This window comes from Centroberyx affinis, unplaced genomic scaffold (genome assembly GCF_046629955.1).
Source record: "Centroberyx affinis isolate AG114_WGS23_722 - 3 ecotype Tasmania unplaced genomic scaffold, CSIRO-AGI_Caff_v1 ptg002483l_1, whole genome shotgun sequence".
Taxonomy (NCBI): Eukaryota; Metazoa; Chordata; class Actinopteri; order Beryciformes; family Berycidae; genus Centroberyx; species Centroberyx affinis.
The window spans coordinates 596,882-654,568 of record NW_027280713.1 but is presented as its reverse complement, the minus strand read 5'-3'; the positions used below and the strand labels follow the sequence as shown (position 1 = coordinate 654,568).

The window sequence follows — 57,687 nt, the reverse complement described above, 5'->3', positions numbered from 1 at the left end:
ATTGCTTGGGTGTCTACAATTCTTTCCAAAAATGTCTGAAATCCTTTTTTCTCTCAGAAATACATTAATCTTTGCCATCATTTTAATAATCATTAACTCTTGCATTGATTATTGTTTGTCACTTGATGATGATTTGTCTGTATAATCAGTCATTTCTCACTGTTGATGTGATCCAGAAACTGTTGTCATAACTATAGGTCTATAAAAATAATGTTAGTTATGGCTACCATCTAGTGGTAAGTTATTTTCCCTTGTGGGAGACTCGCACCAAGGTACTGTTTTAAAATATCCCTTGTGCACTGATGTGTTTTGTCCATAAACGAAGCTGTTCTGAAATAAATAAATAAATCACTTGCTTGACTGTGTTATAATCAAACAAAAAATAAAGTCACTAGGCAAATCAAATCATAAAATCATTACTTTATGAGCCAGGCAAGGAGAGTTCAAGGCTATTTGGAGGGACACAAAAATGTTTAAGGAAGGGCAATTAACTAATTAGAGAGGTCCAAACTCCTCTAGTATATACCCTCAAATTTCCTCAAATTAAATAATGCAAAATCAAAGGGTGAATATGAGTCACTCCACACGTTTCTGTAGTCTGGCCCTTTTTGAACTCTTATTGATTGAATGGAGAAACAGGTTAGTAGGGACTGATGCTAGTAAGAAGAAAAAGATGGACTCTGTGAGAACTGAGCCAGTGAGCAGTGTGTACAGCGTGTGTGTGCATGTGTGTGTGTGTGTGTGTGTGTGTGGGTGTGTGTGTGTGTGTACTGTGTTTACTGATTACTTTTGGTAGTCATGGTATGGCTGGGGCCACTGGGCCAGCAGTTGTTTAACCCCATATAAACCAGTGTAATAATAATAATGATAATAATAATAATAATAACTTTATTTGTATAGCACTTTTCAATACATGTAACAAAGTGCTTCACAACAGTCAATATAAAGCACACAAACAAACCAAAATAAAATAAAGCTTTTTTATAAAAATGTGTCTTAAGAAGTTAAATAAAACAGGGAAGTGACTCTGCAAGCCTGATCTCCTCTGGCAGATTGTTCCAAAGTTTAGGGGCCCTGACAGCAGAGTAGAGCCTGCGATCCTTAAGCAGTAGCAATAGAAGTATAGGTTATAATCAAAGTGTGATCAGGACGATCAAGCTAGACAAATTACTAAAACACAACAAACACTAACCCATATAGACTTTTGAATGACCTGCCTGAGGACTTCAGGCTGACAAAATTGCTGATGAAGGCCTATGTAGCTGCAACGTGTGCGCCACCAGCTATTTTAATGTTTTAGCCCAACTTAATAAAAGCTTTTTTAATAACCAGATCCACTTGAGTGCCTTGGATATCCTTTTTTCCATTGACAAAATTTTATTTTTAATCACTTCTTTAAATCACTTAGGCTTACTTTTATGTTGCTATTGTGTTTTGGTGTGCTTGTGTGATTGTTTCTTATTACTGTTCTGCTATTCTCCTATTGGTTTTTTTTTCTTATTCATGTGTTCTTCTCTAGTTATTTTATTTACATTTGCTATAAGTAAATAGGACCCTGCCCCGTTTGTGTGTAGACCTAATATAATTTTATATCAAGTTCCCATGCAGTCAAGCCTTTTCTCATGTAGTTTTGAATGCAGCCACCAGAGGGCGACATGGTGGCTTTCTGTCCCACTGCTGATTCTCTGCTCCTTGGTAACCAGGGCAACGCACAGGAACAGACCTGTTAACTGACAAACTGGCTGCTTGCTAACCAAGCTATATTTCACATTTACAAAGAATAAAGTAATATTTAAAAAATCAGAGTTAGCTACACAATGGGAATGATGCTGATTTATCCACTTGTGAAGGAGCCAGAAAGAGGATCCTGGATTTGATGAAGGTAAGTTAGCTTTTCTAGTGAGAAATCTCCCTGGTTGCACAGATTTATAAATTTAAGATTGTGATCTGTAAGCTAAATTGTCATTTGCATATTGCTAGAACCAGTAGCGGCAAAATATAGCCTAGTGTACACTGTCTTTGTAATAAAGTTACATTTAACACTATGTTAACTAGTAGCCTACTTTGCTAATATATCACATTTGTACAGTAAACAATGATTCTTACACATCAAAAGGCTAACTCAAACAAACAAAAGTGAGAGTGAAATACATATGCATGGATACAATAATATAAATAAAAAAATGAATGAATGAAAAATCTCACCGAGATTACCTTTCAGACAAACCCTTTTATTTCTTACTGTAGTGGCATAAATAGATAATGAATGACATAATGTCATATGGATTTGTGCTTTACGAATATAAAATGTGCTCTTTTCTAACCTCGCTGGCCCGAGTGTGTGGAATAAGAAGAACAATAGTTATAGAGTAACCATGCAGGATGTTCTTGCTGAATAAAGCAGGTGCACCAGCCCCACTGACTCAATGGCAAATCAACTGCAGGGTGATTACAGAGACGCAACATAACAAATATTCAAGAGGCAACATCAGTGAGCTCTTATACCAGTACAAAACCACATTTCATGGAGATACAATGAAATGTACTTGCTTTTGACCTGAAGTCGTACACCTAGAAACAGGATGTGTTTCTCAGAAGTGCTGAGTCTTGTATGTGCACAGTCACGCCTATTAGGCCATGTTGACTGATGTAGCATGGCTTCTGTCAAAGGTTAACTGTGTGCGTGAGTGTGTGTGTGTGTGCTATGTGGAGCATGTAGATAGTGGGTGGGTGGTCCAATGATGCAGGCCAAGAGTTGTTACTGACATGTGAGTCGAGTGAGTCTCACATGTGGCAATAACAGCCTGTGTACTGAAATACGACTCCGTACGCTGCGTAATAGAACTATTTTAAAAACTGTGTTGGGGAGTATAGTTTCTCTACATGTAATTAAACCAGTATTTGCAGTAGCCTGGCAGTAGTTCAACTAAATCCTAATTTGGATAGTGAATTTAGCAGTTTCATTTTTTTTTTTGTGTGGTTTTGAGGCATGGATAACCCTGTTTTATCTCTATGTGGTATAAGTACTGCAACTACCAACTATTATTGGCTACAAAGGAAAATAAGATTTTGCATTTGTCATCCTGATTTGAATGTATCCTTCCACTTCTTGAAATGTGTAGTAGCTGGTAGCTTGTGAAACTATATGCTTTAAAGTATCTTCTCAAACACTGTCTAAACATAGCCTACTGCTGTACTGCATGGGTAAGGCCAGCAATCTTACCAGTTTACAGACTTTTTCCTGACTGTCCACAGCTAAGTCAAGTCAATTTTATTTGTAGCCTATAGCACATTTCATACACAGGTAAGTTCAATGTGCTTCACATAAAAAGGCAAAATAGTAACAATAAACAGATAAGGAGATAGAATACACACAAAATACTCCACATAAATCAAATAACCTTTCAACGCACACATAAAATACAGCTTTTTATAACCCCTGTCCTATTCATACAACAGCACTCACACACGGACTACAGCAGACACACACAACACTAACTACCAAAAGCCTGAGAGAAAAAAAGCAATGTTTTAAGACTGCTTTTAAAAGAGGATAGAGTTGTAGCAGATCTCAGGTCATCTGGTAGTTTGTTCCAGAGAACAGAAGCATAGTGATTAAATGCACCTTCACCTGATTTAGATTTAACTCTTGGTACATTTAGGAGACACATGCCTGATGATCTGAGGGATCTGATTGGTTTATAGCCAGTGAGCAGAAAAATGTATTTAGGAGCTATACCATTTAGGGCTTTGTAATTATAGGCGTTATAATTATAGGCGTGCTTGTTGAAGCCAATTCGTACCTGTCCTGAACTGTTTTGAGTCCTCCTGGAGGCCTGCAGGTGGTTTCCTCGTCCTTCCAGAGGCGGCCGACAGATGGCGACCTGCTCCCTGTCTGTCTGCCCAGCACGGCACAGCACAGCACAGCACAGCACAGCAGCACCCAGAGGCGCAGGGTGCAGTACAGGATCCTACAGCTGTGTGTGTCTTTCCTGGCGGATCTCAGAGGGAGAGAGAGAGAGAGAGGGAGAGAGGGAGTGAGTAAGAGAGAGAGCGTTTTCTTCGACAGCGTTAGCAGCTGGTATGGATTTTGGCTAACCCAGTTTCCCAGGTGGTGTCAGCGGTCCTTTCTGAGGGATTTTTTTTTTTTTTTTTTTTTTTTTTTAAATGTTTTCCTCTCTGTGTGTTCGTCGGTCGTTGTCGTAGCTGCACATTATAAAGGACACCCAATCTCTAGGACGGAAAGCAAGGCGGGTTTTCAATTTACTAGAGAGGTGAGTGAGTTTCCATGCTTTTCACTGCATGTTGTTTATGTCAGATTGCACAGCTGCACACCGCTAGTCTTGGATGGTGACTGGTGTAATTAATGCACAGTGGTGACTTGAAAAGTTTATTGCCTTATATAGAGGTGATACTCTCTGTATACTACTGTAGCCTACTCTCTGTATGCATACCGATGTTATAGCAAAGCCCCCCCTTTTTATTTATTTATTTTTTTGACATTTCTCGTCAGAACTGGCTCCATCCCAGGTGTCAAACACGGTAAAGCTCTCAAACCAGCGTATTGCACTGTAGGATAGATAATTAAACAATATTGTGAAATAACTGCGATAAGTTGCCAATGCAGTGTGTCCTAGATAAACAGTTATAGGCTTTGTATGTGACAGTCTGAAGTCTGACAAGTCTGCAGGTGGCAGGGTCGTTACAGAGTAATCAATACTAACCTAGACTATATAGTGTAAACTGTATCAATGATTTGACTGCATTTAGTGGACTGGTGTGTGTTCAGTCAAACTAGTTTTCACTGGCCAGGGAAAGGAAGGATGTAAGCCTGCTCAATGTTTACCTCGAACCACCACCCCATGGTACTGTCATTTCCCTTTGCACTTACACATAACTATGAGTAAGAGGTTTCTCGTGAGTAGCTCAACCATGGCAGTAATTAGTATTAGTATTAGTATTAGTGTTAGTGCCATTCTCTACCCAGTGAGCTGCATAGTACACAGGAGTAGAGAAGAAAGTTGAAGTATGTGTAGTGAAGAAGCCCTGCCTTAGGCCTTATTGCCCTACAGTATAGTCCTGAGGGGGAGCTGCTTTGGCTGACTACATATTTATTTTCCTTGTTTGGTAGACCTGGGGCTCAAAACCGGTCTGGGATTCTTGCACAAGTTTAATCACCTCTTTACAGATGTCAACACTTCAGTCAAAGACAACATACTCATGCCTTGTGGTCCCATTACTTTCTGTGCTTCTTAACACTGCAGTAGGTGTAAGAATGACAAGACAGAGCTATATTAGCAATATTAGCATGATGCCCTACTTGGGCCATGAAGAATATAGGTAAATGTTGTGAATTTGAATATATAAGGTGATATCTCCAGTTTTGAGATTTGAAACTGGGATATATCATGACTTATTATTCCACTTTTTTGATTTATTTCATTTGACCACAATGACATGCTGAATAATATCTCCTATGGGAATCAAATGACAAAGCAAGATAACACTCAATGATGATTTTACCAGATTAAGTTCACAATACTAAGCATTAACATATGAATACAAAATCATATAAATGTCACAAAACGTAGAATACAATAAAATATGGGTATTTGATAATGAGGATTGCATGGTAAAAAAGAAAATAAATCTACAAAAATTCTATATATCCCAGCCTAACACTGTAGTCTGTGACCTTGACGTCGAGCTTGTGTCACCCACACACCCTTTTATCTTAACACAGACTTGTACCATCTGCAGCTGTGTGGGCAGTTTAGTCTGCAGCAGACACTTCTCCTGTGCCTCTGTCTTATCAGCATGAGACATCCAAAACCAAAGGAAAACGTTTGTTCCTTTGGGGCAGACTGAGAGAAAACAGGCGTTAAGCTTCAACTGGTGTGCAGACCAACAGTGGTAGACAGAGATTAGAAGGTGATAATGTTGAGGCTACAGACAGAAGTGAGTTCTGTTTACGTTGAGTGATAGGATACAACCCCAAACTGAACAACATCTGGGGAAACAAAACATTCTCAGTCCTTTCCCTCCTTCTCAGACTGGGAACACTTTTGGTCATGAGAAATGGCTAGGCTAAGTGTCGGAGATACAGAATAATAATAATAACCGTTGTCATCATCATCATAATGTTTGGCAAAGTTACAAAGTGCTGTGGACAAATTAAACATGAACAGTCAAGGGAGGACTTGCACTGCTGCTTTAGTCTTGCCCAGGAGAATAGAAATAGTGCAAGATTAGTCTATATGATTACAACATTCAAAAAGGCAGGCATAGACATGTTGACCTATTTAAGGTAAAATGACTTACAAAGGTAATATAATGACTGCAACCTAAGCAGGCAGTTTAGCTAGCTGTATGGACAAAATATGAACACTAAGTTATGTAGCCTACATGGTCTGCAAGCTCATCTCCAGATGTTAGAAGCAGACTGTTGAACAGGCCATGTGAAATGTCAAAAAGATCGCTGTTTACGAGGTATTGTTACAAACTTCTGATCCCTCAGCGGCACCTGATCTGCTTCCCTGGCCTCACATATCCTCTCTCCTAACAGCACTGTATTAGTGACTTCTTTCTTCTGTTTTTTTCTTATATGCATAAAAACACGAGACAGTCAATTCGAAAATCTCAAACACCGTCAAGAGTTACTTTGCGTTGCGACTGGCACGCAGCAAGAGCTTGAATATTATCTTGACCCATTTATTTGAGACCGTGGATTTTCCATACAAGGATCTGTGAAAGAGAACTTACACAGGGGCCAGAATGTAGGAGGAGGGATGGATTTCACAAGTGCTCTGGCAGGAGCCCAGTGCTGTTGGCTGGGGATGGATGTCATGTTCAGCACAGAACTGTTTACTCTGTCAGATTTCGAAACGCAGCTCTCTGCAGGCAGGCTCAACAGCACGAGTGTCACTAAGAGAATAATGAGCAAAGCGAACAGCGCTCAGCACCCCCGTGGTGCTTCAGCTTTAGACCTCTGACCCCCGCTTGCTGTCTGCAAAGTGGGATATACTGTGATTCATGTTTTAGTTTCATTTGACATCAGTGAAAATTTGAAATAAAATCCCTTAGGAGAATCAAATGCCAGACTCATATGTAAAAGTAATTAATCAACTGATGAAATTTGAAGAATAAGTATCACTTGAACGGTGAATGGTACATGAGTAGATATTATCCACATCATTTTTTTTTAGCTTGGCCTTCTTTTCTGTTTACTGGTTCTATCTGTGTGATTCTAATTTAAGAAAAGTTAATCAAAATGGCATTTTGGCTAATTAGCTAAGTAATTTGAACAAGAAAAATGTGGCTATTTAGGGAAAAAAAGAAGGTTTAGAAGGCAAAAAGGGTATCTTAGGTTCTTGTCCCAAAGAGTTCAAATTTCAAGAATTCAGCAAAATATTTACAAAGTGTACACAGTGTACACAGCTAAAAGTCATGGTGTGTGGAATAGCCTAATTGATAAGCTACTTTTAATTCACTGAGGGCTCGTAGGTGAGGGTTTACACATAGCACATGCCATTTGGCGGTTGTATACATTTTTATCATGGGTGCCCCTATCCAACCTTTAACCCTATCCATGTTGGTTCCATGCCCTCTGAACCCTGAGCACTACAGGATGAAAAGTTATCCCAGTGGCAGGTTGTGAGACTTTTTTTCTCAGTGGGGTTGAGGAGTGGTCAGAGAGCTTCCCTACTTAATGGTGGTGGTGGGCTGGGCCATGCGTGGTGTGGTTCAGCTGGGTTGACTGTACTGAGTTAGTAACATTCACCACATGTTCCCTGCAGACTTGAACGCCATGGCTACCGCCCTCACCATGCTCCTCTTCCTCCTTCACATCTTCACTGTTTCAGCGCTGGAACCGGCCACTGAGCAAGGTACGTTTGACGCAGTTTAATATATTGCATGGCTCTTTATTGAATGGCTCTTTATTTGCTAGACATCCTTTTCAATTTACTTGCATCTGTAGATCAAGGAGTCTCTCTTCCTACAGCAAGGCCTATGCTAATATGGCGTATATCTACAAGTGCTTTGGTTTAGATTTATCTTTAGGTTTGTTTATTTATTTATATGCACACATAAATGCATACAAAACGGATGTGAAGAAAAATATGAAGAAGAAAAAAGGAACAAAAATCCAAGGTGTTCTGGAGGGACAAGGAAGCCTGCAGGAGTTATCACTTATTTATAACTCCCCTAGAGTTTAAAACATTAAAACAAACATTTGCAGGATTTGAAGAGTTGGCACAGGTTTGGGTGTACCATGTAATATTACTTCTATTACATAACTTACACATTTACATGTTATGGTATGTTGTTTGCAACTTTTATGTTTGTCATTGATGCGCCTTTCTGCGATAGTTCTCTCTTAAGACGCAGGTTTTTAATCTCAATTGGACTATTAAAGCATAAAAAAATAGAAAAAAAAAAAGCTTATATAACACCAGATGGAACTGATTATTCCCTTCATTACATTTTATGGGCCACGGGAAAATCTAGACCCTAGAATAATATCAGATTTTTATAGTCACCTAGTAACTGTGCCGCCAAGGCATTCAAACAAGCACAAAAGCTGTTGCACAACAGCGGAGCAGTGTGCAGGGAGCCACGGAGAACAGCCAGCACATTTCTAGTGAAGTGGCTTCCCAGGAATTCTGGAGATCAGCGACAGCGCTCCACCAGAGCCTGCTGAACAATGGGAAGCTGTTTAGTCGTTTAGAGGCCCCCTTTTCACCAAACAGCCTCTCAGTGGCATTGGGCACATGGTATATTTGCATACATGAGCTGCGTTTTATTCACAGACGTACAGTAGGTCCATGCATTGACCATGAAGTCACATGCTAGCATCCTGTGCTTTGTCTTGTTACGTAACACTGTGACATAGTGTAGACTGAGGGTGGGTCCCCTCTGCCTCTGTTCTCCTGCTACTCAAATTATCCTGTTTTTGTCTCACGTTTTTATATGTGGAGTTAACAAAGCTGCTCTCTTCTGACAAGCATTTCTTCATGCTATAGCGAAAGTCTGGCAGCGAGAGCCCACAAGTCTGTGCCAAGTTGTTCACAGAAATGGTTTGCAGAGAATCGATGGCCCCTCAGCCAACTATGGTTTATTGGAGTAGGGAATTGTTCAATGGGGAGCAAGTTTCCCAACTTACACGCCCAGAAAGAGAAATCTTAACAGCAAACATTTTGAATCTTTCACAGATTGGAGTGTAAAGCAGTGAATTGTAATGCTTTCAGATATATCCTTATACAATTTCTATATCCACACAGCAAGCCACCGTACATTCTCAAGTGGTTTATATCACTCAGGAATAAGGATGTTGCTCTAAATGTGATTGTGTTTCTTGACTAGAGAGGTCATCCTTGTTGTCCTACACTGTGCGACATGCATTACCTTTTTTATAACCTAATTTTGCTGTTCGGGCAGTGAAGCTTCAGAGCTGAAATCACGGATGTGAGTGGTCTGGGCTTCGACCAAGGAAGGAAATGGCTTTTCTAAATGTAGAGGATGAGAGTACACGAGACTGATGGAGTCAAACCACGTGACTGTAAATAACTGTTTGCCCTCGGTGCTCACAGGGAAGACATTAATGAACGCGCTACCCCCATACACTGTGCAAATGCTTTATATCAGGAACAATCAAAGCCACTAATTAACATCAAGAGGCTGCCTGAACAAAAAGGCTGCAACAAGCCGTATTCTACTTGATAATGTGTAGGATTTACTGGCAATTAGACCTTTTAGAGGAAATAATCCTTGCTGCCATTTCCTGCTCCCTTGGAAATTACAGCTAAAAGGAAATGCATCTGGGCTAATCAAAACAGAGTGAACGAGGATGTTTTGTTCATCCTGAAATAGACTGGGCTTGTAGCGCTCAGAGAAAAAGAACATGCTGTAAACATGTTTACTCCGTGAGGTTGTGGCTGTTTGCCTTATAAAGAGGAGCCTTGTAATGAGAATGCGTACGCATTGCAAATTGATATTTCCATCTTGGAAATTTGTTTTTGTGGCCCTGACAGCTGTGTTCACAAAGCCCTTGATATCTCCTGCATACATGTTTACTTACTCCAGAAGTGAACTCCGCTTGGCAGACACTAAGCAAACACTGCAGCAATTACTTTTTAATACAGGCACTTTCACAAAAAATAAACTTATCAGCTTGCGAATGTTCAGTTGGCCTACCCAGTTTGTGCATAGAAAATGATGTACACAGCATAAAGCCGCATTCCAGAAATTATTGTGTCAGTGTTTAATGTTTCAAAATGAGGTGACAGGGAATGATACACTTGGTATCTCAGCTTTTCTCTCTCTCTTTTTTCTTTCTCTCTCTCTCTCTCTCTCTTTCTGTCTCTCACTCACTCACTCACTCACTCTCTCTCTCTCACACACACACACACACGCACACACACAACACATGTTCTGACCCCTGATTTGTCATGATAAATTGAGCTACAAAACCCCTCAACATAGCTGAGTGTCAGATTGATTTTGCTCTTAATCCTGAGTTTAGCACAGTTCCAAGGACGAGACGGTGATCTGGTAAACAGGTTATTTTTAACCTTTTGCCCCCCCACCCCACCCCCTCCACACACACACACACACACACACACACACACACACACACACACACACACACACACATAGAGAGCTGCTAAGCAGGCCAGAGGTATTCCTCTCCTCCTCTGAGCACAGCCTCACAGCTGTGAAGGAGCCATCTTGTCCTCACACTTCTTGGTACTCAGCCAACCTGGAATTGTGTTGTTGTTCCTCTCTGAAGTATTGATGTGGCCAACTGATAGCTTCTGCCATCAGCAGAGTGTTGCTGGAGATGGATGATAATTGATCAGGAAGCTTCATGGGAATTGTGAACAATAAGCAGTGTTTACTTAACAGAATGTAAAAATGCTTGGGGGAGTATGGTGGCATGCTGCAATGTAAGGGAGAGCACAGAGCTAGTAGGCTCATAAATTAACAGATTCTGCCATAAAAACAAGATAGGAATGATAATTTAAGGTTTGTTCAGCTTCCCCCTTTGTCTGCAGGAGCAAATTGCATTGGGATACTTATACATTATCACAGGTCCCAATTGCATTGCTTAAACCTGTGATTTTCTCACTGCAAGAGAGTTATAAAAAAATGTTGTGCTGTGCACACATGGTTTGAGTTCATGCAGCCAGCAAAGCCAGATCCACATGGCATTTTCTGTGCAAGAGCGTTTCTGAGGACAGATAAAACAAACAGTTTCCACGAAAGCCATGGTAGTAAACTCCCTCCTGGCTGCGGCTTACATTTGAGGAAGAGTAAAGAGACTTCCAGGAAAAATGCAGCTGTCTGCCCTGCGGCCACGCTGCTGCAGGAGTTGGGTTACTCGCATTATTCCCTCCCCGAAGTGCAGCTCATCCAACCTTGAAAGTGATTTTGATTTATACAAGTTGCAACACATGAATAAGCATAGCAGACATTTAGGATATCACAATATAAAAGGGGAAGATATATAAGATATATATTTTTAAATATGTGTCTCTCTTTCTGTCTGTCTGTCTCTCTGTCTCTCTCTCCCTCTCCCTCTCTCTCTCTCCCTCCCTACAGTCCTCCCCCAGAAACGCCCCCACCTCACCGGCTGTGTCTCCACCAACATGGAGACTTTCCGCTGCAGATGGAATGTTGGAACATTCCAGAACCTCTCAGAGCCCGGCGACCTCCGCTTGTTCTACATCAATAAAAAGTGAGGGAGACAAAGCTGTCATAAGTAACAGAAACAAACATTTTTCAAATCTTTATTTTATGTCTTCAATCAGTGCTTTCAAGAACATCTATGGTCACAGATGACAGCAGTTGAATGATTAGTTCCCCAGAGCCGTCACTGAGAAAAGAGAAAGCGGGAGCGTCTGTATTTAACAACATTTATGAATAATTATTTTTTATTAACATTATGAATGACATTTTGAAATCCCCTCATAGCCCACATTGTTTTTTTTAGTTCTCATTCTTACGCAACCCCTGCTGGACAAGGTTAAGCAGGTGCATTGCTTTTACAGCACAAATGTGTGCATTGTTTTGTATAAGCGTTGTCGGGCATGTGGCACACCTGCACCCTTTCTTTCCGTTGACAAAGCAAAACTTATAGGTCCTGTCCAGTGTTGGTTGTGAGATATTAATTTTAACAAATACCACATGATTTCTTGAAATTGCTGGTTTGCTGCTGCTGGAAATAGCTTGTTCATTTTCAATATCAACAGCTGTGACGATACTCATCCAGAAACGGCTTTTTTGCAATTTGTATATTGAATACATTTTAAATAACTGAAGCACTGCTTCTTGTCACCTCCTTCCTCTCCTGCATGCAGTGTTTTATACCCCATGTTGTCTTTCCCACCCTTGCAGACCCACCCATGTCTCTCCTAAAGAGTGGAGTGAGTGTCCTCACTACAGCACTGACAGGGTAGACGAGTGCTTCTTCAATGAGAACTACACGTCCATCTGGACATATTATAGTGTCCAGCTGCGCTCAAAGGACCAAGCCATCCTCTATGATGAGGATTTCTTCCACGTTGAAGAAATTGGTGAGCAGAGCAAGATGCAACCTTTTTGGTCTACAGACCACAGTGGCTGTGAAGCCCAAATTTCTCAAACCGAACAGAATAGCCCCTTTAAACTATGGTTGGCTTCTTGACAAAGTGGCTAATAGAAGACATTAATGTGTTATTTATCTCTATACATTACTATTGTAAGCTTTATTAGTTGGATCCAATAAATGTATGTGTATGTATGTAATCAGTGCCGATGTACTGTCATTTGAAAAAAACACTGAAGTTTGTGTGGATTGTGAAAAATGAAACTGTGCTAATAGTGTATAATAATGGCTTCCTCAGTGCGACCTGATCCCCCAGTCGGGCTTAACTGGACGCTGCTGAATGTGGGTCTGACTGCGACTCACTTTGACATTATGGTGAGTTGGGAGCCACCGCAGTCTGCAGACGTGGAGACGGGCTGGATGACGCTGCAGTACGAGGTCCAGTACCGCAAGGCCAACTCAGACCTGTGGAAAGTGGGTTTGTTTGTTTGTTTGTTTGTTTGTTTATTTGAATTTCTTCCTACCATGGAGTGCTAGAATTGGCAATAGGCAGTGCATGTAGAACAGAATACTAAGTATACCTAAGCTGTCTTTACACAGCTTCGAATTTTGTGTTTTTATGCAAGATTTTATGTATATAGTGAAAAGGAGGGTTATGTTATCCCTGCTAGTAAAAAAGCCCACTCAGACCTGGTAAATTGTTTATTTAAAGTAAAAAGGAGCAATTGTCAGTGCAAATGCAGTTGTTGGTTTTAAGCACTATAAACTAACTAAACTATACTGTGCTAATAATCAAAAATAGAAAGAGTCGCTACTCATAAGTAAGTTAGCTGGTAAATAACAATAATTAAACCTGGAGGCATCAGAAGCATCAGGATCAAGGATCACCATGAGTCAAATGGTTATTGCCATAGGAGATACATACATTGTCTCTCACAGGATTTCCCATGCAGTGTAAAATAAAAAACAATGAAAGAACATGCGTCTTGTATCCGGATTGAGTCCAGATATCTTTTAGCGGGATTACGTTTACACCTGGTGTTAAAATGCGTCTCATGCATCCATCCACACTGAAATCTGATTTCTGTTTCCATCACCGGATTCTCATGTACGTCACCTCACTTCTCATAATATTTACATCCTTTAAGATTGACAGTAAATTCCTTCTCTCGCTTGTTCCCCAACTACGAGTGTCCAGACTAGAGGTTTCCACGACTAAGATTTGTCAAGCAAAGCTCATAATCAACCAATGGTCGACCAATGGTTGACTAGGCATTTTCATTCCTAAATTAAAGTGTTTATTATTCAACGCTGGAGTCAATCCAGTGCGCGGTCAGACTCAGCAGTGGCACGCAGCAGACGTCTGAACTCCAAATGTCTATTGAAACTAATTGCGGTCACATCTTTCAAACAGTCCCAAAGTGTTCCCATACTTTGTTGTACAGTAGCAGGAGGGCAGTGTCGCTCCATTAAACAGACAAAGCTCACATTTTCCACCACCAATGCGGGCTGGTCATCCAGTGCAGTAAATTCTATAATAATACTCTCTTGTTGTTTTTGTTTTTTTTACCTTTTTCACTGTCATGGGCTAATTTATCTCATTTTCTCAGCGCATCCTCTGTTTGCTACTATTTCCTCGAGTGCCTGTTTAAATTAGTAGTATTGTAATTAGCTGCTGTCACCCCTCCAAATACATTGCAAATAGTAGTCTACAATTAGCTGTTTTACTACTTTCACTCTCCAGTTTAAAGAAATTCACAACTGCAGACATTTTTTTTACATTATGTCATATCACATGCATACATAATATGTTGAATTTTAGTATATACTTATATACTATATATACTACAAAATTAATTTAAAACATGCATTATATTCAGTGCATCAGCCAGTTTAAGTACAAAATTCATTTTAAGACACACCAAGACTACAGCTTAAAAGTTGATTGCTTTTGTTTATAGAAAAACCTTTATCATGGTGAAGGTAAAGATAAACGTTACTTAGGGCAGAAAATTGTCAAGGTTACTTCAATCACAGACGTCTATTGTTTTTTTGTTGTTTTGTTTACTTACTGAATTACTTACACACATAAAAACATATTTTTATTATTTTAATTTGGTGTTGAGTGACTACTCTTTTATTTTTGGTTTCATTACGGACTGGGCTTTTAAATCTTGAGAGCTTTCCCAGACTGATATGAGAACTCTGTTTTCTCCACAGAGTTCTCCACAGGTCGACCTTCAGAAAAGTACACAGTGTTCACTTTATGGGCTTCAAACTAATGTGGACCACGAGGTCCGGGTGAGGTGCAAGATGCTGGGTTGTAAACACTTTGGAGAATTCAGCGACTCCATCTTCATCAACATCCCCTCTAAAGGTAAACAACTTAGTGGCTACATTTACATGCACGGAGTAACCTGGCTGTTGGCCATACTCTGATCACAGTTATTCACGTTAGGGTGTTTAACTGCAGTTGAATGTCCCTGTTGCTATGAATAAACCAACTAACAGAATATTCCTGTCTACCTGTGGTGTCCCACACACACACGAAAAAAAGCGTTTACAAGATGTTTACATGCCACAATAAGAGAATGGGTTAGGAATGTAATTCTTTGTGCATGTAAACACAGCCAATGTCACACATCCCTGCCATTTCAACTTTGTAATTTTTATGATGCATTATGTTCATTATATGTGTGTTTGTGTGTATTTTTTTATCCCCAGTGTCGAGATTCCCTGTCGCAGTCTTGCTCATCTTTGCTGCCTTGTGTTTAGTGGGAATCCTAATGTTGGTTATGGTCTCCCGGCAACAAAAGTAAGTATTTTACATTTATAGGATGTCTGTGCAGGTCTGGATAGTTTCGGAAGAATGGAAAATGATATAGACCATTCTAGATCTTTATATGAAAACGCTACAACAAATCATGCAGCTAATTCACCACCACACTCTGGATTGCTTGACCATGAGAGAGTGCCTGTGTGACTCAGTTAGTAGTGATGTTATTAATCTATATTCAAAGGTGTAAAACAGTGAAGAATATATCTGTGGAGGGTTTATACAATGAGGTCTGAAAAAGAATTACATTTTGAAATGACTCTCAAGGACTATAGTCCTTGAGAGTCCTAGAGAGATAAATGTTGTATTCAAAGCACTGTCCCCTTTCCGATTTCTGTTATCGTAAAAATTTCATAGTAGTTATTCAGTTTATGTTTTCTGAATTTCTGATTTGCATGATTTGGTAATGTCAAACTAAACCTGTTCCCTCTGTGCTTCTCTAAGGTTGATGGTTATTCTTTTGCCTCCTGTGCCTGGACCTAAAATAAGAGGAATCGACCCCGAACTACTCAAGGTATTCCTCTACATATTACTGTGTGTGACAGTACAGAAGGAGTGGTTCACTGTTGAGCCCTCTGGAGGTGTTCTGGAGCAAACATTATTCAGCTAAACATCTGTGATTTTAAGTGCCCATGTAGTATTTTTCTCTTTTTCTCTACAATCAAAAGCAAGGTTTATGCATACATGCGCACCCTAGTTTAATAGAACGAGGGGTCCTACATGTTGGTATAATGTTGTATAGCTACTTGTAAAGTTACACTGTAGCTATAACTGTACAATAACTAAGTATTTGCCAAGTCCAAATTTCTGTATTTACTTGGTATTTGCCTAGTAAATATATTTTGGAGATGAGCTATCCTTCAAAATAGAACAGATAGAAAATAGAAACTCCATAAAAAACGTATCATGTAGCATTTCAGGAGACATGATGCACCTCTGCTTCAGTAGTCTGAGCGCAAACCTTTTGGTTCACCAGAAATAAGATTTTCAGACTAATTAAATCATTTTTGAATCATTTTGAGGGCATTAACTCTACTTCCTTTATCTTATAGAAAGGCAAGCTGGGGGAGTTGACGTCTATCTTGGGTGGCCACCCTGATTTGAGGCCAGAGCTGTACAACAACGACCCCTGGGTGGAATTCATCGATCTGGACATTGAGGAGCATAATGACAGACTGACAGACCTGGACACCGACTGCCTCATGGACCGCTCCCTGTCCTCCAACTGCTCTCCCCTCTCCATTGGCTTCAGAGACGATGACTCGGGCCGTGCCAGCTGCTGTGACCCAGATCTTCCCAGTGACCCAGAGGCATCACCTTTCCACCCGCTCCTCCCAAACCACAGCCCCAGCCAGGAACCCTCGGGCCCAGTCGCCTCAGAGCCCAGCTCCCCCGTCCACAGCCCCACCGCTGGGGAGTCCGCCTTTGTGGTTCCTGGCAGGGAGGACCTGTACACCCAGGTGAGCGAGGTGAGGCCGTCTGGAGAGGTGCTGCTGACACCTGAGGAACAGACTCAGGTGGAGAAGACCACTAGGAAAGATACAGAGGAAGAAAGTACAATGGGAAAGGAGAAAGAAAACTCAAAGAAAGACTTTCAGCTACTGGTAGTGAATGCAGATCATGGAGGTTACACCTCAGAGCTGGACGCAGGGAAGATGAGTCCAAGATTGTCCACAGGGGAGAGCAGTGAACCCTGCCAGAGAGAAGACTTGAGTTCTGTGCCAACCCAAGCCTTTGGAGAGTACCAGAGGCCGTATCTTGAATCAGATATGGCCCCCATGTCCCCACTTCCCCCTGCTGCTGTGTACACCGTGGTAGAGGGTGTGGACAGGCAGAACAGCCTCCTACTGACATCAAACCCGACACCCGCTCCCCAACTAATACTGCCGAAGGCCATGCCCACACCAGAGGGTTACCTGACCCCTGACCTTTTGGGAGATATCACACCATAGATCAACGGTGAACTGTGGATAGCTGGGATTATTCAATCAAAGGCAGAGATAGGCTTGGGAACAGTCTTTGAGAGCAACTGTGAAGTGTCCCAACGTTGAGTGTTGAATGTCAGCCCTCCTAAAATAGTGGAGGACTATCTGTGCCTGTCCTGCCGTCGCCTCTACCTCCTCTAACCTCCACCAACGGGACTGCTAAGTCTATCCGCCACACCCTCTAACGGGACTGCTAAGTCTAGGCTGGAAGTTTGTATGAGCGAAGAAGAGCATATGAGGGTGTGTTTTATTGAGGTTGTGCCAAGGGAAATGTTCAAAGTGAAATAATGACAGGTATTGTTAGGGCTAGGTATTGCCCTATGTTAAATTGAAAACCAGCTCTAAAACACTACTTTTTAGATATGTCTTTGTTAAGTGGGAGTACATTTAATTATACGGTAAAGTACTTTGTGTAACATTTGTACATGTCAAATACTTTTTTTCTTATTAATAAAATCAGGTCATGTGTAATTGATATCATCTATGAAAATGCCTGTACACAAAAGTGATTACAAAGAGATGAGTTCTCTTTGTAAGATTCCAACATATCAAAGTTTTTCATCATCTTTCCATTCCCTTTGATGCTATAAAGTCAATACTGATACAACAGAATTGTTACTGTACCAATGGGTATTGCTTTTCAATGCTCAGCCCTATTGAAGGTCTTTTATATCCTGTGGTTGCCAATGCCTAAGTATTTCTGCAAAGTAAAACAAAGCATGTGGGGAATGTAAGAAGATAAACTGTAGCATAAGAGTAAAAAGTAAATAAAACTACAACTCGGGGGCAAGTGGTTATTGTTGAATTTGTACAGTCATTGTATTTCAATTGTTCAAAATTGTTAGTCACAAATAAACAACTTTCATACTTTCTCTTTGTCTTTCCTCAGCACCGCCATGATTCTTTTTTTTTTTTCCAGTTTTTTCAGTTAGAGGGCGCGTGCAACAGAAATTCAAATTACCTCTTCAACAGTTCAACTCGTTTGCTAGCAAAATTTAGCTAGGACAGCGTTTAGTGAAACTGAAACAATATCGTTTTTTCTGAGTATATTACGCTAGTTATTTGCTCTTTCCCAGACCAAGGAAGACCAGAGATGATAAGGTTAACCTGTGTTAATCTTGACAAGCTAATGGAAAATTTCACTCTACTGGAACAGGTAGCTAAGTGACAGCTAAGAACATGGCAATGTTTGTCTGCAGTGTTTAGTTCATTAGCTGTCACCTACTATTCAAATACGACAAGCACTTTTTTAAACGAAAGGATAAGAGTCAAGAGGATAAGGATTAAGAGTTGCCAGTCACATTAGAATTATACAGTTAATTTACTATATTATAAGTATAGCCTACTGTCCTATCTTTCCTAAATGCACCTTTGTACGTTAACCTTAGCTTTTCTTTGCTATCGTCTCGCAAACTTTGGACTCTATCTAGTCTTCCATACTTTATGTTATTTCGACTATAGGCTATTACCACTACTACTACAGTGTTTGTACAACTGGTAGGCCTACTATTTCTACTAATGTTACTATTACTGCTGCTACTACTACTACTACTACTATTGCTTCTACTAGGCTACTACATCTTAACCAGTACAGCTATCCACACATTTTCTCCAGGAAATGTATTTTCTACTTATACTGTATTAGAATTATAGCCTACTGTCCTATTCCTTTATTCTTGCCAAACAGAAAATTACAGAAATGAATGGCAAGAACAGCATTTTGGAGATCATGCTGGAGGATGCCAACAGAGTCTTGAAATTTTATTTGACCAAAGAGAAAAGTTTGATTGAGGGTGAGTTTCTTGATTAATTATTCTTAAACCATGTGTTTCATTTTATATCTATAGTTTTTCTAAATTTGATGGTCCTATAAGCAGTTCGTTTATGGTGTATGTCTCCCTCTGCTGGTAATTTTGTCAAATTACACTTTTCATGACAGCGTCATTGTCATACACTCCATTATGTTTCCAGATCAGGAAATTAAATCCTAAATTTTTAAACATTTACCAGTCATCTTAACTACTTTTACAGAATAGGGCCTCCAAACGATGACGGTTTCCCTGCCAGACCAGAGCAGCTGATAGAAAATGCAATCTTACCAGCTTCAGCAAAATTATGCATTTTGCTGGTGCATGGGCATCAACTGGGAATGGCCAGGTGTGGCACTTGCATTACTTTGGCCGATGTGGATCCATATTTGATCTTGCAGTTTAATGTAATTGAAATGGACAGCAAATATCAACCAAAAATACCCAGAAATCTATTTGGAAGCCAAAATAATCACATCAGGGGAGCACTCATGAACAATGTCCCCTCTAGCTTGGTGACCTGTATCTAATAATCCATCACATTGGCCTAATAATGATATTTTATCAGTGATCAGTAGGCCTAATTGCCTCAATTTAGTTGATCCAAGTGGGTTTGAAAGTTATGGTGGTAATTAGTAGATATTAGGAGTGGAGACTTGGCCATATCTTAGTGTTTAGTGATGACTGCTGGTGACTACAGTTCACTTCCCACCCTACTTTTAAATAGAGGATAAACCAAGTTCATCAGAAGTATTAAAATTAAAAATGCTTTGTATCCACCTGGCACCTGATTTTGTCCGTTACTTGGTCAAAATTAAAGGTCAGGTGGAATTCATAGTAACAACGATGATGAGATGATGATGATTGGATTGTCTCAGACCTACTGTCAAATATTTAATAATAATTCTTAAGAGTTTGTATCAATTTGCATGGAGTACCGGATGGGTGGGGTTTACCACATTCAGATGGTGTCAGGTAATTTGTCAACCACAGAAAAACATGCTAGGCTATACAATTAAAAATGCTTTCTGGTGACTGTGTGAACTTTTTGACACTCTCTGTATTGTTTTATGTGGCAAACTGCACATAACTGGCACGTAAGGTAACTCAAACAAACCATTAAAAGTTGCAGATACTATCTGACCAACCTCTATGTTGCAGAGAGAGACAGCATGCTAGTCACAGTGAACAGACTCCAGCAGACTCTCCAGGAGCAGTGTAACCTCAGAGGTAAGTTGTCTGTCACACAGTGTCAGGTTAGACTTTTAATAACGACCTGGAAGCAGAATAACAAATCCTTTGATTTTTGAGGAAGTAAGAATATGTAAGGAGTGTTTCCTCTGTATAAATTTTGTAGTGGTGTAACACCACAGTGAGAAAGGTACAACCACTGTTAGAGAAGATGTGAATTTAAAATTACAACAGATTGTGGCCTTAAACAAACACATGTAATCCCAATGATTAATGTTTTTTATTATGAATCATATCCTAATAACGTTTTTCAGTGCTAGAATCATAACTGGGACCAAAACTAAAAACACCAATGTTAGGCTACATAAAATTACAGAGGAAGATTTTGTGTTAGGGTTTTTATTAGCCTCGTTTTTATCTTGTGACGACTCTAAGATTGTTTATATTGTAGTGGAGAATGAGAAGTTGAAGAACGATGTGGCAGAGCTGAAACAACAGAATGAGAGAACAGCAGAGGTGAGGACTGACGCAGGAGTAAACACTTAAATAATTTTTCGGACATCTTACTTATCGCTAAAACTGAATTCATTTTATCTAGTAATCAGTTGAATGCATCAGACTGATATGATACTGGTTGTAAAACAATGTGCATTTTTAAATATAATTTTTTGTTGAATTAAAGTACATTTCATCACACCGTAGATTAAATTATTTACTTTTTGTTGATATTTGTACATGGCATTTGCACTTCAGAATTACTATGCAGTTGATTTCCTCAATAAAAATGCCCATAAACTAGAAGAAATCCTACATTCTTATTGTAAGAATCCAACATTTTTGTGACTTTAGAAACCATAAAATTGATAACAATTCCAAAAAGCTGTATAGTACCAACCAGTCCTAGTCTTAGCGATGTGGTCTGTGGCCTCTGTGTTGTCAGGAGCGAGGGGTTGAGGTGCAGAGGCTCGTTTCTGAGATGAAAGCAGAGGAAGAGAGACACAAGAGGGAGCTGGAGACTGCAAAACAGCAGTGCAGAAGTGAGGTGGAGGATTCCCACAAAGAAACCCTGAATCAGTGTAAGCCCCCTAGCCGTAGGACAGACACCAGGAGGGTGCCTCTCAGAAATATACTTGATACACTGAGACAAAGGTGTTGATGCTATAACATATATGCTATAAAGGAATCAGAATAATTTTACTGATGTATAGGAGCTTGTCATGGCACTGGAGACGTACTGTCTCAAACCCAAGGAAGCTTCCTATTTAAGTGGCATTTCTAGGAAGGAAGTCAAAATTTTCAAATTGTAGTACATTTGGGTAGGACACATAGGAGGTCACTACTGCATCAGGCTTAGTTTGATGGTTGATAAATTAACTGGTAGAGGAGTATCCACTGTATACATCAAAAATAAATTTTATATAAAAACTATATTTTTCATAGCCAACAACATTTTAATGCTGGTTTAACATTATCTGTAGTCACATGACGCTGCCTAGGAAGGCTTTCTATCTCAAACTATTTATTTCTCTGCTACTACCACAGACCGTGAACAATAAGAAATAAAGGCTACTACAGTTAAATAAGGTACCTTATTAGGAAGGTTCCTACATAGGAATCAAGGAAGTAGGATGCTACCTTCTGAATGAGACAGAGCCACTGACAACTTTCACAGAACATATAGTGATATACAATGTTATACATACAAAAGAACCCCTATGCTGTTCTGAAGGGACAGTGCAAGACATTGAATAGACAGCAGATTATCATTCTATAAATTCATATTGAACATTCACCCAGTATGTGCATTCAGGCAGCATGGCATACAGTATGGTTATAACTGTGGTATTGAGTGTCTAGTAATGTATTGCACCTGTGTACGACATGCATGAGAGAAAGTTGTGAGAATTATAGAACATGGACAGAATTCCTGAAAAGTCGCATGGAGAAACCCCAGACTGGTCAGAAAACCCATTTTGTCAATATATTATGACAATAAGATTAATTTTTTTGTTTGTCATGATAAACCACCTGCACACTCCCATCAAAGCACCTCGCATGATGACCATAACGACGTGTTGACATTACTCCACTAAAAAACATTTTTCTAACCCTCTACATATACTGAATGTTGCTTTATGACGTGTCTTGCTCATTGGCAGAGCAGGAAATTAATTACAAATTTTTGGTTCAAAGGCAACATTGAGTGGTGGAATCGAAAGTTTATTTGTCACATTTACCATTTTACAAGCCTACTAGACATTCAGAGACATAAAATAACCTCAGAACAGAGGGGTTTTACCTGCCAAAGGCCGTTAGAACAGAAAACTGGTGTTGTTTTTTTCCTTGGCAGTGGAAGCTAAAGATGCCGAAGTGAAGAGGCTGCTGGAGAGAAAGGATCTCGATCTGGAGGAGATGAAGAAGAGGCTTAGGGACCAGGAGAGGGAGAGGCAGAGCGAACTCCTAAAGATACAGATGGAGGTATAGACTAATGACTTTGCTTTACTCTCAAGAGTCGTGGTGGGAGCAGTCCAAACCTCTAGTTCAAAAAGATTAAGAAGAAAGGCCCGAACACAAGAAGTTAGATCTGTACCGATTTATCGGTGACATCTCAGTCTGTTGGTGAATTCTGGTGTGGTCCGATTAGCTTGTGTGTGGCCCTATATTTAAAAAGGAAATTATGTAGATGAGACAATTATGAGTGTTGATCCTGTTACTAAAAATCACTAGCTAGTTCCTCTGTCTATCTGTCTGTCTGTCTGTCTATCAATCTACCTATCTATGTACCTATCTATGTATCTGTCTGTCTGTCTGTCTATCTATCTATCTATCTATCTATCTATCTATCTATCTACCTATCAACCTATCTATCTATCTATCTGAGCAGTCATTTACAGCTTTACTAGACTTCTTGGTGTTTTGTTCTGCATGCTAAAGACAATGTCCATTACTGTTTTCTCAGTTTGGTGCGAAGCTAGCCAGAGTTCAGAGTACAGCACAGTGGAGTCAACAGCACCAGCAGCAGCAGCAAGGCTCCAGCTTTCTGCCCCAGAGCGTCTTCAGGAGGGTGAGCTCTCTCTCTCTCTCTCTCTCTCTCTCTCTCTCTTTCTCCAATGGACTACAAATTACTAATTGCCAGTTGCCATCATTTACAAAAAGCACAAGTTTCCTCCTCCACAATTGTGAATGAATGAATGCTTGCATGAATGAATGAATGAATTTATAGTTTATTGTAGAATGAATGAATGAATGAATTAATTAATTTAGAGTTTTCTATAGTTTATAATTGTTGCATGTTGTGTGTAGGTTTTCTTTTTATTGCCTCTCCGTAGCTGTGCATGTGTGTTTGTCTGTGTGTTTGTGTGTGTGTATGTGTGTGTGTGTCAGTGTCTTTAACGTGTGTGTCTGGATTAGCTGTGCATGTGTGTCCTCAGAAGCTGCAGTTCTTCCAGGAGGAGAAGAACAAGGAGATTGTGGCTCTGCGTCAGAGAATCAAAGAATTGGAGGAGTCCCAGCACGCCAGTGGCCTCGCTGACACCCGCCTTAAGAAGAGAAAGATCTAGGTGTCGTTTACAGGCTTGCAATCCTTACGAGCCAATGCCTTTGCCACACTTAAGGTGTGAGCTACTCTGTGGGCTTATCGAACTCCTGGCAAGCGGTTTCCCAGAAGGCAGAAGTTGGCAGAAGAAGGTGTTTTGAAAGAGTTTTTCCAGTATGCAGTCTTTTTTTTTTCAAATACATTCTGTGAAAGCAAAAAGATCAATTCTCAGACTCTTGTAATTTGAATTTGAATTCCTTCCCATTACAGAATATTTATTCAATTATAGTATTGTCATCCTTCACTAGATTTGCAGTATCATTGCTTGTGGATAGGGAGTCTATGGGTTGCTACAGGTGACCAGTGAAGAAGAAGATAGGCTGCATTGATAGTAGCACAGGTCCCCTACACATGGGTATTATTCCAGTCTAAGGCCTTAATCTAATCAGACGCCTGCATGGGAGGTGTTGACGTAGAGGTTGAGGTAATGTAGTGAATTAGATCGCTGGAAGGCCAATCCATTCAAGGAATTAATCCTGTGTGTCTTTCCATTCAAAGGAAAAATCAATTAATTGGAGCTACCAGTTGGCCTGTTTTTTGTTGCATTCCATGAAGTCAAGAAAGAATTTGCAAAAGTAGAACACCTGAACTGTACGCCTACCCATGATTTGAGGCCAGGAAATCCCATAGTAGATGTTTAGGAAAGAAAAGGCGGAAAGTAGCTATAGTTACAACTACTTTAGTTAATGCAATTGACTAGATTTTTAGAAAAGCTCTGCTTTTCTGAGTACTTTTGAAATTCTGCACTTTTGATTCTACCTGAGTAATTTAGAAGCTTTTATTCCTTTACACTGAACAAGTTAAAATTTTTAACATGAGAGTAGTGAGTGCAATGAGATCAAGCAGTCATTCTGGACCTAACCCTCCCATGCTTAATACTACTGCTTTGTTGATATGAGCTAAATACCACGATCCAGTCCCGTGATTGATTATGCAACAATATTTGGGGAATTAGATGCTATATATTACACATACAACACTATCATTACACAAAATGAAGCTGATCCATATGTATTCCCATAGTTGCCTGGATATCATGTTACTTTACATTGTAGCTACTGTAGCAAGTGTCCTTCTGCAAGACCTCTACCTCACAGGGACAGCACACCTGAATTGAAGTGGGCCAGTTTGACATTGTTGACCTCATGCTTTGTAATCCCTTTATCTGTGCTGCTCTGCCTGTGTCTAAGGGGGACAGAGAGTGCTTATCTCTCTGGGAACATTCGGTAATAACATTGCATAACATCTGATCTTCACCAGAGCTCAGTGCACAACTAGGAGATCGACCTTGCATCGCACAGAAACAGCCCCATGCACTTGCACAGGCGTTCTCCTGATGCATCATAACCTACAGATCAAAGAATCTTAATCATCAAATGTAATTCATCTGTATGTTGTATGTTGTTGTATGGTGAGTCTTTTGGCCTCATATCTTCCCCATTGATGCATTGGTGTTAGCTGTTTGAAGGGATTGGGACAGACCTAAATAAAGCCAGGATTAGAGTTCATGACACCACCTTGATCCCTAATCCCTAGAAGACAGAGGAGCATGGAGAGATGGGTGAGGGGGCGTGGCCATGGAAGCCCTTACTGTCTGTCCAGTTACTCATAGCGCAGACTCATGTCCCTCAGGTTCCTGGCCAGCAATATTGTATTTTCCAGCAGGAAGAGAGGGAGACTGAGCTAAAGGCATAGATACACCATGATTATACCGTTCTTGTTCCCTGCGATGCTACATTCTCAAATAATTTAAGCATATTGACACAAAATGGTGGCATGTCATTGAAGAGGATCTGTTTTTCTGTGTCCTACTGGGATTTTTTAGCTCATTATGGATTCTCCGGCTGTGTTTCGATGCAGAGCAACAATTTGTAAACTTGGTAAGAAAATTTTAATCTTACTTGTCATTTAAGTGAATAGAACTATTGATCCTATTTTGCAAAATTTCTCCCACCTTCCTGCAAATGTTGCAGTGTTATGAGTGCAGATGTATTGTTTCCAATTTGTAGCCTGTGGCATCTATTTGTTGCAATGCTGTAAAGTCATGAAGGGTTTCATTCTGAAACATTCAATTACCTGATGTTGATTGTTCAGTGTTAATAAAGAAACATATTATTGCATTCACTAACATTTTAGTGTAGAGAGCTAATATTAGTAATTAGTTCCCTAATATTAGTAATTAGTTCCCTAATATTAGTAGGTGTCACATATTTCAAATACTGGATAGCTCATTACGTAAAGAAATTCTTTATACATTATTAGTATATGTTAGCCAGTATACATTTCTTACAGATCAGCTTTACTGTACATCTTGCAGCAATGTGAACTCTGTATCTGACAATGACAATATCGCTTCTGGTCTCACAAGCAAAACTTTTTTTTTTTTTTTGCTTTTTACTTCTGCTTGAGTTATTTCCTGCATATTTATACCTGAGTTTTTTTAGTATTCTTATTTTAAAAGTGATTATACTCTGACATGACATTTGCAGTAGAGCAATCATTCTACCTCCCGTACTGTAAGTCAGTGGTTCTCAACCTGGGGGTCGGGGCCCCCAGGGGGTTGCGAGATTATTGTTTGCAAATCTATTATCATGTTTATATATTTTTTCAGATTTTTCTCTCATTTTTGCATTTTTTCTATTGTGAAATACTGCATAGCTTTCAGCCTCTATGCCTCCTCTGATAATGAATCAAATGAAACAATCTGAAAAGGGAAAATCATTCTTTGGTTTAACTCTGAACCCTTGTGACGGGGGTCGCGAGTAGGCATGGATTCATTTTAAGGGGTCATGAGCCAAAAAGGTTGAGAACCACTGCTGTAAGTGATACTTTTTAAAGATATGAGCTACAAACTTACTATTCCCAAACTGAGAGTTGACAATAACCCATCAAAATTATTTTTGAAGATGACACCCTTCCTAGCCTGCTGTAGAGATGCCAGGAGGACAGTACCAGGTGCCGAGCACCATGCTCCACCACAGCCTCTACAGCCTGACCGACAGCTCCGAGGCCGGCCCCGAGGATGACGAGCTGGACGCCCCGCTGCGCCCCACTCCCCTGCAGAAGCTCACGCAAGACATGTGCAAAGACGAGAAGACCATCAAGGAGCTGATCATAGGCCGCAGGGTGGGCTTCTACAAGGTCCGCGGCGAGATCGGCTATGGCACCTTCTCCCGGGTCAAAATGGCCTTCCACGCCCTAACCAGAGGTAGGGAGATTCCAGTGTCCCAGATTTCTGTCATTGCTTCTCCCTGAAACAAGGAAAGTTAACATGTTTTCTAACAACAAGGCACCACTCCCTCACACTTCTGCCTTCCTCTTTCTCTCCTACCCCTCCCTCCACACTATGTCTTACTCTCCCCAACTGATGTGTGATGTCTCCATGTCCCATGCATCTATCATATCATCCCATATCATCCATCTCCCTCCCAGACAAGGTGGCCCTGAAGGTGCTGGATAAGACCAGGCTGGATATACAGGCCCAGCGTCTGCTGTCCAGGGAGATTTCGAGCATGGAGGGCCTGCAGCACCCCAACGTGGTCCGTCTGTACGAGGTGGTGGACACGCCCTGCCGTCTCTATCTGGTGGTGGAGTACGCAGGAGGCGGGGACCTCCACACCAGGATCTGCAATGATGGCAAACTGTCTGACAACGACAGCAAGATCACCTTCGCCCAGATCCTTTTTGCCATCAAATATTTGGTTAGTGTAGTAGGAACACTGTTTCTGAGCTGCATTTTTATCTGTTTATTTATCCTGGTTAGTCACGTTGAAATCAAGGATTTCCAAGGGAGACCTAGCTAAGACAGCAGCAGCATTTAATCGCATAAAGGAAAAATAAAATACTAAAAGGAGGAGGAGGAAAAGAAGGGACAGTGAGAGCGAATAAGATGAGCAAGACTTTAAAAATTGAGAAGAAATGGTATCACAGTTAGAAAACACCATAATCAAAATATTAACAATTTCCAACAGATTTACAACACCTGCTTTGAACTCACTAATCACTCTATTTTCTTTTTATTTTACATTTAAAACAACAATCTAGGCTTTTTTTTAAAGATTATTTTGGCCTTTTGCCTTTTGATTTGATAGTTCACAGTGGAGAAAAAGTGGATAGAAAAAAAACTTTTAACAGATTCAAAGTAGCCTATATTAAAACTCATGCTAGGATGTCATATACTGTCATTCCTTGTATCAAGAGTTCAATTGATCCATTTTAACATTAGAAAAACTTTATTTAATCCAAATAAAACAGGAAAGCTTTTGGATCACATAGTTGTCTTGATGCACAAATTTGGTGGCAATCCACCTTGCCCTCTTCTTTGCCCTTAATGGGGCACAGCTAGAAGAGGGGTGAAGTGGCACCACAGGCAAATTCAGATTTGGGCTTCTTGGTTGTGGAATTAGTTTTATGCCATCATCCAAATACACTCTATTGATTAACAATGGTTTACAAATGTGTATAGTTTCTATGGAATATTACCTTGCTTGTGTATTTACCTGCCATATTTGCCAAAAATTGCCAAGGAGAAACCTCAGATTTGTTACCTATGTAGAAATACCAAACCAACTCATGTTTTGGTGTGTGCAGCACAACAACAACATCATCCACCGGGACCTGAAGGCGGAGAATGTTCTGTTCACCAGCAGTGCCTGTGTGAAGGTGGCCGACTTTGGATTCAGCACCCGCGTCTCAAACCGCAATGACGCCCTGGACACCTTCTGCGGCTCCCCCCCCTACGCCGCCCCGGAGCTCTTCAGGGACGAGTGCTACATGGGACCGCCAGTGGATGTGTGGGCCATGGGGGTCCTGCTGTTCTTCATGGTGACTGGCACCATGCCGTTCCGCGCCGAAACCATGGGCAAGCTGCGGCACTGCATCATGGAGGGCGCCTACACCGTCCCGCCCTGGGTGCCCGGCCCCTGCCAGAGGCTCATCAAAGGCATCCTGAAGACGGCACCTGCGGAGCGTTACGCGGTGGACCAAATGCTGGGCTGTGACTGGCTCTTGCCCGTGGAGTTTCCCTGGTTGCTGGAAGCTCCTGATCCGCAGAGCCCTCTCCGCCTGCTGGACTCAGAGAGTGGGGAACTGGAGGATGAAGAGGAGGAGGTCCGGGCCTCTTTGGAGGAGCTGGGATTCACCATGGAGCACATACGGAACAATCAGCCCAAGGACAGCCGGAACCCTGTCACCGGGGTTTGCCGCATCCTCCTACACCGGGCCCAGAAGAGGAGGGGCTGCGACACTGTGCCGGTGGTTAGAGGCATGGTGCGAGACCCCAAGAGGGAGGGGCTCCGAGCCTACAGGGGCCTCAGACACACCTCCAAGTTCTGTGTGCTTTCATAGTAGACTATTAAGAGATGCATCATCAGTTTTTTCTTACAGGACTATTTTATACCAACATTTAACTTACATTATTTTTTAGCAGTAGTGGTATTTGTATTTTACTATGGCTGGGGAGAAACTGACTTCTTTCTATGTGTTTTGCAAAAAAAATTGTGTTTATTGAGAAATGCTTTTGCACACTTTGTAGTTTTTGATAAATTATTATGTATTCCTACTAATGCATGTTTTCATGTTTTCAAGAATAGCCTATGGTGTTTGTATGAAAGTGCCTCATGAAATTGCATTTTTGGGGGGTGTAAGCAAAAGTAAAAGTAGCTTTATTTTGAAAGCTGATACATAAATTGCATGTAAATTGTAAACTTTTGTTAATGGCCTGAGTGAGTCTATATATGTCCCTGCAACATTGAATGTTTCTTGGCTCTGAGGTGTGGAGTTGCAGCTAATTTTAACTTTTCATTCCTTTTGCACAAAGGGTTTTAGGTGTAAGGGGGAAACGGCTTAATGGGTTCTACAGTAAAAAGCTTAGACTCACTTAAACCCATTCTGTGTCTAAATGACTTTCCTACTACTTATGAAATACTGAATAAAGTGTAAGAAAACTGATGAATCACGCAGATTTCATTGTTAAACGCAAAGCAGGTGGCTGCTGCCCCCAAACAGAGCTGATGCTTGCGCTCCCTTCTTTGTGGTGTGTGTTTACCAAAGTTTCACTAGTGCCTGCGAGACTGCAAGTAAATAATAGCCCAACAGCAGCTGGCAGAACACCAGATGATATGCAGGACCTTTTTCTACAACCGGCCCAAACCGGCCAAACCCAGCCCCTCTGGCACTGAAAGCTGCACCCCAGCTCCTCCCCGCCCGACCCCCACCTGCAGAAAGCGGCAGATGGCGCGGCGTGGCTGCGGAGACATCTGCAGGCCAGACAATAGGCGCTCTGTGCGGACCGCTGGATTTGACAGCCGAGCGCCCCGCTATTGTGCGCTGCCCATACACATGCAGATGAGCGCCTGGAGGAGGGAGGGACCGGAGTTTTACTGCAGGGACAACAGCGACCAGATGACAGACCTTAGCGCCTTCTATGCAAATTTGCCGAGTTTTAAACTTTTGTTAGTTTCATACCCTCCCCACCCCCCCAAACTCCGCCAAACACGCACGCGCGCACACACACACACACACACACACACACGCACACACCAACATGCCCTAGTTCCAGCCAAAGCCAGTCCAGTCCAAACTTTGCAGAACTCTATAAGTGAAAACACACAACACCAATATATATTCTTTTTTTTGTTTTATTGAAATATTATACGATTTCCAACAGTTCTAAAGTGAAACCTTTAGAAAGTTATAAATTAGTAACTTATAATCTTTCCAACATTGTTCCAACACAAGCAAAACCTCTAAAATCAAATCTTTAGAGGGAGGCTATGAGCTGATATCTTGTTAGCTTTTTTTTTTTTTTTTCAGTACATAATGAAATGTTCTAAAGTTGAACCTTTGGAGCATTACAACTGATTTTTTTTTTTTACAATTTTCAACATTAAGTTAGTATTAATAGTATTTAGTCATTATTACATGTCTAAAGTGAAACCTTTAGAGAACAGTCTCTTTTCAATATTATTATTATTATTTTTCTCATTGTTACATTTCTAAAGTGAAACCTTTAGAGAATTTTTTTTCCAATAGTTTTTTTAAATATTTTTTTGTCATCGTTAAATTTCTAAAGTGAAACCTTTAGAGAATTAAGACAATTCTGGAAAGTGGGAAACATATCCGCTGATTGCAACTGTTGTCATGTTGCTCAGCAAGAGGACATTTTAAAAAGTCCCTTTTTAAGAATGCCTCTTTCTCAGCACCGCTTCTTCTCCTGCTGCGCGTGCTTCAAGGTGCGACATTTTGCTCTGTGGACCACAGGACGCAGAATTCGCTTCTCCTTTCTCTCCAAACCTCATCCGCACAAAGAATGAGGGTCGATGTGTCGCTCTTGTGGCATACCTGACCTCATTCACATAAAGAATGAGAGTCATCTTGGCATGGACGGGACAAGAAGCGACGGTCACGGGGGCCCCTCGGGCCGGCGCCGTGCTGCCTGGACGGAATCCTCCTCAGGAGTATCCAGGGATGAGTAGAAACAGTGTCATCCTGTTCAGAGGATGAGTATTTCCGTAGAAGAAGGTTTACAGCATCTCAGAAGAGAGGAGTAAAGTCCAGATCAGCGCTCAGGGAGGGTGATCTCAGGAACCCAGTCGTTCAGACTGCGGCTCTCCTCACAGAACAGGTGCAGCTTCTCCAGAGCGGGGTCCTCCCAGGAACCATCAGCTGGGTTCTGTAGAAACAAGCAGGAAGGGCCTTTAGTCACAAGCAAACCAAACACTTTCTGCTCACATGGTCTTGTAAAATGTTTTGGTAGGATAGAGGCTGACTGGATCTGCTCTACATACCGTGATGAGGACGCAGTGGGCATCTTCAAGCTGCTCAGTCTTGTCACCGACAATCTCAGCCAGGCGCTGCATGTCGCTCACTCTGACGATGCTGATGTCGTTGTCAAAGCAGAAGGACTGGATGAGGGTGAAGTGGATCTGCAGAGCGATGTCACACTCAAACTCCTCATCCACGGCCAGGACGCAGAAAGAAACACTATCCGGATCACTGTGGAGACAATAAAAAAAAAACTCCGTTAGCACACATTCAGAATGATCCAAATTAACCAGTATGATAGATGGAAATGCAGTAGATATCAGCAGCTGAGAGGCTCATACTTACAGATTCATAACTTTAGCGGACTCGTAGACGCCGACGGTGAGGCAGTCGTTGTCTTTAGCGGAGATCAGGACCTCTTCCAGGGCTTTGCCGGTGGACTGGACCCTCTCGGCGGGTTTCTGGATAAGAACTTCCTCAAGAGTCATGATGATGAGCTAAGATATTCCGCAAGGGAGCTTTAGAGAGTTTGTGTTGTCGGAGAGTAAATCCGAAAAGCAGAGTGCCTTCAAACGTGGAGCGTCCCCTTTTTATACTCTCCAGCTCGTGCGGCCCAGTGAAAGCGCTGCGCTCTGATTGGCTGAGCTGAATGGTGTATTGGTATGATAATGCTATTGTCACACTCCGGCTCGTGGCAGATTGATAGGGGTCATCGAGCCACGTTCTCCCTCTGAGCCAGGCTTAGGTGTGCGCTTTAACTAAAAATAATTTCATTTCAAAAGTTTCACTACTCTGTTGTTCTGTTGTTGTCATCTGCAACTTAGGAAAAGCACAGCAAAAGATTCAAATTGCATATGTTTATGTTCAGCAGTAATTAAACTTAGAGTTTTAGAAGTTTTAGTAGATTACAGACTTTACAGCCATCTTGTCATTTTCGGAATGGCAAAGACAAATGTTCACTTAGATATAGACTATGTGTAGCCCCTGCAGGAGCTTCAAGAATTTATCAATTATAAAATATAAACCATGCATAATGAAAACTAAAAAAATGCAATCTAGTTTTTGGTGAAAGTGAGTGTTTAAACAGTAACATGGAGAAAGTGTGCAGAAGGCGTCCCAACCCCCCAGTCCCCTACCCGAGACAGAGAAAGGGCAGGTGGATGATGCCATCTGTAGGACTAGAGGCTGGCTAAAACGGCCCCATTGTGCGCGCAGAAGCCTCTATTATCATGGCCCCCATACAAATGCAAATGACTAGCGCGTGCCAGAACGCTGTGCGTGCCGCACAATCTGCACTGCTGGCCCATGTGTACCACGTGGCCATCAGCTGTCCAAAAACCCTTGCTTGGTTTTTATTTATTTACTCTAGGGAACAGGGGCCACATGGACGGAATTTTATACAGGCAAAACTATTTTTCCAAGTTTCCAAAAAGTCACTTATTTGGTTTGGTGTTAAATGTGTAAGATTCACTACTTCTATAGGCCTATTCTATTTTCATGATTTCGAGTAAAAGTACAAATTTAACACGATATAACACGAGGCTATCTTTCTATCATTCATTTTCGTGGTTGTGACCGTGCAATACGCACAACTTTTACGCACGGCTCAATTTCGCATTCATTTTGACTGTTCAACTGATTGGGCAGTTTCTGTCTATACAACTTAGGCCCATTTGATTAGTAAGGTGCATAATAACTAAAGAGACATCTTGCATCAGGTCTGGCGTGCTGCTACTGCTGCGTAAATAAAGGGGGTTGGAGTAGGGAGGTTGTGTGGGCGACACAGGTTGGCGGTGATTGATTCAGCACCATTGTTCTGTGGATAGCAGAGCGGCAGATGGAGAACTGTCGCTATGAGGACCCCCTCCCCTAACCCAGGTCAACCCCGACCGTAGGGCGCGCCGCTCCTTTGTCTACAAGTCTCTGCACTCGCTGGCCTGTTGTCTGTGTTTTGATTCAATTTAAATGCGAAAGAAGACAGCTTATGGTCTAAACTCATGACTAAGTATCACAGTATATGTGTTATCTAAAAAACATGCCACACATAGGGCTGCAGACTTGTAATGACAGATAAAATCTCGTTCAGTTTGAGTTGTAAACAGTTGTAAGAATGCTGAAAATGTGTTTTGTTATACAACACGAATCCCTTATCTGGAACTCACTGCAGAAGCACAAGAGGCAGAATAGCAGAATAGCTGTCAGTTGTTTATTTTTGGGCTATCGCTCCTTGTGCAACGCTGACGCGGCACAGTGATCTCAACTTTGAATGTCGGTCTGCATGCTGCAAAGTTTACAAATATTGGAGCAGCATATCAGCTGGCCAAGAGGCTTTGGACCAAAGTTTGATCCAGCTGATAGGGGCTCAGACACTGGGCTATTTTAGGAAGGATCAGCTTGCATGGCAACAGGGCTGGCGCGTGCAAATCGATACCGACCTATTGTTGCTGAAGCACATCTGCCGGACGGGGCCCCTCCCAGCAGTGCGCGACAGGTGTTGGTGGCCAGGCCCCTCTCTGGTGACCTACGGCAATTGAGGAAAGCCATAAGCCTCTTTGTGCAGATGCAAATTATCTAAAGCTGCATAATAACTCAAAGTTTCTTAATGTATGGCTTGCCGTGTGTCCAAACATGACTGTCTTACCAACTAAACACTTGGGGAGAGGGAAGATAAGCGAGCGCTCTAGTAGATACAGAGAAAACTATTTATAGCATACATGTTTTTCGTGACCAAAGCAATCTATTTAAGCAGTAAAACAGGGATCAATCAAGTCGAACATGAGTGTAATTTTAGTAAAGGTCTGCGTCGGGAGCCTGCTAAACTTAGATAAATAAAATCATATTTGCAGTGGATTGAATAGCTGCATCGCTTGCGGCCATTACGCACAGCAGGTGCTGACTTATTGTGCAGCAGTTTCCATTATCGACCCTTCACCTTCCCCCACGGACAGATGGTATCTTCTGGTTGCTATGGAGAGTGATGCAGTATAGAGATAAAGCATGCAGGCATCTCCAGATGCCACGCGCCTCAAGTGAGGCCTTGCTTTACGCATGCAAAGCAGCGGCGCGTGCCACTGTCTAATCTGATCCACAAAAACAGCGTATCCAGTGAAATTGGTAATAAGTTGAAAGTCAACCTGATATACAGTGAAATTAAAATCGTGCATACCGTACCATGATAACGGAAAAAAAAACAGTTTTATTATAATAGCAATGACTCACCGATTAGGGTGCAGAATTTTCGAGCCTTTATTGGTGCATAACTTTATCATTTTTGACCGTTTGGTTCTGGGATTTCTACGCCCTTGTAACGGGATACAATTTGGCAAGTGACCGCTCTGCAAAATTTCATACGAGGTATAGGCTTCAACAGTTTCGAGGGAAATTATTTGCCAGTGATTGCATTCCAAATCCACCACAACTTTGAGGACACGAGTCTAGGCTTTATGTGCGGTTTAATTATTCCTGTAAATTGACGGCATCAGATAAAGGTCAGAGAGTTTTGCATTTGATCCATTCAATCAAAACTGCCCCCCACCTTTCCAACTTTTCTCTATAGGCACGCGCCCATGAGGGGTGGTCTCACAGGCATTGTCCGCAAACAGCCAATCACAGAGCGCGCGTGTGCCGGCTCTCCAATATAAATACTGGCAAGTTCTTAGAACCAGCACAAACACTCTTCTCTTGGATTTCTATCCACACCTGCTGAAGCTCAGATCCCAGACTTTGAACTAACTTCAAGATGCAGTCTCCTGGCAAATCTCTGAAAGAAGCTCTGCGCTCTGCTCAGAGCGAGGAACGCCTTACTGTTGGAGTCTATGAGAGTGCCAAAATAATGACTGAGTAAGTAATACATCTTCATGAAAAATGACTTCAGTGACATGCTCTCTGAATAGCCTACTTGATCACTGTATGTGAGCAGCAGCTAACAGACACTTTTCTGTCCACAGTGATCCGGATAGTGTGTCTTTCTGCGTCCTGGCCGTGGATGAGGAGTTTGAGTGTGACATCGCTCTGCAGATCCACTTCACCCTCATCCAGTCCTTCTGCTTTGACAACGACATCAGCATCGTCAGAGTGAGCGACATGCAGCGCCTGGCTGAGATTGTCGGTGACAAGGCTGAGCAGCTTGAAGATGCCCACTGCGTCCTCATCACGGTATGTAGAGCAGATCCAGTCAGCCTCTATCCTACCAAAACATTTTACAAGACCATGTGAGCAGAAAGTGTTTGGTTTGCTTGTGACTAAAGGCCCTTCCTGCTTGTTTCTACAGAACCCAGCTGATGGTTCCTGGGAGGACCCCGCTCTGGAGAAGCTGCACCTGTTCTGTGAGGAGAGCCGCAGTCTGAACGACTGGGTTCCTGAGATCACCCTCCCTGAGCGTTGATCTGGACTTTACTCCTCTCTTCTGAGATGCTGTAAACCTTCTTCTACGGAAATACTCATCCTCTGAACAGGATGACACTGTTTCTACTCATCCCTGGATACTCCTGAGGAGGATTCCGTCCAGGCAGCACGGCGCCGGCCCGAGGGGCCCCCGTGACCGTCGCTTCTTGTCCCGTCCATGCCAAGATGACTCTCATTCTTTATGTGAATGAGGTCAGGTATGCCACAAGAGCGACACATCGACCCTCATTCTTTGTGCGGATGAGGTTTGGAGAGAAAGGAGAAGCGAATTCTGCGTCCTGTGGTCCACAGAGCAAAATGTCGCACCTTGAAGCACGCGCAGCAGGAGAAGAAGCGGTGCTGAGAAAGAGGCATTCTTAAAAAGGGACTTTTTAAAATGTCCTCTTGCTGAGCAACATGACAACAGTTGCAATCAGCGGATATGTTTCCCACTTTCCAGAATTGTCTTAATTCTCTAAAGGTTTCACTTTAGAAATTTAACAATGACAAAAAAATATTTTAAAAACTATTGAATATTCTCTAAAGGTTTCACTTTAGAAATGTAACAATGAGAAAAAATTTAAAAAAAAATATTGAAAAGAAGCTATTCGCTAAAGGTTTCACTTTAGAACTGACAGCAAATTTTAAAAAAAAATTAACAATTGTGTAAATGTTTCCATACAACATTAGTTATTATGAAACAAATATGGAAAGAAAATTTAAAAAAGAAAAAAAAAGAACATGTAGTACTTCCTGAAGGTTTCACTTCAGCTATATTTATGGCAAAACAAATGAGTGGATCACTGCATATCTGTTCTTTTGTATGATGAAAGCCTACAAATAAAACATTTGAATTCAATATTGCTCTCTGAATGTTCTTTGTACTTTTACATCTGAGGTTTCACCACAGTTGAATTTTGTCTGTAGCACAAATCAATCCTCATCTAGCCTTTATCTTCTAACAGTATGCTGACTGTCTGTGTAGTTCTCTGACTTGACATCCTCAATCCTATTTTTGCTTCTTTAAAAGTGAGATACTGACTGAATGTTCCTTTACTATTAATTTTGAGTCTGCACACAGTTGAAGTCAGCCTGCAACTCATATCAAGCTAGTCAAAACAGCAGACAACATGTGAATCTGTAGATTTTCTTAAATCTGTTTAACTCTGGCCACACTTTTGACTTGGGACTATTCAGTAGTATATTGCTTTCTATAAAAGTGACAAACCAATACAGTTGTTGCCACCCATGGTGAGCATTACCCAGAAAGGTATTACAAGTGATGCGTTTTATTTGTAGCTCAGAAAATTTAGACAATTATGTTATTTCATTTGAAGGCAAGTGTTGAAAAGTAGTTCAAAGTGTGATAACATTAATACAAGAACAATAGCTGTCTTAACTATCAGCTCCTTCTGTTGTAAAGCTAAATTCCTAAATTTGTTGTATGGTAAATATTCTTAGAACTTAGATGTCTGTTTCATGTATGATCCATATAGATCAAGTAATTTACCAGTGTGGTCCTTTGAGATGCTTTGGCAAGTCTGCTGCCTCTTGCTTTCCTTGCTTTTAAATCAACCCCACTTGGCTTCTCATGTAAACATCAAATTGACTGGTCCTGGTTTAGAGTTGACTACAATTAACTAGTTATTTGTATTATCTTCAATACACCAGAGGAAATAATACCTAAACATACTAATACCAGAAATTAGATACCAGAAAATAAGGCTTTAAAGAGTATTCCAAATATTCCAAAGAAATACATCATGTCATCTTAATGGGTCATATTTGACGCAGTTATATATAATCTATGTGAAATTTACCCTGCAACAAATAACAGACAACTTTAATTGCCTTTGCTGAATCAACGGGTTCTGGATCGAATCCCTGGACCGACTAGAAAAACCTGGATGAGGAAAGTGGATGAGAATGCTTTTCCCTCTCTCAACAGCAACCGTTGACATGCCCTTGAGCAAGGCACTTGACCCTTCAGCTGCTCCGTTGGAACCTCTCAGTGATCAACAAGAGAAGATTGGTTGTATCGGGCAGCTCCCATGTGTGAATATGTGCAACTGTATGAATGTGAAGCAGAGCATTGCTTAAAATGCACATGTAGGCTCAGCGATTCTTTCCTGGACAAGTAAAGTGACGCTGACCATCAGAGTGAACATCGGGTGCATATTCTGGCAGTTTCAGATTCAGAAATCCTCATTATATGACAGAAAAATGAGAGACCATAGTGTAAACAAAACATATCAGTTCAATCCCCATCCTCCCTGGAGCCCCTTCCTGTTCCACCGATACCTGGCTGACACTGCATTATGTGTTTCTGCATGTCAAAGAAGAAACCCAATTGAACTATGTGTAAAATGGTGATTGTATTGATTGCTCTGCAGTCCTATATACAAGTGCTTTAAATACAGAAAGGAGTGAGCAATGTGTTAGTGTACGGTGAAATGGATAGTGGTTGTGGTGATCCAGCGGGCAAAGACAAAAACAGCAAACTAACTTTAAGTAGTAGCAGTAGCAGCAGTAGTAGTATTATGATCCTGTCCTTATTGTAAAGCCAAGCAACAAAATCAACAAAATGAAGATCCAGCCTAATGAATGTGCTCTTTTGCTCCTGGCACACGTTGTTTGTGAATAACAATTTCTCATTTGAGATTCAGAACTTTTAAGTGGCCTTTGTGTCTTTGCAGTCAAACTCCTCACTCACTCTGACCAAGCATGTTGCATGTCACTGCTAACCATTGTGGACTGATGTAGCAGTCAACAGCTGCTCCAGCCCCCATGCCCCGACACTGACCCCCTCCTTTCAGCACACCCCCTCCATACACACACACACACACACACACACACACACTGATATGGTCCTGTCGTATGACTAAGCCTTTTACCCCAGAAAGGTGTGTTTTGATCACTGTCCCAGTGGGTGAACATGAACCAGCATTATTATTTACTGTGTCATACACACAAATGACAACAACACAAACACACACATACACTCTGTATCAAAAGCCTCATACTATGTCAGACGTAAACCACAGGCCAGTTGAAACAGGCAGCCAACCCTTAAAATCTCCCCGGCAACCAACCCTGCACTCACTCCATCTGCTGTCCCATATAATGACATGGACAAGAGGAGCGAGGCAGAGAGGGAGGAGTAGGTGGAGAGAGGAGGAGGAAGGCCCTGTGCCTGGCACAAGCCAGCTCTCATTCATCCATTCAGAACCAAATCCTGACTACCAACAACCCCCTCCATCCCGCCCCACCTCATCCCAGCCACCACTACCTCTCCATTGAAGTGACAACACAATGAGAGTCTCTGCAGGAGCAAGCCGCATTCACTTATAATAACATGATAGTAACAATATGTGTATAGAACATTTTAAAGTGGAGTTACAATGTGCTTTACTGGCAATGAAACAAGAATAAATAAGATAAACAATACAATTTCCGGATTGAAATAAAACAATGGGTCAATGAGAAATAAAATTAGCAACTACAACAGGAATAAAAAGGTATGAGCAAATGTTCTCTGTAAAAATGTGCATTACGAAGTGATTTAAAAGACTTTACCAGAATTTTAGCAGCCCAAGCTCCTCAGACAGGGCATGTCAAAGCCCATGGCCCAGGGCAACAAAGGCCCCATCATATTTACTATTTAGTCTGTAGAAGGGCTAGAACGGTTTATACCTGCATTCATTTGCACAGACACAGTGGGAGTCAAGTGAGTGAAATTGAATGCATGTACAGTGGTACAAGCCCTGAGGCTGGTGTGCAGATATGAGGATGTACATGCACTGCTGAGGAGTCCTACATGAATAAGACATCTCCCTGTCTTTGTTCTTAAAAGTTGCTCTGAAATCCAATTCTTGATGAGTGCATGTGCATGTATCTGCAAGAGTGTGTTTGTGTGCATGCATCCATATGCATATGTGTCGTGTGTCGTCGGTATATGCAAGCTTTAACCCATGCAAGATACATATAACAGCATGCTGCACGTGTGTGGATCTGTGCGTGTGCATGCCTAATGGACATCAGTGCAGGGCGGCTCTTTAATTGCCCCGTGTCACAATATTCCATCGCCTGAACCCTCCAACCCCTCACCCCAGCCAACCCCGGATGCCCCCTGCCTCAACCCATTTTACAAGGGCTCTGTTCCAGCCACATGGCCCTTCTCAAGTGTCCTTTCAACACAACTCAACCCCCCCCGAACTCCCCCCTCCATCCACTCTATTCTCTCTATTGGTGAGCTGAGGCAGCCCCTAGAGCTACAGCAGATGGTACTGATGAGTTGGATGTTGGGTGTGTATACATGCATGCGCGTGCGTGTGTGTGTGTGTGTGTGTGTGTGTGTGTGTGTGTGAGAGAGAGAGGGGGGGGGGCTGTTCAATTTGATTGGTGTTTTGGTTGACCACGTTTCCTAGGACACAGGCATCGGAATCCCCTCCACAGCCCCTTCATCTAGAGCAGGTCTTGTACAGTCTGTTGTGTTTCTATTTTTAGTGACGCACTTGATCAAATGATTTGATTAGCGAGGTGAAATGGACACTAAATGGCTCACTTTTCATACCCTGGTGATCATGAATCACTCTCTATAAGCTTTGACTACTTATTTTATGTTTCTTCACTGTGCCTTGCTACTCTGCAACATTGTAGCTTGGGTTAAAAATAGAAATAATACCAGACATTATGTTTTTATACTGTGATTATGGGTATGACAGTGATGTGGCAAGGTACATAGATGCATCACTATCATGCCCATAATCACAGTAAATAATGTCCTCTAGGGTATCACGGTTTTTCTATGATGGTTACTAACATGTCCTTTCTGATAGTTTTCTTCCGAGTAGTGTATACAAAGCAAAAAAGGACAATAAAGCCAGAAAGATTTTTACCCACATGTTTACATTAAAAGAGACATTAGATTAAAAGTTGTCTAACAGCCTAGTTGATTAGTAATTTGTTGACATAGTTGACATTATCGTATGGCATAAAAAGTCACAACAAGATGCAATGAAATTGTGTTTCTGTAAAACCGTAAAGCATCAGTTTGAACACCAGTAGGTGCCTTAAGTTTGTAGGGATGCTGGTGTCAGCTGGCCCCTCTAGTCTGCTTCCATGGTTTCTCCTAGTCTGATAACTATGCTAATATCTTCCCCATCATTACCATAACCCTGCTGTTGGTCTGCTCCAGGTCACTGTGTGCTCGGGGTCAGGGCCTAACTGATAAATCTGTGCTCATACAAAGGCATGTGTGTACACAAACACACACTCACACACACACACACACACACCCACACACACACACACAGTCACAAATCTCTCCCCTTGCACATATGTCCCCCATTCCCTCAATCATCAGCTGTTCATGCTAATTTCTATTTCTGATCTTTATCAGACAGGCTCATTTCAACTCGTGATTAATCTAATCACTAATTAGATTAACATATTGGAAGCCCCTAAGGCTATTCTCTCCTGAAATGCATGTTCTATTGCAGACACGATTACGAACCTCTGTGATATGGGTTTGTTATTTTTAGTTTATTTTCAGCTTATGTTCAGGCAGTATTGCTATCATCTGAATGTGTAATTGAAGAAAGAGTTTAGTTTTGAATATTATTTTACCTCTTACATATGGATTTTTAAGCATTTACATTTCAGAATTCAAAACATTTATGTGATGATCAAAACTTTATCTGGCATGGCCTAGATGATTCTTTATCATTTTGGTATCACTCATCATTCAGGTAATATAGCTATCTTACATGTATAATTCTGAATACTTCATTATAAACACAGACTTTTGTAGCCTACATGTTTCCAAAATACTACATTCTGCAAACACAGACACCAATGAGAACAGTGAAAGTAGCTGCTAGCTGTGCATTTGTTTCTCTGACACTTCAACTTTAAAAAGAAACATCTTGGGAGTGTAGATGCATAAATATGATAGCAGTGTATTTGTATGTGTATTTATGCATGCATTCACAATTGCAGCTTTGTAATGACTAGTGGTGGAACCAAACGGTCTATAGTGCTGACACATGCTGCCAACTGTTGCCAAAATACTGCTTCTCCGTACAATGCTGAGGCCCTGAAGGGTTCCCCGAGTAGACTCACAGACACAACAGCGATACTGTGTGTGTGTGTGTGTGTGTGTGTGTGTGTGTTTGTGTGGAGGGGGGGGGGGGGGGGTAGTAGTACTGGATAGGACGTGTTGGCCTAAAGAGGTTGTGCTAGCCAGCTGTGCTCTGAATGCTGTCTGTGTCAGCAAGCTCTGCCAGAGTAGTGTGCATGTGTTTGTGTGTGTGTGTTTGTGTGTGTGCGTGCGTGTATATATGTGTATGTGCGTGCGTGTGGTGTGTGCATATGTGTATATACATGCATGTGTGCATATATGCTCTAGAAACAGATCAGATGGCTAAATGTGCTTGTATTGTGGCCCCACCGCACACCCTCGCCAAAACAAAACTCAGACAAAAGCTACAGCTACCACTTTTACACCCTCATCAATGGGCACAGAGGGAGGAGGGGGGGGCAGGAGGGGCCCTTCACAAAGGTGCACCGAGACCTCACCCCTATTTTCCCTTTGTCTGTAAGAATGGCAAGGTCCAGGAGCAGCTGCTAGGGCTGCACAGGACATTTGAGACGGTCCTTTTCACCAACACAAAGTCTGGAGCAGGGAGTGTGCAGGCTGCAGGGTTGGGGAGGGGGGGGGGTTAGGGAGGGGCAGGACAGAGAAAGGGTGGTGGGTGCACTGATGGAGGGGACTGTGTGGTTTGGGAGGGGTAAGTGGAGGGGGGGGTTTGTATACAAAACGAAAGGCACACTTTGCCAGATCAATGTGGAGCTGGCTCCCCATTCATCCAGAAGATCAGCAGCAGCAGCAGCAGCAGAGTGGAGGGTGGGGGAGCTCCAGGAGACCCGGCCCTTTAAAGTGGAGAAGGAAGCCTTTAAAGTTGACAGCCATTAATGTGAGTCCATCAGTCACAGCACAAAGGACTCCCAGAGGTCTGCCATATGGACGCCGGCAGATCATCTGCTCAGGAACCACTATTGCCGTTAGCACTAAAATCCAGCTTCAGCCAATAGCAGCCCGGACAGCGCCCGGCTCTACCCAACTACAACAAATCTCTAGTCTCTGATAGGTTGTTGTGGTATTGTGGGTAATAAAGCCAGTCTCAATTAGCTGTAGATGTGCCTCAGGTAGGTGGGCAATTTGTTGTTTTAGTGGTGTAGGATGCAGCGCTTCCCCCTGTGTGACTGATTGATTAGTGCTGGGGAAGAAAGTTAAACTAAGTTGTGTTAAAAATTATTTCATCTTCCCTGTTTATGTTTTGCTGTTATCTGTGTATGTGCTCTTTTCCAAAATGGCGTATTTCAATGTAATATAGAAGAACCACTCTGTAAAAGTGTTATCATTTTGTAATCCAAGGCCTATGAATCAAGGTACAATAAGTTGTTATAATTTGACGATATCAATATTTTTTGTAAGGGTTAGGGTTAGTAATGGGTGTCATTTTTTTTTTTTTACGTGGTGGATACCTCACAGCAAAACTCCTGTGTTTTTCTGTGTAGATCAATAGAGGACGTATTCTGGCTGCTCCCCCTTCAGATACCCAGTTTCCACAACATCAGTATTGATGTAAACATCACCATCCAGTGTGATATTAAATCTTTTCATACACACTACTTTCACTGCATGAATTCACTGTCCTAAATACACTCAACTGATTTTGAGGCTGTATTGAATGTTTGTGTACATATTTTTCTAAATAAAGGAGCAAATAGGACCAAACCTGTCCATGATTTGGATTGTCCCAGAGATTTAACATAAAATAGTACATTTACTCAACAACTGTACTTGAGTACAATTTTGAGGTACTGGCACTTGAGTATTTCCATTTTGTGCAACTGTATACTTTTACTCGACTACATTTCAGATGGAAATACTGTACTTTTTACTCCACTACATTTATCTGACGGCTGGGGTTACTAGTAACTTTGCAGAATAAAGTTTTACAAGCAAAACAAATGATAAACTAATAAAATATGTTGCATTGTTATTGTTATTGTACAGTATATGGCGTAGTTAGACACAATAGCGCCACCTGGACCTCCTACAACATTAAAGTACTTATTACAGCTTAATGCATCAATAATTTAACACTCTGAAAGGAACCATTCTTCAGGAGTACCTTCACTTTTTTACTAACTTTTACTAAAGGTACATTTTAATGCTAATACATACAGTATATACTTTTACTCAAATTTTGAATGCAGGACTTTTACTGGAGTATTTTTCCATTATGGTTTTGGTACATTTGCTAAAGGATTTGAGTACTTTTTCCACCACTGGGTATTTCCTATCAGAGATCACAACATCCAGTTAAATGAATGAACATACTGTATGCTGCTCCTGCCTGGGCACTTCGTCTTGTACGTGTGTGTATTGTGCCATCCAGTGGTTTCATCATGACACTACAATTTGAAATGTTCCTTATCCCCTCCAGCATCATCCTCTGCTGTTCCTATATCAGCCTGCTGATCACAGAGCAACAACCCCACCTAGTGGTGAGGAGTCACTCCTGCATCAGTACAAGCTCTGCCTGCACACCCTGAACTCAACTGATGGTTGAAATTACAAGTGTCATGGGTCCAAGCGTTATGAAACTCATAAAATAAATAACTCATAATGGCTGTTTATTCAATTCAAATAAGAAAAACAGCTTTATTCAGTTTAACACAGATGACAGCGCATTACCCTCAAAAACTATGTTTCTAAACTATTCAATTTCCTTTGGTTTGTTTGAGATCCAATTATGCATGCTTAGACTGTCCAAGACACACAGATACACTGTGTGGTTCAAAAATGAATGGATGGATGGATGGAAGGATGGAAGGATGGATGGATGGATGGATGGATGGATGGATGGATGGATGGATCAACAGATGTTGGAATCACAAACACCAATGTGAGAAGAAGCTTCGTCGCTCATGTCAGCAGCTCATCAGCAGCATCAGACATGCTCAACACATATTTGACAGGAGTTGGTCAAACCTGAGTCTTCCTGTGTCCTAAAAAGACAGACCACCCACAATGGGGGGAGACAAGGAAGAAACAGGCTCTCCAAGGCTTTCAGCTTCACAGTGAGGCCGAGTGTTTACTGAGTCAATACAGGAGCTGTGTGTGGTCGGAGGTCTGTGTTCGAGACCGCAGGAGATTCATCCATGTTACCTTCTGAAAGATTTGCAATCCCTGCAGCCAAGAGAAGTATACGCTGACAACTATAGACTATTGAAATGTTTAGGATCCCCTGTACGCACTTAGGTTCATGTACAGTCCATTACACCGGGGACATGAGAGATGAGTGAGAGTTTGACAATACACCCGTGTCAGACTAGTGTGACCCTCCACTGACTAATAGCCACGTTTTGCTAGACTAGAGAAACACAGTTCGGAGTGAGCTACTGTTGACTCATTCCTTTTCTTTCCCTGTCAGACATTCTTGGAGATTCGGTCCATGGGTTTATCGCTAGAACAATTCACGTGCACTTAGAGACAAAAAATAAAAGCATGTTACATCAGTGTGTGTGTCATCATGATCATGCGTCGAAACATTTTGTGTGGGACGGCTCACGCAGCTCTGCCGTCCAGTTTAGTGATTTTGGGAAGCAGCGAGAGATCGTTAGTAATGCAACAGTGAAGCACATTTTCATTATTTACTAAATTTGCAGTGAACAAATGTTTGTAATCTTAGAAATGTGTACATCTATCTATCTATCTATCTATCTATCTATCTGTCTGTCTGTCTGTCTGTCTGTCTGTCTGTCTGTCTGTCTGTCTGTCTGTCTTTGAGATTAAAGTGATTCTGATTCACATCCAGATTCTAGTTCCAATTGTTTTATTTGGTTCTCATTCATATCCATATATCTAATTTATGCGCTGAAAGTTTTGGACTTCGTACGTAGGAAAGCTGTCAGAGGAGGGAGAACAAAACAAAGTGGAAAGTCAGTGGTGGGGAGGCTGCGGTCGGCTGGATCTGCATCACTGCTCTCTCTGAGACATTTATTTCACCCTGGACCTCTGACCAACGGCACACAGCCAAGCACTCCGTTCCAAACTGGCCTGATCTTTCTGTCTCTCTGCCTTTTTGTCTCTTTCTCTGACTCTCCCTTTACCATTCCTCTACTACTCCCTCGCTCTTCCTCTCCGTCTATTGCTGTTTGTCTCTCGGAAGCTCTTTGTCTTTCTGTCTGTCTCCCCCTCTGTCTCTTTGTCCCGTTTTACCTTACTCTGTTCTCTCTCTTTCTTTCTCTCTCTCTCTCTCTCGTTCTCTCTCTCTTTCTCTCTCTCTCTCTCTCTCTCTGCCCCAGTGTGCATACAGAACCAACTGGAAGTCATTTCAGAAAGAAATTAACACAGGAGTCTAATACTTCCACACAGCAAATTGGATTCCTGCGCTTGACTGACTCCAGAGTATCACTGTATTGCACAGGACACAAAGTCTCCGTGCAGCCAAAAACACAAACTCAAGGGACCGGACTGGGTTGCTTCCAGACAAGTAACCTCTGAGAAAAGGTGTGTCATTTTCAAGGCATGCATTTGTCTAGTTTGGGACAGTAGACATTGTGTTACCTTTCATCACAGAGCAACTTATATTATTGCATGTAATTTTGATACATTTGAGTTTATATCATCCTTTTTGCATTTTTTTTTTACGATGCTTTGGCTCAGTTTTTACAACAGAGTATCGTTGTGCAAAACCTTAAAAATGAAGAGCCAAACAGAGTCGCAAAATTTGTATCTTAATACACAAAACATCAAAGTGCACAACTCATAACAAAAAGCAAACCGACCTGCATAAGGTTTACCTTGAGGCACAAAATACTATTCTACAGCCAAAGAGCACAACACTAAATCAATAGCTCATTTCTAACAATAAGCCCACCTCATGTTAGTATAATGTTCAAATGCTTATTACTGGACATGCAGAGCCTAAATCAATTCAACATTTATTTTCGATCGTGTGTCATTACTTGCAACAACACTGCCTGGGTTAATAGCACTGCGACACAATTGCTAATTACTTCACCGCTACATAAAGGGCTGCTGGAAAAACCTGTATGCCTGTTCCAACATGGAGCCAATTCATCTGGTATTGAATGTCGAGGTTGTGGATGGGGTCATGGCCGAGGTCACGGTCCATTGGTTACTGTAAAATATTGCAATGTATTGAGTTTCAGTTTTGTGGACACCTGGCAGTATTGTGCTGCCATAGAAATGATCATAATACTGTACATTATTTGTATGTGCACATTTTCAGTGAATCTTGTACAGCATTGCTGTATTTGTTCGTCTTCAGTTATTATCAGAAATTTCAGTATTGTAACCAAAATATCTGATGGTTTGGCGTTTGGTATCTTGCATAAAAACACAACTTTTAAAAATATATTACATCTTGCGTATGCAGAACAGTACATTGATGCCATAAGGTACAATGACTGAATGTGTTTCATCTTTTTCTGCATAGACGTTTGTGTTTTTGGACATATGCCATCTTCTTTCTTGTGTTCTTCTTGCATCATGACGGACATTAATTTTGCCTTGCAGAATATCTTTATACATATTATATGCAGTAAATATATGTAAATAAATAGAATCTAGAATATCACAGAGACTGCTTACTGTATCTAATTTCAAATTCTTCTCTACAGTTGAGGTTGAAAATCTTTTGTTCATTGCCATTTGGATAACACAAATGATAGGAAATGACCATTGCATTCTCTGTTTTGAATAATTTCATTTTTAAACGCAATAATGACTGAATTTCAGCAAGGAACATATCCAATATTCTGATTCTAGGAAAACCTTTGGCTGATGTACTATACCTCAGTTGACAAAGATGTTTTTATTTTGCATTAAATAAGGGATTTAATTTTTTTAAATTTTGTGATAAGAGTTTTGCACGTCAAAACTCTTTCTGTGAAAATATAATTAAAACAATCATGAAAAAAATTTAATGAATTCGATAAGCTGTGTTAACAGAATGTTCTGAACCACGAAAAAACGTATTCAAGAAGTCTTTCATCCCTCACAAACTTAACTAATTTAATTTCTACTGTCTTTAATAAGTCTCCACCAGGAATTGCACTTTGATCCCAGTGCAATTACCATGTTTCCATGGTTTTCAAAAGCTAAATTTGGGTTAGCCAGCTGCTGTGAAGCGCTTCACTCATCTATACTTGAACGCTATGAAACTTCAACATGGTGTGATGAATATAATTTTCTACAAAGGAAGTGTGTTCTTATTGAGCAGCATGTAATTACAAAGGGAATGTGAAAGTTGTATTATTGAACATTTAACTTAAACTATCAATCCACACCGTATAGCTCCCATAATGCTTTTCGAATACAAATGGATTTCAGTGACATCACATGACAGCGTACCTCTGGGTTCATCATCTCTTAGTTTGCACATTTGTTTGATGAAAGGTTTTAACCAATTCAAAACCAGTTTCATACTGTCCGCTACTGCCACAAACCTGAAATAAAGGTTTTGAGAGAACTCACGTCACACCCCATTCACTGCCTTCTATTCTATTCTATTCTATTCTATTCTATTCTATTCTGACAAAACATGCCTGTTATTAGCACATGCTGTGGTGAGAAGTAACATTAAATGTGTTTTGCCACAACATTTGTCACAACAAATATATATGTTGATAGCGACACATCTTTATTTAGAGAAGTCTTGTGACTTGTGACTTGATTTATAAAAGACTCACATGTGGTTTAGCTTCCGTCAGTCATGTTGCATTACTTCTCTCTAGCAGGTTAACCTCAGTTTGAGGATATTAACAAGGTCAGTTTTGGATATCTAAGGTGTGTGTGTGTGTGTGTGTGTATGTGTGTGTGTGTGTGTGTGTGTGTGTTTACTGTTTATTATTTGGATCCCCATTAGTCATTGCAATTTACATGCATATTACATTTTAAGCATTTAGCTGGTGCTCTTATCCAGAGCAATTTACAAATAGCACATCAGTAAATGAGATCAAATCACCAAAATTACAAGGATCCAACAGTAAGGAGTGCTGTATTGTGCAATACTCCTCCTTACTATTAGTTATAATGTGGCTGTGGCCGTAGATGGAACATGCAAGAGCGAAATGCTGAGAAAATAAATAGACTAAAAGCTAAGCATAAAGATACAAAGGATTTCTGAGAGCAATTAGAGTGATTAGAGGAGAGGGGAAATTATTCAGCGAGGACGAGGTGACATATGAGCTACTGAGCTTCGGGTTTTCAGCCTCCGACCAAAGATGGGGAGTATAGCTGCTGTTCTGACTGCAGTGGGAAGGTTATTCCACCGGAGTCTGTATAGAGAAAAGAGTTGAGAGTGGGTAGATCAATGACAGGCTGGCACAGGAACAGTAGTGGGCAGGGTGTTCACTGAAGATGCTCCAGTTCACCTCCACAAGATCTGGTAAGTGCAGACCAAGGTTATTATAGTAAACAAACAAATAAAACTAACAAAAACAAACAAAACTAAGACGAAAACTAAGTGTTAAAAAACTGAAATTTGGAAAATTGAAATAAAAATACAAACAATTTTTGAGTACTTGGGGCAAAGATATTTTTGCTATTTTAATGCTAAGTGAAAAATGAATGTAAATAAATGTTTAAAAGAATTTAGGTAGCACTTTACATTACAGTAGGCTACACAAATTATAGGGTAACAACTGTGTAATTACAGAGAAATTATCAGGAATTAACTAGTAATTTCTTGAAATAAGTAACTATTAGCATGATAACAGTAATGTAGTAAGTTGCTTTTACACTATTCCTTAGTTCAAGGAGAATAAAGAAAATATAAAGGATATCACCTGAAAAATACTAGAATTAAACTAAAATAAAAACTAACTTAACATTTGTAAAAATAAATAAATAAATAATAATTTAAAAAAAACTAACAAAAACTAAAATCGAAAGAAATTTGAAAAATATCTAAAAATAAAAACTACAAAAGCAGCAGATAGATCCAGGAAGATGAGAAAAAAAAAGAGAGAAGCCTTGCTGCTTGGACTCTGTAAAATCATGAATCCAGGACTATTAAACCAAGGTAACAGCAATTCTTCCTGAGATCCACAGTAACCCGTAAAAACATTGCAAATCTGTAATGTAATAGATGAACACAGAGCTATATGCTATAGGGCTGGTTGGCAGTCTCAGTCCACGTACGCAGGCTTAGTCACTGCTCTGCCTTTATTTATGAGGCCACACTTGGAAAGCTTCTTGTGTGTCTGTATTAGTCAGGAAAGTGAAGCTCATTATAGTCCGAGGTCCCACGATTCATTTTTGCTGACTGGCCCTAGAGCCTGAACAGTTTTTTGGGAAGAAAGCCTTCATGATTTATGCCTCCGCTGCATGGAACGCCCCACAGAAAGACTGGAAATTAAAGGAACTGGTGACTCTTAATGAGTTTTAAGTAATTGTCAGATGAATCTATCTGTAATTCTCATTGCCCATGCCATGTCGTTGTACTCCAACACCCACCATCTTCTCTCTTTCCTTCCATTTATCTTTCTCTCCCTCTCTGTCCTATCCTCATTTCTCTTTCTCTCTCTTTTCTGTTCACTACTTTATACTGTATATGCTATTTTATACTTTGTTATATTTGTTATATTTACTGTATCTTTATTTTTGTTATGTGTTGTCCTGTCTGTAACTTTCCGTGCTGTTACTGGCTACATCTCCCTTGAAAAAGAGATTTTTAAATTCCAATGGGACTTACCTGGTTAAATAACATTTCTAAAAAGTTCATATTAATTATTCATGATCTATATTCATTGATATCCAGTGAAAACCTTGTATCTCCAAAATGCCAACTTTTCAGTGACAAAGAAAAACTGCCTAATTTTCAGGTTGATTTTTTAGTTTATCCAGTGGGTTTTGAAAGGGTTTCATAAGACCAAAGGTGGTACAGTTTTCTCATGTAATCCTTTATCTGAAGCCAAAACATGGAAATCACTAAGACTGGAGTTACAAGGTTTCTGCAGGACAACAGTGATATGCGGGCGTGATAGACACAAGCACATAATGAACACTAGCTGCATCATTGCACTTCTGTTGAATTCCTTAAACAATTTCCCCACACCTCATTTTTAACCTGCCACATAGCCGTCATCATTTAGCTGTATAATTCCCTAAATTCACGCATAATCAAACAAATTAGCCTTTATGCTAATTTCTTATGACTCAATTATGGTAAAAGCCCAGCTTGAATGACAGTCATAATTACAGTCATAATGTTGGCGGAGATATTACCGGCGAATAATACGGTAATGGATATCAAAGGACCAGGCTTCATCTGCTATATGAAGACGGTGCTGACTAGGTTAGCCGGAGTAAATAAACTTTGATGTGTTTGCTGATGAGCTGTTTTTGTCCTAGAGCAGTGCTGAGACTCTGCAGAGGTCAGAACACCAAGCAGACTGACTGATTGAAAGAGCCACAGCCGTTGGAGGCTGATTTGATTTCAGCAAAAAAAATAAATAAATAAATAAATTTGCATTTCAATCATCGCATTACACAAGAATTTGTATTTATATCCATATATGCATATCCTTCTGTGATACACATACATGTATACACAGACTTTTACCCATACAAAAGGAGAGGAGGTAGTGGTTGCTTGATAGATATCTCTCCTTATTAGAAAGTACAGCATGAGTCATCGGGATAATCATTTGGGAAGTATGTCCGCTCTCCACCGAAGCGTTGTGACCTTTGAAGAAGTCTGTTCCAAAATAAGATACTTGCCATTTGAAAGAACAGTGACAGCTACTCTTATATCGATGATGGATAGCAAAAAAAATTGAAAGAAAATCACAGTTGTTTATAAAGGATGTGGTGGGCTCCGGGAGTCCCATGTTGACAAAATAATAACAGTTTTACAGACTGGAATGGTAAACTTCAGGGAAATATGTTTTTTTCTTTTTTTCAGAATGAATTTATAATGTTTTGGAACATTTTTTTTCATTTTTCCCCAGCTCATCATCTGTGATGTCAGAGGTCAAAACAGAAAACCTGGACCTTCACCTCAGGGAATTTGTGATTTGTGATTTCTCTCTTTCTCCATGTTGTTTTCCTACTGTATATCATATCTCTGCCTTCTCAAAGACTGTAGAGAAACTTTTGCAACAACAAAAACAAACACAAAAAAATGTGTCCATAACTTTATATCACCCCATTGTTGATATGCTGTGCTTTTCTGGGCAATTCAATGAAAGCGGTGATAAATGTATTCCAAGCAACTGCAAAGTCATTGCATATTTTAAGGCCCTCAGATGAATTATCCAACGATGATCTGTCATTATAATACTGAAACGCAGCCCATCATTTGCAGTGAGGAATGTTGCTCAACACTGGTATTTGCACAGCTGCAGGGGGTCATAAATTATTCCAGAAGACACACGCACATTAGCTCAACTCTTTCATCACGATCTCTCAAACAAGGTAGCCTCCTCCGTCTCCTGCATGTTGTGAAGGAGCGTAGAAGAAAATCTCTCTTTCTTGCTCTCTCTCCCTGTTTCTTTCTTTCACTTTTTATCCACTGTTCTCTCTCTCTCTCTCTCTCTCTCTCTCTCTCTCTCTTTCTGCAGATCTTATGTGTTTATGTGCGTTTTTACAGTGTAATGGCCAACTGTGTTAACATACCTAAACTAAGCCTCGTAACATCATGAAAAGAAGAATATGCAGATATGGAGACATCCATAATGTAAAGTTGAAGAACCATAACCCGGCCTTGGTCATCAATCTCAGCAGCTATATTGGCAGTGAAGTCAACATGATACACTGGATGTGTGTGTGTGTGTGTGAATTGATGCATGTGTGTGATGCACCTAATGTCTCTCTGTCTCTCTAACGACTCCTCATTCTCGTTGGGAGCAGGATATGGATCACCGCTCGCCGCGTGCCGCTCCGCTGCTGCTCGGCGTCTGATAACTCTGTCCAATTAGATCACAGAAGCTGCTCACACTCACCGGCTCAGCTCGCCTCTGAGGGTGACAAATATGACAATTACCCAAAGTACCAGGGACCGCTGTTCATTCCTTATTAGAGAATCAATCAGGACAGGATCGCCAGACCCAAGGCACAGGCACTGAGACGGGCGGGTTAGTCTGCGTTTCAGCTTAGGGTTTACCCATTTTAAAGGAGGAAATGGGCCGCTGCGGTCGGGAAAAAACACGTAAATGCAACCAAGGAGTTCCTTTTTTTCATACTTGAATTGGAAATTTGCATCGTTATTTATGTGTTGAGCAAGTTCTATGACCCTTAGGCCTTTGAAACCCCTTTGAAACCCCATTGAATAATTACACAAATACATGGGTCTCAATGAAAAATTAAACATACTTTTCTTCCTTTCTGAAAAACGTACTTTTTGGAGGTACATGGTTGGTTTCACTTGATTCAAAGCAGGAAATATATGTTGCTTTTGCCATATATAGTGCAGCATATCTGTTCTCTGTCTCTCTTATTATAGTGTGACACAGAATTAGAGATCATCATTCATACAGGTATGTTGAGTTGAAATGACAGCAGTGCAGTAAACATCTTTTTCTGTGTGTGTGTGTCATTACCTCTGCAAAGTTACGCAGCTGATGCATCCAAAAATAGATGTCTAGAGGATAACTGCGATGGGGGGCAGCAGCAGGCTCAAGGTTAGAGATGCCAGCTTGTGACTGGAAGATCACTTGCTCAAAAATCCTTGGACAAGTTGGGGGGGGGGGGGTGGATCTAGGCAGTAAAACACTCTCTGCCCTTCAGGAATCACCGTCAAGGTAACTCTTGACAAGGCACGTAACCTCCAACTGTTCCTGTAGAACTGCTCAGTGGCCAACAGTAGAAAACGGTGGTTATTATAGGCAGCTGCCAGGTATGAATGTGTGGAACTGTATTACTAATGTGAAGCAGAGCAGTGACAAAATAGCACATGCATGCCCAGGTAACTTTCCCTGGATAAATGCATGCAAAAACAAAACAAAAAGTTTGATCAATTCCCATAAGTAGACCCTCAACAACCTGATCTCACACAAATACATACGACTTGTTAACGTCAAATTACATGTTGGTGGCAGGTAAAGTGTTACAATCCTGTGTTCCAGTGTTCCCGGCACAAAATGGTTACGTGAAGGAGGCACAGGCTTATGTGTTTTCCTGCAATGCCGGCGACCAGAGTTCAAGTTCCCAACGTTTATATTTCTACTGTAACGTTTTTCTTATTTAACCACGACCAAAGCCTTTCCCTAACCTTAACAAAGTTATTTTAGTTGCCTAAACTCAACCTTTAGCTGAAAATGTCGTGTCCAATTTGTGTTTTTGTCACAGAATTCAATTTGTGGTGAAGGAAGGTAATTTTCGTATAACTCGTAAAACTCTTTCAGAGTTTATGCTCATTTCCCGACTTTTTACGAGATCATGTTGACCGCCAACGGGGATCAAGAGGATGACTCAGCCAGCCTGACCCTACAACCTTGGGAGTGGTGACATTGGTATCACATGATTTATGAATGTTTGAATATACCCGCCTTTGAATATACTCTTATTGCATGTACTTTTAAAACAGTTCAGTTAATCAGTCAGGAGAGTCACAGGACATACAGTTGGCGGAATGTGAGTGTTTTTGACAAAAAGTGACCCCAAGTGTCCCGAACCCTAACCCTAACCAAGTTGAATGCCCAGCCCAGGGGTTTCCTCTTGTACATTTCAGGAGCGAGGTGCAATCTATTTACGGTGGATGGCCAGTGCCTAACCTGGATAGCTCTGATAAAAAGCCCTTCTGTTCTTTGAATCAGTTGTGGTCAGAGCTCTGGGTAAACATCTACACACAACCAACCTAACCCTAACCCTAACCATAGACAACTGTCCAGTCATTAGATGAGACAGGGGGAGTCACAGGATAGTTTTTTACTTGCCTAACCCTAACCCTAACCCTTAAAATCCCAAAACCCAAGGCATGAGTCTAAATTTAACAGAACCAACAAATGTATATAGATAAATAATTTGTCACATTACACCCCCACATGTCTCTTACATCTGCAGTTGTGTGAAAATCTTGTAACTTCAGTTTTAGTGTTTTCTTGTTTTTACCTAAAATTAAGGGTTTCAGTTCTCCAAACCCATTGTGCAATTGTAAAAATAATTGGACAGCATTGTGAAATAATATGAAAAACTTACTTTATGTTCCATTTTACCATTGAGCTGGCACTCGTATCCAGAGTAAGAGCCAGGAAAAAAGATTTTTTTTGTTTTTTGTTTTGTTTTCATCAATGAGACAGCAGCAACATGAAGAGCAAGTAGAAGAGAGGAAGGAGGCGATGGAGGGAGGGATGTGAAGAGTTTCTTGAATAGATAACATTTCCTGTTGGAGATTAAAGGTTTTCAGTTGACATCAGCAAACACAGAATTCACACAAATTGTCTCACACATTCTGAGACAGAGAAAACATACAAAACAGAAAAACATAAACCTGCAGCTGCAGTAGCAACCTTGACCAGTATGCATTTCTCAGCGAGCCGTGAGTTGGAAAAACAACACCACATGTGGTCCTTTCGCTCAGGCATGCTTCAAGTCTTTAAAAGGCTTTGTGGAAACTAACTCCGCTCATCATTCTGTTAACAAGGATTAGACGTCCAGGACAAACACAGATTGGAATAAACAAAGCACAACATGACGCCCTTCCCAATCCTCGATCTGCTATGGGGCTTCGGCCTTTTGAGCACTTGATTTTAACTGAAACTTTTCTTATGTGTATTTTTGTATGTTGCTTTTCTGTAGTTTTTCAAAATGCTGCTTTGTGGCTATGCCTCTTTGAAAAAGACTTAATGTCAGTGAAGGACTTCTTGGTTAAATAAACTTGAAATAAACAAGGAATGCTGAAGCCTTGGTTCTCACAATACTTAGTTGGAAGCTTGTAAGTGCTACAGAATGTAATGGGACTCCAATCTGAAGTTTTTTGATTTATGCATGTGTAGAACTGATAAAAAATCCAATTCCAAGGGTTAATGCGGAATTTGAAAGCAGGATATCTATCTATCTATCAATCTATCTATCCTCTCGTCTTGAGATAGTAAGCAGCATGATAATATAAAAAGCTAATAGAAACGTTCTACCTCGTATCTCTGGAGTGCAAGCTCCCAAGTGTCAATTCTCTGCCAAGTATATAGAATTGATTTATCATTATTCCAAGGCGGGTCATTGATCAAAGTCTATGGGCTTGGAAGGGTGAAATGTATAGACATCGCAATCCCAGTTGCCTATCCTGGTTAATGTAGAAATCCTGTATTTGGGCTTACAATACATTTACATGGTATTTTTACTGATACTCTTAACCAGAGAGAATTACACTGCGTGCAACAGCAGAATAAGCTTAAATCCCTAGACGGTTAAACAATAATGAATTCAAAGATCAAAGCCGTGGCACCTTGACAAGGAGTAACAGATACTCCTGTGTCTCTAGAATGACTGTATATGACAGAGAAACGCCAAAGAAATAAGAGCCAGTGAGTAAAGGTAGAAAGCATTAAAGAAGGCACTATAATCCGAATTCACTGGTTCCATTTGTCTGGGAATAGGTAATAAAAACGCCAGAACCCATTTCAAGCTAGGTAAGTCAGAGCTTGCAGCTCAGGACATCCGGGATGACTCACTCTTACAACACCAGAGGAGAGAGAATAAAGTAAGAGAAGGACAAGCGAGCGCTTCCCTGTGAAAGCACATTACATCCTATTAAAAATGTAAATGCCACTTACTTCCTCTGTTCCCGCTCCTTCGCCACGCACTTCTATTTCTCACTTTCATTCTTGTCAGAGTCTTGTTCTCTTCATCGCTGCTGTGATGCCGGTGATTACTGGTTAGTCGTTACTGCCGTCATCACGATTGTCACCTCAATTATAATCATGATTGTCAACATCCATACCTGATCATCTCAATTATCGTCACCTAAGCTTTTACTGAAGCGTGCATTCTTGTGTTGGACAGACTCAGTGTGGTATTAGCCATATCAGGAAGAACTTGACAAAATGAAATGCCATTTGAAATCGATGATTTGTTTTTAAGCTCAACACCAGGTGAAGGGCTTATGTATGTTGGTTTGTCCATAAGGAGGATCTTTTTGGGAGACAATGTTCATTGACTTCCATTCATTTTGGATGCTCATTCAGTTTAATTTGCTTATATCTGTGGCAGTTACTTCCATAGGTCTGTAGATGGTGCTATTTCTGTAGCATTTTGCGTATTTCAGGTGGCTTTCCAAATCTTCAAAATGGACATTGGTGGTCGCTTGGCTATCACACCTGTCATGTTGTGCCGTCGGATGTAATAACTGTCGGAATGGAGGGAGAGAAATTTCATTGTTTCCCCACATAAAAAGACAGACGAGAAGTTAGCTTGCAGCTATTAGGAGAGATCAGTAAAACTAATTGACTTTGCAGCAAGCATTTCGTCAAAAGAGTCTCAGATATTATATCTAGAT

The 57,687-nt window shown here is 40.9% G+C and overlaps 5 protein-coding genes across 5 annotated transcripts; 4 read left to right on the top strand and 1 right to left on the bottom strand.

Annotated features, from left to right (window-relative positions):
• Positions 1-4,169: 4,169 nt before the first annotated feature.
• On the top strand, positions 4,170-18,261 carry LOC139656472 (growth hormone receptor-like). The gene is made up of 9 exons (XM_071534063.1): positions 4,170-4,274; positions 7,797-7,886; positions 11,602-11,737; positions 12,397-12,575; positions 12,885-13,060; positions 14,807-14,963; positions 15,311-15,401; positions 15,867-15,936; positions 16,475-18,261. Exons 2-9 carry the CDS (start codon positions 7,808-7,810, stop codon positions 17,372-17,374), a joined length of 1,788 nt encoding a protein of 595 aa, XP_071390164.1. The 5' UTR covers positions 4,170-4,274; positions 7,797-7,807; the 3' UTR covers positions 17,375-18,261.
• A 239-nt stretch (positions 18,262-18,500) lies between these two features.
• LOC139656473 (coiled-coil domain-containing protein 152-like) lies at positions 18,501-23,966 on the top strand. The gene is made up of 8 exons (XM_071534064.1): positions 18,501-18,563; positions 19,095-19,200; positions 20,377-20,445; positions 20,858-20,922; positions 21,347-21,482; positions 22,757-22,884; positions 23,366-23,470; positions 23,838-23,966. Exons 1-8 carry the CDS (start codon positions 18,501-18,503, stop codon positions 23,964-23,966), a joined length of 801 nt encoding a protein of 266 aa, XP_071390165.1.
• Positions 23,967-26,935: 2,969 nt separating this feature from the next.
• LOC139656500 (serine/threonine-protein kinase NIM1-like) lies at positions 26,936-29,347 on the top strand. Its single transcript, XM_071534103.1, has 3 exons — positions 26,936-27,209; positions 27,434-27,702; positions 28,592-29,347. The coding sequence occupies exons 1-3, from the start codon at positions 26,936-26,938 to the stop codon at positions 29,345-29,347; spliced, it is 1,299 nt and encodes a 432-aa protein (XP_071390204.1).
• A 2,212-nt stretch (positions 29,348-31,559) lies between these two features.
• On the bottom strand, positions 31,560-32,304 carry LOC139656485 (growth arrest and DNA damage-inducible protein GADD45 gamma-like). The gene is made up of 3 exons (XM_071534084.1): positions 32,111-32,304; positions 31,789-31,996; positions 31,560-31,673 (listed from the first exon to the last, which is right to left on the bottom strand). The coding sequence occupies exons 1-3, from the start codon at positions 32,251-32,253 to the stop codon at positions 31,560-31,562; spliced, it is 465 nt and encodes a 154-aa protein (XP_071390185.1). The 5' UTR covers positions 32,254-32,304.
• Positions 32,305-35,498: 3,194 nt separating this feature from the next.
• On the top strand, positions 35,499-36,149 carry LOC139656486 (growth arrest and DNA damage-inducible protein GADD45 gamma-like). The gene is made up of 3 exons (XM_071534085.1): positions 35,499-35,605; positions 35,713-35,920; positions 36,036-36,149. The coding sequence occupies exons 1-3, from the start codon at positions 35,505-35,507 to the stop codon at positions 36,147-36,149; spliced, it is 423 nt and encodes a 140-aa protein (XP_071390186.1). The 5' UTR covers positions 35,499-35,504.
• The last annotated feature ends 21,538 nt before the right edge of the window (positions 36,150-57,687 follow it).

Bases quoted from the DNA above. Each gene is read 5' to 3' on its own strand.
- LOC139656473 (XM_071534064.1), top strand. From the start codon at position 18,501: ATGATAAGGTTAACCTGTGTTAATCTTGACAAGCTAATGGAAAATTTC. The intron at 19,201-20,376 runs GTGAGTTTCTTG...TCTATGTTGCAG, and splicing joins AGAGAAAAGTTTGATTGAGG to AGAGAGACAGCATGCTAGTC. The intron at 23,471-23,837 runs GTGAGCTCTCTC...GTGTGTCCTCAG, and splicing joins CCCAGAGCGTCTTCAGGAGG to AAGCTGCAGTTCTTCCAGGA.
- LOC139656472 (XM_071534063.1), top strand. From the start codon at position 7,808: ATGGCTACCGCCCTCACCATGCTCCTCTTCCTCCTTCACATCTTCACT. The intron at 13,061-14,806 runs GTGGGTTTGTTT...TTTTCTCCACAG, and splicing joins CCAACTCAGACCTGTGGAAA to AGTTCTCCACAGGTCGACCT. The intron at 14,964-15,310 runs GTAAACAACTTA...TTTTATCCCCAG, and splicing joins CATCAACATCCCCTCTAAAG to TGTCGAGATTCCCTGTCGCA.
- LOC139656485 (XM_071534084.1), bottom strand. From the start codon at position 32,253: ATGACTCTTGAGGAAGTTCTTATCCAGAAACCCGCCGAGAGGGTCCAG. The intron at 31,997-32,110 runs GTAAGTATGAGC...TTGTCTCCACAG, and splicing joins TCCGCTAAAGTTATGAATCT to TGATCCGGATAGTGTTTCTT. The intron at 31,674-31,788 runs GTATGTAGAGCA...TTGTTTCTACAG, and splicing joins CCCACTGCGTCCTCATCACG to AACCCAGCTGATGGTTCCTG.
- LOC139656500 (XM_071534103.1), top strand. From the start codon at position 26,936: ATGCCAGGAGGACAGTACCAGGTGCCGAGCACCATGCTCCACCACAGC. The intron at 27,210-27,433 runs GTAGGGAGATTC...TCTCCCTCCCAG, and splicing joins CTTCCACGCCCTAACCAGAG to ACAAGGTGGCCCTGAAGGTG. The intron at 27,703-28,591 runs GTTAGTGTAGTA...TGGTGTGTGCAG, and splicing joins TTTTTGCCATCAAATATTTG to CACAACAACAACATCATCCA.
- LOC139656486 (XM_071534085.1), top strand. From the start codon at position 35,505: ATGCAGTCTCCTGGCAAATCTCTGAAAGAAGCTCTGCGCTCTGCTCAG. The intron at 35,606-35,712 runs GTAAGTAATACA...TTCTGTCCACAG, and splicing joins AGTGCCAAAATAATGACTGA to TGATCCGGATAGTGTGTCTT. The intron at 35,921-36,035 runs GTATGTAGAGCA...TTGTTTCTACAG, and splicing joins CCCACTGCGTCCTCATCACG to AACCCAGCTGATGGTTCCTG.